This window comes from Gossypium arboreum, chromosome 6 (assembly GCF_025698485.1).
Source record: "Gossypium arboreum isolate Shixiya-1 chromosome 6, ASM2569848v2, whole genome shotgun sequence".
NCBI classification, from domain to species: domain Eukaryota; kingdom Viridiplantae; phylum Streptophyta; class Magnoliopsida; order Malvales; family Malvaceae; genus Gossypium; species Gossypium arboreum.
The window spans coordinates 31,646,264-31,718,352 of NC_069075.1; the positions used below are offsets into that span (position 1 = coordinate 31,646,264).

Consider the following 72,089-nt stretch of genomic DNA (forward strand, 5'->3'; position numbering starts at 1 on the left):
GTCGAACGATTTTGACGGCTAGTCGACGACTTTTTCCTTCCCCTTATCGGATTTAGCTCCCCTTTGCTCTTGAGATTAATTTAACAAATAAATTGGTTTTATCATTTGAGCATCGAAAGAGGAATTCAAGGTACTTAGCCCACATATTTTCATTAGACATTAAAGTCACATATGTACGAAATCATGAATCAACTCAACACATTAGTTAGTACTCTCCTTAGCGGATTTTCTAAGCCAAGAATAGGCATCAATATGCTTGCCTCTAACCGAATGCATGCACACCATTTCCCTCATGTGGCCGAATATGCATGTCCATGTTGAGGCCAATTATACACTTAATACCACACAAAAAAAACAGCATACATTTTACTAACTAACGATTCCATATTGTAACTCAATACACATCTATCATTTCCTTCATAACCAAACATCATCACAAGCTTAATATACACCTTGAAATAGTATATATGTTATACCAATACATCATGTGCAAACATATATTCATGTAGGTGCAAGGGCGAATCTCAAGTTGCTTATATCCAAATATAAACACATATCCAAAGCTCAAATCTTACCTACCATGCAACATGCATGAATCATACTTATGGATATACCATGGCGAATACACCACAACACCATACCGTTTCAATTTGGTCATGGTTAAACAAAGAACTTAGTATCTCATTCAAAAATGCTAAAAGAAAATCTAAGAGTCCTCAATCCCCATCACATGTATCATTATCAAGCTTGATATTTAGCATGCAATGGCATTAACACCACATCCACTTTGGCGAATATCATTCCATGACATAGCAAAGATTTGAACCATGGGCTAATAAAACATCAAGCTAGCAACTAAAAACATGCATGAATCCCATGGCACAACCTCAAACATACCTTAATCTTGATGCAAGTATAGCCAAATCTCTTCCTAATCCCCTTCCAAACCAAACATGAAGCAAAAATTCCTTCCTTCCTCTTTAGTATTTTCGGTCAAGAGAGAATGAAATGGATGAGCAATTTTTTTTCTTTTCTTTTCTTCAATACACGGCAATGGGGAGGGGAGAAGCCTTCACACACATTTTTTTTTCATTTTTTTATTACCCATACCCTTAGTTTAATGTTTCTCCCTAATGCACCAACAAAACATGTTTCATGACATGTTTTGCCCATACTCCTTGTCATGGCCGCCACCTCCTATAAAAAGAGGGATATTTGACATGCAAGGCCATTGTTTTGCATGCATGCTTTAAATTAGTCATCACACATTTCCCCATCATACTTTCAAAGTTTTCTACTAGGTCCTTTCTAGTGAAATTCACATTTATAACTCTAAATTAAAACATCAAAATTGTCACACATGAGTTAACACATATTATAGGCAATAAAATAAATATTAAATTATTTTTATGCCTCGATTTTGTGGTCCCGAAACCACATTCCGACTAGGGTCATTTTAAGGCTGTCACATGACTGTTCCACTTTGCCTGTGATTATTTCAGTAGAACTGACCAAAGAATAAGAGGAGCAACTAATTTCTGTTCTAAAGAAATTTAAGAACTCAATTGGTTGGACCATAGCTAATATTCGAAGTAAAAGCCCTTCATTTTGCATGCATGAGATTATTCTGTAGGAAGTGAAAAACCTCGAATTGATGGGCAAAGGAGGCTCAATCCTATTATGAAGGAATTTGTGAGAAAGGAAGTGATCAAATGGTTAGATGCAGGAATCATCTATCCTATTTCAGATAAGTCGTGGGTAAGTCTAGTGCAGTGTGTGTCGAAGAAAGGTGGAATTACGATTGTTGAGAATGAGCATAACGAGTTAATCCCAACGAGAACTATTACTGGTTGGAGAATTTGTGTTGACTATAGAAAACTAAATAAAGCCACTCAGAAGGACCATTTTCCGTTGCTTTTTATGGATCAGATGTTAAATCGACTGGCAGGTAATGAATTCTATTATTTTTTAGATTGTTATTCGGGATATAACCAAATAGTTGTAGCCCCAGAAGACCAACATAAAACAACCTTTACTTGTCCGTATGGTACGTTTGCTTTTAGGCGAATGCCTTTTGGTTTATGCAATGCACCTGCAACCTTTCAACGATGCATGATGACAATATTCACTGATATGGTTGAAAACTTTGTTGAGGTTTTCACGGATGATTTTTCTGTTTTTGGTAACACTTATGATATTTGTTTGATTAATTTAGCTAAGGTAATGAAGAGATGCGAAGAGACGAATCTTGTCCTTAACTGGGAGAAATGTCATTTTAAGGCTAAGGAAGGGATTATCTTAGGGCATAGAATTTCAAAGAAAGGAATTGAAGTAGACAAAGCAAAGGTGGACGTAATTGAAAGATTACCAGCCCCAATGAATGTGAAATGAGTCAAAAGTTTCTTAGGCCATGCCGGTTTTTACCGAAGGTTTATAAAAAAATTTTCGAAAATTTCGAAACCGTTGTTGTAACATCCCGAATTAGGGCCTAGTCGAAATAGTAGTTTCGGGACCACAAATCAAACATAAGAAAACTTATTTTTATTATAATTTTATGGTCTACAATTTCAGGAGATGATTTCGTGAAAATTTCGTTTGAAAATTTTGACGTTTACGCACTCAATTTAGTCAAAAGGACTAAATTGTAAAAAGTGCAAAAGTTAAGTTCTACATGTTAGAGGTGTCAAATTGTTTTGAAATTTTAAATTGGAGGTCCTTAAATGGTAATTAGACCATTGGTTAATTTTTCGACAAAAATAGACATGAAATGGGTGAAATAGAATATTTTTAAGTTGGGGGCATTTTGGTAATCTAATAATTAAAAGAATTAAAAAGTCAAAATAAGCCAAATTTGTCCATCTTCTTCATGTACCAGCCGAATCTACCATGGAAGCCATGGCTAGGGTTTGGTTCAAGCTTCCAAGCTCATTTGTAAGTGATCCTGAACCCTGTTTTTAATGTTCTTTACATTTTTTAAGTCCTAGTAACTCGATTTACCTATTTCTACCATTATTTTGAGCTAGGGTTCATGTTTAAAAATTTACCCATGAGTGATATGCATGTGTTTTGATGTCTAATGGTAGAAAATGAAAGTTGGGTGTTAAAAAAATGACTTTTGCTAAGTGATTTTCGGTGAAAATGCTTAAAAAGACTAGATTGTAAAAGTTATAAAATTTGTCATAAAAGTGTGATTTAGTGGAAATTTTGGGCTGCTATAGTTATGAAAATGATTTGATTAGGCTCAAAGAATAAAGAAATTGAATGAAAATCATTTTACGAGCCTTGGGTAAAAAGTGTAAATATGACAAAGTTTAGGGGCAAAAATATAATTTTGCCATAATATAATTTTTGGGTCTATATGAATAATGTGAGTCCTAATAAGCTATATCTAAAATGTTAGATCAAGAAAACCAAGATTCGGGCTCAAATCGGAAAAGTACGAGATTGTAGACTAAAATGAAATAATTAGTCGTGCTCGGATTCGAGGTAAGTTCGTATGATAATAATGCAATGTTATGTTTGAATTATAATTCTTTACTATTATTGCATAAATTGTATGATTGAATACATTGGAAAAGTTGATGGAATGGTATACATGACGTGGAAATATGACATGGAAGAATATTACATGAAATGCAAGAAAATAATGATATATGACAAGTGATATATGAAATAGGTGATATATATGATGTAAATTTATAAAAGCTTATTTGCTATTTGAGTTATGCCTTATTATGCCATGAATAGGCAATTAGTACTATGGATAGTGAGATAGACACTTTGAGTAAGTTCGACAGAGATGTAGTATCGAAAAATCCCATTTGAATCTTAGGAAAAGTCTAGGATACAAGTGACATGTCACTAGGAATTAAGAAGTCCGAACTCGTTGAGTGTTCTGGGTTCATGATATATGTGGCATCCGAGCTCGTTGAGTGGTCTGAGTTCATAATGGATGCGATACATGTGATTGAGTTCCGGGCAATGGTCTTGTGTGTCCTACTAGTGGCTAGGTAATCCTTGAGTGGTCGGGTACCTGACAGCTTTGTGAGCAGCCTGTGTAGTTACAGACCGATAGTTTATATGAGCAAGCCCGTGAATAGCTCCTTCGTGAGCGTTACATGTTATGTGGTAGCTTTGGCTACCTTTGTATATGTGGCACTTATGTGCGAATTTCAGCGTATCCAATAATATTCCAAGTGTTCAACGGGTAATACGATGGATGATGTAAGGGAAACCTCGAGGAGGACATGTTACGGAAGGTATGGTTGTATACTATACTACGAGGGGTACAAGTATGTACACTAAGTTTATGATTATTGAGACTTTGAAATGTTGAGACATCGATGAGCTAAGATGTATGAATTATGATTATCAATTTTGTTGCAATATCATGCTAACTTACATTGTGTAATTGAACATGGAATCCATGAAATGGTGAGTTCATGATTAGTTGAAAATGAACTTATGATAGTTATCATTATATTGCACTAAAACAGTTTTGGACAGCAGTAGTAGTCTGACTTTGAAAATCTACCAAAAATTATGGAAATCAGATTAGAGATTGAATAAAATATTAAATTAAAGCTTATTGAGTCTAGTTTCACATAGAGGAAATAGTGTAAAAAAAGAATTTCATATTATGAGATATTTGAATTTTTGTGAGATAGGGTTAGAGTGATTTTGGGCTCCCTTGTCTTAACTTTGTAAAATCACTAAAAAAATTTTAAAAAATTAATTATGGGCTATAATTTATATGAATAAATTCTTAATATGTCTATTTTCAATAGAAATAGATGGGAACATTATCCGAATCTCGTACTATTAGATAAATGAATTTTAGTAAAGAAAGGTCAAAGCTGTCAAACAGCAGAATAGAGGTAAATTTGAAGAATAAACTGTACTTATTTGCTTGACCAAAAATTCTGAAAATTTTATGGTAAGAATATATGTGATTCTAGTTTCAGGAAAAATTAGGGGATCTTAATTTATAGTTCCGTAGCTTAAGTTATAAATATTTTAGCTACTATGACTCGAGTAGATAGCTTGACTGGAATCTGAGCAAATAGTGGAATTATGTGTAAATTCGATTGTGTTACAATGAGAACATGTCGTAAGAATTTGGTAAAAGTATGTTAATAAATTTCTTATTATTTTCATATGGACTTACTAAGCTATAAAGCTTACCCCTCTCCTTTACATTTCTTTTAGTGTTGTCAGGTTAGCTCAGGGTTGGAAATCGTCGGAGGCAGCATCACACTATCAATCTATCACTTTCGGGGTATTGATGAATCTTAAATGTCTTCAAGTGAATGGCTCTGTATTAGGGAAAATCTCCTAAACTTTTCCAAAGTCTTCGATTTAGTTTTGAATCCCTACCGATGGTTGTTTTGAGCCTTGTAAGCCTATATCAGGGACAAATTGTAAGTGTATGAATGAAGTTATTTAGTTATTGATATGTGTTCTTATGATTAGGCCAAAATGTTGGCTTATATTAGTACATTGTATATAGCCATGAGATCTGGCTTATGATGGTCATGGCTGGTAAGCCTAATTATCCAAGTTATGTGATATTGCCCTGTGAAGTGGTTATATGATTTGGCTTGATTGCTATGATTAGATGATATCATGATATGTATGCTTGCTGATTTTGTTGAGATTAAATGGTATGCTATTGAACATGGTATAAGAGTATAAGAGTGATTAAAATGGTAAAGCCAAAATAATATGAATAGACGTGTTTAGACTTGGTATTAAATGAGTATGTGATTCACATGTATGTAGCCATGCAAATTCTATTTTTGAGTCTTAATAAAGGATGTGTAACCATTAAATCAGTGTTATAACACATGTTTATGAAGTGTTTAAGCATGTGAAGGGTTAAGGAAACAAAAATGCTTGGACATTAGCCTAAGTGCTAGCCACACGGGTAAAGACACGGCCATGTGTCTCAGCCGTGTGGAGGACACGGCCTAGCATACGGGCGTATGGCTTGGCCATGTGGTTCAATTTGTTTTGCTGATGTCATAAACAAAGAGTTACATGGCCTGAGGACACGGGCATGTGACCCTGTTTCATGAAAATTTTTCTAAGTTTTCCTAAAACTTTCAAAAGTTCTCAGTTGAGTCCCAAACTACCTTTAATGCATGTTTAGAGCCTCGGTAGCTCATGAAGGGACATTATACATGTGAGTGAATGTTTTTAATTTAAATGAAATTTTATGGCCCGATTTTACGAAATTGGGTACGTTTAAGTCCGGTAACGCTTCAAACCCTGTCCTGACGTCAGATACGAGTAAGAGGTGTTACAATTGCGTTTGTTGTTAGAGAAAGATGCAGTGTTCGATTTTAACAAAGCATGTTTAGAAGCTTTTGAAGAGCTTGAAAAATGGTTAATCTCAACCCCAATAATTATTACACCCGATTGGAGCACACCTTTTGAATTGATGTGCGATGCAAATGATTATGCTGTTGAAGCCGTGATGGGTCAAAGAAAAAATAAGGTGTTCCACCCCATTTCCTATGCAAGTAGAACCTTGACGGGAGCTCAACTCAATTATACGGTAACTGAAAAGGAACTATTTGCTATAGTCTTTGCTTTTGACAAATTCCGCTCATATCTTATAGGTACCAAAGTTATAGTATTTACTGACCATGCGGCCATTAAATACTTGCTCATGAAGAAAGATGCAAAACCGAGGCTAATTCATTGGGTACTTTTACTCCAAGAATTTAACCTTGAGATTCAAGACAGAAAAGGTGGTGAAAATCAAGTAGCTGATCATCTGTCGAGGTTGGAGCAAGATGAGGTAACTCGATCACATGTGACTATCAACGAGAATTTCCCAGGTGAACACTTATTTAAGGTGAGTTAAATTCATGAAACACCTTGGTTTGCTGATTTTGCAAATTATCTTGCATGTGGAATAATTCCTCAAGAAACGACATACCAACAAAGGAAGAAATTCCTTCATGATAGTCGGTATTATTTCTGGGAAGACTTATTTTTTTTAAACAGTGTGTAGATAATATAATCCGAAAGTGTGTAGCTGAAAGTGAGATTGCTGAGATCTTATATTATTGCCATTCATCTCCAAGTGGGGGACACTTTGGTGGTGCACGTACTGCAGCTAAGGTTTTGCAAGCAGGTTTCTCTTGACCTACACTATTTAAAGATACTTATGCCTATGTGAAGAACTGTGATAGATTCCAAAGGAGCGGAAACATATCAAGGAGGAATGAATGCCCTTAACAAACATTTTAGAGATTGAATTATTTGACGTTTAGGGCATTGGCTTTTTAGGCCCATTTCCTTCTTCGTATGGGAACAAATACATCTTAGTTGTTGTGGACTATGTATTCAAGTGGGTTGAAGTTGAAGCATACCCTACAAATGATGCTAAGGTAGTCATGCGATTCCTACATAAGCATGTGTTTACACGATTTGGGACACCAAGAGCTATTATTAGTGATGAAGGTTCTCATTTTGTGAACAAGTGGCTTAAGTGGTTGCTTGAAAAATATGATGTGAAGCATAAGATTGCTACTGCTTATCACCCCCAGTCTAATGGGCAAGTTGAAAGAGTGAACTGCGAAATCAAAGGTATCCTTAAAAAGGTAGTATGCCCCAACAGAAAAGATTAGTATCGAAGGCTCGATGATGCATTATGGGCCTATCGAATAGCATTTAAGACACCGTTAGGAATGACTCCTTATCAGTTGGTTTTTGGGAAGGCATGTCATTTGCCATTAGAGTCGGAGAATAGAGCTCACTGGCCTTTGAAGAAGTTGAATTTTGATCTTAAGCAAGCCGGTGAGAGAAGGATGTTACAATTGGATGAGTTGGAAGAGCTGAGGTTGTTTTACTATGAGAATGCCAAAATGTATAAAGAAATATAAAAAAGATGGCATGATAGTCATATACGACCTCACGAGTTTAAAGAAGGTCAGATGGTTTTGTTAAGTCTGAAGTTATTTCCTGGGAAGCTAAAATCCCGATTGAAATGACCTTATACCATCTATCGAGTTTATCCTTATGGAGCTGTGGAATTATACAACAATTATGGAGGTACATTTAAAGTCAATGGTCAACGTCTCAAACATTATTAAGATGGTGACGTTGAGCGAGTTGAATCCTCGTTCAAATTAAAAGACCCTTGATTTTTCATAAACTTGTTTTGTAAATAATTAATTAATTAGGATTTATTTTCTTAATTTAGTACATTTAATTAATTCTGTCTAACGAGATTGGAACTTAAGCGGGACTACTGTGACCCCTTCAACCTTTCTTAGGAATTAATTTAATGTAATTTATTGAGAAGAAATTTTCTAATTAAGATTTAAATTTTTTTTTTTTAGTTTCATTTGTTTTGTTTAAATTTTAAATTTTTATGTTAATAAAGGGGGTCAAATTTGGCCCAAGTACTAACTAGTTTTTTTAGTAAGATACAATCTGAATTTGAGGCCCAAGATAGCAAAAAGAGGGAAAACTCCACACCCATTGCCGCTACTTCCATTGCTTGCCGCCCAAGTAACCCTAATGTAGCTACGTTTTTGCTACATGTTGCCCTAATTTTTCCCTATATAGACCTCATTTCGTTCTACTATTTTTCATATCCCTCAAAGTTATTTGCTTAAACCCCAAAAATCCTTAAACTTTTCTCTTGTACCATCAATTTCAAATCCCGAAAGAAACCCTAGTTCTCCTCTCCTTTTTGCCAAAATCTCCTATAACCGCCGCAAAGAGATCACTAGAGCTCAACATCGCTGCCGCATATAGTCGCTATCGCCGCCGTACACCACTATTACTGCCACACGCTGCCTTCACCGACGTAACCTTTTTACCGTCGCAAGGTTCACCGAAGCAAATCCTACCCATTTTCTAATTTCTCTTTTTCCTCTATAAGCAGAACTTTGCTAAATTTTCGAGAAAATACCATGTCTCGCAAAAGAACTAAATCATCGAAAACTACTCTTGGAAACCCGATTGTGATTGATGAAGAAGTGAAAGAGAGATTTGATTCAATTTTAGAGAGATTTGATTCAATTTTCAACCATCAACCTCTGATGCCGGAAAAAGGTTTTAAATTGAAAAGTAATAATTTGATGGTTGTCCCTGTACCAATTAGAAAGACAATCAATGCTCTCAAGTGTGAACGATCTTGTGATACTCGTTCATTTCCCAATAATGAACTAGTTCGAGAGTTCTATGCAAGTTTGACCACACAAGATGCTACTGAGGTCATCGTTCGGAAGAAAAAGGTACCTCTTACTTTTAAGTCCATCAATAATTAATTTAACTTACCTAATGTTGAAGAAGATGAGTACTACCCTATGATGAACAACATAAATTGGGATTTTCTTCAACAAGTACTTGATGTTGTGACAAATTCGGGATCCCAATGGATTATAAGAAAGTAGAGGAGCCATTCTTGTCGAAGGGAATACCTAAAACCAGTAGCAAAGGTATGGTTTTATTTTGTTTGCTATAGTTTTATGCCTATCTCACATATTTCCACCATCTCGATGGAACGAATGCTCTTGTTATATGCCATCTTGACAGAAAAGTCCATTAATGAAAATTATTCTCAAGGAGATTTATGAAGATAGGAAGTGCTTATTTCCCATCATTAATCACTTCACTTTGTTTAAGGGCCCATGTTAAAACACAAGCGAATTTGAAGAGGCAATATGTCCAAGGGTGCATTACAAGTCATGATCGTGAAAGGTTAGTAGATAAGGTGCATGAGTTGAATCAAGGTGAGCAAGAAGGACCAACTGAGCCAGATACTGAGGAGTCAACAAATGAAACTGAAACTGAATCAGTTACAGCCACTGAAGAAGAAGAATCTGATAATGAACTAAACAGTCCTAAACCAGTTGAAGGATCTGAAAAGCCTAAACCAAGGGTTAAGCCAGAAGAAGAACCAGTCAAGCTAAGTGTTGAACCTAAATATACAACTCCCATGCCAACTTTTGCAAGTACTTAAAGGAAATCATAGTTTTCAATGTTGATGGATATGTGCAAGTTTATGCACAATCAACAACAAACTTACTGGAAATATGAAAAAATTAAAGATAATTCGATTCGAAATACTTTTAAGAATATCTCTAACACTTTTGTTCCTGAGTTCCCAGATGCTATCTTTGAGACATGGACGAAAGATATTTGATTATACAAGTGGAGAAGGAGTTAAAGAAGACAAGGGGAATGAGTCAGAGAAATAAAATGGGTGATCCTTGTCTTTTTATTTATTTATTTTAGGTCTTTAGGAATTTGTTTCTTTAGTAACTAAGATTTAATTTCTGCAAAATAAAACATAGCAAGCATGAATAAATGCTTCTTTAAAAAGAAAAAGACTAAGTGATGTGGTAATGGGAATGAACATGTCTAGGACTAGATTATGAGGAAAGACTTGGTATTTAAGTAGTCTTAATGACTCACCTCTCTTTCTTTTTAACCCTACCTGGTGTTTAGTTTTCATTCATTACTTTGTTCTTGCAATGAGGACATTGCTTCTTTTTAAAGGGGGGTAAGGCAAATAATTGCTCAGAATCTTTAAAATTTTCAAGTATGTTTCAATCATTTCTTTCATGAGTATGTTTTAATAAATGAATGTTTAGATAAATTTTTTGTTAATGAGATAACTTGTATGCGAGCATGAATGATGATTTTATCTGAGTGGTTGTATGTTATCATGAAGAATGGAATGATTGTATGATCTTAGTCTTAGATAATGTTTACCATGAAAACTTAGTTTCTTTTGAGATTAGACATGCATGAAGGTTTATATCCTTAGAATTGACTTAGTAACTTTCTTGAGACGAAATCCTAAGAGACATAAAAGTCTAAAATGATATAGGCACTATTTCTTTGGATCATTTAAGCCTTTTCAAGCCCATCTTATGATATTAGACCCTTGAAACTATAATTTTGAGCTTAAAAGGTTTGTTTATTGCAATGAACCTACATTACAAGCCATATCTCCATCTTTTAAAGTTATCCTAATTTTGTGCACCCATCTTAACTAAAGTTTTCTCGGTAAATGACATTTGAGGAAATTTTCAAAGGATGTACATGTTCATGCTTAAAAAATAAAGAGCGAAAAAAAGTTTGCTCAGTTTCCACAAAGAAAAATGTATGAGCATGAGTTCAAAATAAGTTCGGGGGTATTCCAAAGGTTCACTTAAAGAAAAAGGTTGTATTTCGAAAAATCCAAGACAAAATTAAAGGTTAAGATTTTGAAACCAAAATGTCTCATCTGTTAAAATGGCTACCTTTAATCGAGCCCTATTACAACCTTAAAAAAGACCTATTGATTTAATGATTATGTCACCTACATTAATGGAGAGGGAGTTCTAAGTTCAACATATGAAGATCATAAATAAGCCCTATGATTGTTTTGCTTGATTAAGGAGAAATTATGTTGAATGAAGAATATTATCTATGGCTGTGACATATATACATATTATGATTCATGTTGGCATAACTTGAAACTTAGTATAAAAGTTTCAAAATGTTTGCGTATGATTTACTTGTTAATAAAGAAGATCTATGAGCATGAATTTATTAATACATGATTATGGGGCAAGGATTCATCTGCTTACACTTTTAGTGATTTTGCTTTAGTGAAACCTTGTGTTGTGCATGAATATTACTCGGGACGAGTAATGATTTAAGTTTGGAGGTGTGTAAACTGAAAAATATATAGGATTTTTCCTGTATAATTCGTCACCTTTTACTAAATTTGTTGTTAAAACCAAGTAATTGCTTAATAAATTAATGAAATTTATGAAAATATGAAATTGGGAAATAGAAATTATTAAAATGTGATTTTATACTTTATTATATAGTTTTCATGCGAAAATGGCTTCTTTTATATTAATTTGAGCATATTATATTTTCAACTTATAAAGTGGGTTATGCATGATTAAAATTAAATAATAAAATATAAAGTTATATTTAATAATTTATTTTAATATGTTTCATTAATAAATTGAGTTTTAATTAATTAAGTAAGTTGATTAATTAAAGTGGTTAAATTATATCTTTGGTCCTCTAAATTATCTACTATTGCTGGACAGGTCTAAAAGCTTTATGTTGATTACAAAACCATCCAAATGGAGGACCAAGTCAATCCAAAATTCGGCTGCATGTGGATGTTCATAAATCAAATTTTAGTTTAATTACACAAGGTCCTTGATGTGACAGCCCAAAATTGACCCTAGTCGGGAGGTGGTTTCGGGACCACAAAACCGAGGCATAAAAATAATTTATAATTTATTTTGATGCCTATAATATGTGTTAATTCATGTGTGACATTTTGATGTTTCGATTTAGAGTTATAAATGTGAATTTCATTAGAAAGGACCTAGTAGTAAACTTTGAAAGTATGATGGGGAAAGGTGTGATGACTAGTTGAACATGCATGCAAAAATAAGGGATTTGCATGTCAATTTCCCCCCCCAACATGAAGTGGCCGGCCATGGCAAGAGTGGATGGGCAAAACATGTCATGAAACATGTTTTGTTGGTGCATTAGGGTGAAATAATAAAATAAAGAGCATGGGCAAAGAAAGAAAAAAATGGTCTCATCCATGCTTCCCCCTTGGCCGTGAGTTGAGAGAAAGGAAAAGAAAAAATTTGGTTCATCCATTCTCATTTTCTTTGGGCTGAAAATTCTAAGAAGGAAGGAAATTTTGCTCCATTTTTAGTTTAGAAGAGATCTAGAAGGAGATTTGGCTATACTTGTATCAAGATTAAGGTATGTTGAGGTTGTGTCATGAGATTCATGCTTGTTTTGGTTGCTAACTTGATGTGCATGTTAGCCATGGTTCAAATCCTTGCTATGCCATGAAAAATGGTATTTGGCCAAGGTTGATATTGTGTTAAAGCCATTGCATGCTAAATGTGAAGCTTGTTGATGATGCATGTAATGATGGATTAACTACTCTTGAAATTTCTTTTAGTATTCTTGAGTAGGACATTGAATTCTTTGTTTAACCATGACCGAAGTTGAAAGAGTATGGTTGTGATGTATTCGCCATGGTGCATTCATGAGCATGATTTATGCTTGTTACTTGATTGGTAAAATTTGTGTTTGGATGGGTATGAACCCTTGAGATTGACCTTGCACCTATATGTGTATACATGTTTGCACATGATGTATTGGCATGACATATATACTATTTCAAGGTATATATTTGCTTGTGATGATGTTTCGGTTATGAAGTACATGAGAGATGTGTATTGAGCTACAATATGTAATCGTTAGTTAGTAAAATGCATGCCATTTTGTGTGGTATTAAGTGCATAATTGGCCTCAACATGGACATGCATATTCGCCACATGAGGGAAATTGGTGTGCATGCATTCGGTTAGAGGCAAGCATATTGATGTCTATTCTTGGCTTAGAAAATTCGCTAAGAGGAATATTAACTAATGTGTTGAGTTCGATTCGTGATTTCGTACATATGCAACTTTGATGCCTAATGAGCATATATATTGGCTAGGTATCTTGAATTCCTCTTCGATGCTCAAATGATAAAACCAATTTATTTGTTAAATTAAGCTCAAGAGCAAAGGGAGCTAAATCCGATAAGGGAAGGAAAAAGTCGTCGAATAGCCGTCGAAATCGTTCGACCACGTCCGAGGTAAGTTTTCGAGTATCGAAACTTAGATTTTGATTCGATTGAATGAAGTAATAAGCAATCGAAATTGTGCCTTTGTATGTGGCCATTGAGCGAAATGATATTTTTGCTAAGTGAATTGTGCATAAAAGTTGTGTTATGAAATTGAAGCAAAGATGTGTATGAATGTTCGAGTGATATCCGGCTAAGCCCAAGGCAATTGTGCGAGTTATGATATCCGGCTAAGACCAAGGCAATTGGGCGAGTTATGACATCCGGGCTAAGCCCAAGGCAATTGTGCAAATTGTGATATCCGGTTAAGTCCCAAGGCCTTTGTGCGGGTTACCATAACGGGCTATGTCCCGGGCGTTTGAACGAGTAGCTATATCCGGATAAACTCCGAAGGTATGTGATTCGAGAACTTTGAACTTGCTGGAAAATTTTCAGTTAATGCAGTTGTGAAATTCCCAACAACAAGGTATGTTTTGTGTGTGCTTCGCACACTATGAGTAAGTGCGTATGAATATTCGCTCTAATGATAAATGAGCTATCGGCATTAACTAGGCCGTTATTTGTGTATGAATATAAGAGTTGGGATTGTGAAGTAAGCATGTCTTTGAGAAATTGTGCATATGAATTATTGTTTAGCTACTTGAATGCTATGCTTTGGTTGTGTGTATATTATGGCTCAAACTTACTAAGCATAAATTGCTTACTCCGTTTCTTTGTTTCTCTGTTTATAGATTTTGCTCGTTAGCGATCGGATTCGGGATCATAGAAGTTGAAGTCAACCACACTATCAAAGCCCTTTTGGTACTCCTTTAGTTGAGTTTTGGATATGGCATGTATAGGACTACCCTCGGTTGTTTTAAGTACTTGTGATGTATATGTGTACGGCCATGCGAAAATGGTTCGTAATAGTGGAGTATGGAATTAGACCATTTGTGGTTTGTAATTATATTTGGTTTCATGATGTGATTATGGTTTGAATGAGAGAGTTGGTCACATGATCAGCCATTGGAATGGCTAAATATGATCATATGTGGACCTAAGTATGACTAGACTATAGTTGTTTCATGGGAACTACAATATAGGTAAAGCCTACCTTAAAAACAGATGCTGCCAGCTGCAGTGACGTGGATGTGGAAAATCACCAAATTTTGTAGGAACGGTGTTAAATAGTGAATAAATTATGTGATCGAACCTTGACGAGTCTATTTTCATATGAAAGTAACGAAACGATCATATGAACAGTATACCGAGAGATATTAAAGTTCTCGTGAGACAGGGCCAGAACGGTTTCTGGGTCCCCTGTCGCGACTTTGAAAATTTACCATAAATTATCCAGAATGAATTAGAAGTCATGCCTTATATGTGAAGATTTTTTTTTGAGTCTAGTTTCATTAGAAACAAATGGAATCAGTATTGAAACTCTGTACAGAGAGATATTCAAGTTGTAACGTGTGAAGGTCAGTGTAGTCGACCCCTGTAACATGGGTGAATTTAACTAATAAACTGTACCAATTGGCCCAACCAAAAATTCTAGAAATAAATCCATGGATGGATATATGAGTCTAAATTTAGGGAAAATTTATAGAATCAGTTTCCGAGTTCTGAAACTCGAGATATGCTTTTTAAGGCGACAGCGATGTAGTTTTCCAGCTTGCCGGGAATGTCAAATTGGTCGGTGCCATAAGTGGTTTTGGCTTGTTAACCTCGTGTCCGACAATCGCAACGGTCTCGGGTTCGGGTGTTACAATTTTATTGGTATCGAGCTACGGTTTAGTCGATCCTAGGACTACCGTGATATGTTTGGGGTCTAGCTATACATGCCATTAAGTGATAAATTGATAGTGTGGTGATTTCGACAATCAATTTGTGTTTGTTTATAGCAATGGATCCCGATCCCAACCGAGCAATAGCGATGATATAGAGAGTGCGGCGCTTGCTCCGCAAGGGGACAATCCGACGGACTCTCAACTTATGGCTAGCAATCCGAATGATGAGGCTAGGCAAGCCTTTTATAGTGTGATGAATGATTGGTTCAACCAATACATTAGAACTAACACTACTGTTCCACAACCTCCATTCCCGACTAATGCAACCCCAAGACCTACAATACCTCCGTAATCGACCAAATAAGGTCAAGTAAGCCCCGATCGACGTGATTCAAAAACATGGGGCCACTGAATTTAAAGCTACGGATAATGACGATGCCGAGCAAGCTGAATTTTGGTTGGACAACACTATCCGGTGCTCGATGAGCTATCATGTACACCGATGAATGGTTAAAGTGTACTATCTCCTTGCTATGCGATTCGCCTACTATTGGTGGAGTACTCGACTTCGTGGTGTCTAGAGAGCAAGTAACTTGGGAGTTCTTCCAAACTGAATTCGAAAGAAGTATATCATCGAGATTTATGGACCAAAACGGAAGGAATTCCTTGATCTTAAGCAAGGTTCCATGTCGGTTACCGACTATGAACAAAAATTTGTAAGGCTTAGCCATGACGCTGCTGAATGCATTTCTTCGTAAGTGATGTGTAAACGCTCAAGATGGACCAACGATGATATAAGTCGTATGTTGGCATTTTGGAAATCCGAGAGTTTGTGGCTCTTGTTGAGCGAGCGTGCAAAGCCGAGGAGCTCAAGATGGAGAAAAGAAAAGTGAAGTGGGAGCAAGGGAGTTTCAGAAGAGGTCTTGGGAAGCCCTTCCCACATCATCAAAGAAATTTAGAGATGGCTTAGGCGGTCTAGAGACATTTCGCCTTTTCTAGATGAGACCGCGATAGACCCCCTATGGGCACGCGAGTCACTTGATCGCCGATGTTGGCAATGATCGTCGAGACGAACGGAGTGCCAATATTGTGGCAAGTGGCATTCTAGGAGTTGTAGATTCCGTGACCGCTCCTGTTACAAGTGCGGATCAGTTGATCATTCATTAAGGATTGCCCGAGTTTATCTGAACAAAACGTAAATCAAAGTGGGAACCCGGGTGCTACCACAACTCGAGGTAGGCCACCTAGAAATATGGGCAATGCTAGTGGCGGTCAGAGAGGATCTAGAGATGCTACCATCGATCCGAGGCTCGTGCTCTGCTAAGACTTATGCCATACGCGCGTGAGGATACTTCCTCGCCGAGATGTTATTACCGGTACTCTTACTCTCCTTTACACTAATGTGATTGCTTTGATTGACCCCGGTCCTACTTATTCTTATATATCTGAAACCTTAGCATCCAAGAAGACTTTGCCCATTGAGTCTCTCGAGTTTGTAATTCGGGAGTTAAACCCCTTGGGTCATTACGTGCTTATCAACACAGTGTGTAAGAAAAGTCCCCTAGTATTTCGAGGTTCTTGTTTTCCGGCGGACTTGATGCTTTTGCCATTCGACGAATTCGACGTCATTCTTGGTTTGGATTGGTTGACCATGCACGATGCGGTTGTAAATTGCAAAAGCAAGACTATTAATCTGAGGTGCGCAAATAACGAGATAATTTGGGATGAGTCTACGGACTTAAAGGGGTTGCCAGCTGTAATATCAGCAATGTTGGCCCAGAAATACGTAAGAAAGGGGTGCGAAGCATACCTTGCGTATGTTCTAGATGACAAGGAGTTAGAAAAGAAACCCGAATCGTGTCGTTGGTTTGTGAATACCGGATGTTTTCCTGAAGAATTGCGGGTTTACCACTGTTCGGAAATAGAGTTTGGCATCGAATTGGTACCGGTACCACTCCAATTTCGATAGCTCCGTGTCGTATGGCACCAACGGAATTAAAGGAGTTGAAAGCTTAGTTGCAAGAATTGGTGGATAAAGGTTTTGCTCACCGAATTTTTCACCTTGGGGTGCACCGGTGTTGTTTGTGAAAAGAAGGATGGAACCATGAGGTCGTAGATCGACTATCGTCGACTTAATAAAGCGGCGATAAAGAACAAATATCCGCTATCACAGATCGACGATTTGTTCGATCAACTGAAGGAGCTTCAGTGTTCTCGAAAATAGATTTGAGATCGGGCTATTATCGCCATAATTCGAGATTTAGACGCACCCAAGATTGCCTTGAGCGAGATATGGTCACTACAGTTCCTAGTGATGCCGTTTGGGCTTACTAATGCCCCTGCGGTATTTATGGATTTAATGAATTGGATCTTCAGACCATATTTGGATCGGTTCGTAGTCGTGTTCATTGATGACATCTTGGTCTATTCAAGAAATGAGGCCGAACATCTTTGAACACCGAGGTTAGTCTTTGCGAATCTTATGGGATAAGCAATTATATGCTAAGTTCAACAAGTGTGAGTTCGGTTAAGAGAGGTTAGCTTCTTGGGACATGTGGTATTTGCATCGGTATTCGAGTCGACCGAACAAAATTTCAGCCATACTTAATAGGAAGCCTCAGAAATATTACCGAGGTTCGAGCTTTTTGGGGCTTGCTTGGTTATTACCGACGATTTGTAAAAGGTTTCTCAACGGTAGCCACGCCAATGATGAAGCTACTCCAAAAGGATGTTAAGTTCGAATGGACGGAGAAATGTTAGAAAAGTTTCGATCAACTGAAAACTTATTTGACTGAAGCCCCAATTCTAGTGCAACCCGAATCTGGCAAAGAGTTTGTCATCTATAGTGACGCCTCCTACTTGGGTTAGGTTGCGATTGATGCAAGAAGGTCGAGTTGTGGCCTATGCGTTGAGGCAATTAAAGCTACATGAGAAAAATTATCTGACCCATGGTCTCAAATTGGCTGCCATCGTATTCGCCTTAAAGATATGGCGACATTACTTATTTGGTGAGAAGTGCCATGTGTATTCGGATCATAAAAGTCTCAAATATTTGATGACTCAAAGAGACTTAAATCTGCGATAAAGACGTTGGCTCGAGTGTTAAAGGATTATGAATCGGTCTTTGACTATCACCCGGAAAGGCGAATGTGGTTGCGGATGCCTTGAGTCGTAAATCATTATTAGCTTTACGAGCGATGAACGTGCACTTGTCCGCTCGATCCGACAATGTGTTAGTAGCTGAATTGAAAGCCAAACCATTATTGATACGTCAAATTCGTGAAGCTCGTAAAGTCGACGATGAGCTGGTTGCAAAACGGGCCGAGTGTGTTCGAACAAGGAATCGAGTTTCAAATCGATGATGACGATTGTTTGAGGTTGAGAAATCGTCTGTGTGTTCCAAAGAATTCGAAACATATTTCGATAATTCTGAAAGAAGCCCATTGTAGCCGAATGGCAATCCACCCGGGGAGTACGGAAATGTACAATGATTTGAAACGTCGGTTTTGGTGGCATGGTATGAAACGAGACATCTCCGACGTCGTTTCGAGGTGTTTAATATGTCAACAAGTGAAAGCGGAACATTAAGTGCCTTCAGGATTACTTCAGCCGATCACGATACCCGAGTGGAAATAGGATCGAGTCACAATGGACTTTGTATCCGAACTGCCATTGTCAGCGAGTAAGAAAGATGCGATTTGGGTCGTTGTAGATAGATTGACTAAGTCGGCTCACTTTGTCCCCGTACGTACGGATTTTTCAATGGACAAACTAGCCAATTGTACGCTTCTCGGATTGTGAGATTACACGGGTGCCTATTTCCATCGTGTCGGATAGAGATCCGAGATTTACCTCGCGATTTTGGAAGAAGTTGCGAGAGGCTCTGGTACGGTTGCATTTCAGACCGCCTTTCACCCCAAACCGATGGTCAATCCGAGCGGATGATTCGATACTTGAGGATATGTTAAGATGTTGCATCCTCGAGTTCGATGGTTCATGGGAACGGTATTTGCCTTTGATTGAATTCGCTTACAACAATAGTTTTCAATCAAGTATTAAGATGGCACCTTACGAGGCCTTGTACGGGCGTAAATGCCGTACACCATTGTGTTGGACGGAGCTCGGTGAAAGCAAAATTTTCGGGGTGGACTTGATTAAAGATGTTGAATGAAAGTGATAGTGATCCGTGAAAATCAAAGATAGCCTCCGATCGTCGAAGTCGTGACGCGGATCCAAGCGTAAAGACATCGAGCATCGTGGGAGATAAAGTGTTTCTCAAGGTTTCGCCTTGAAAAAGATACTCGATTCGGCCGTAAGGGCAAGTTGAGCCCGAGGTTCATTGGGCCATATGAGATATCCGAGCGAGTCGGTCCAGTTGCATATCGTTTGATTTTTGCCCCCTGAACTTGAAAAGATTCACGATGTCTTTCATGTTTCGATGCTTCGACGCTATAGATCTGATCCGTCGCACGTAATTAGTCTATCAGAGGTTGAAATTCAATCCGATGTGAGTTATGAAGAAGAACCGATTCCTATCCTAGCTCGTGAAGTGAAGGAGTTGCGAAACAAAAGGGTTCCGTTAGTAAAAGTGTTATGGCTCAAACACGGGATGGAAGAAGCTACTTGGGAACCCAAGAGCCCTATGAATGAGCGTTACCCAAACCTATTTACCGGTAAGATTTTCGGGGACGAAAATTTCTTAAGTGGGGGAGAGTTGTGGCAGCCCAAAATTGACCCTAGTCGGGAGGTGGTTTCAGGACCACAAAACCGAGGCATAAAAATAATTTATAATTTATTTTGATGCCTATAATATGTGTTAATTCATGTGTGACATTTTGATGTTTCGATTTAGAGTTATAAATGTGAATTTCATTAGAAAGGACCTAGTAGTAAACTTTGAAAGTTTGATGGGGAAAGGTGTGATGACTAGTTGAACATGCATGCAAAAATAAGGGATTTGCATGTCAATTTCCCCCAACATGAAGTGGCCGCCATGGCAAGAGTGGATGGGCAAAACATGTCATGAAACATGTTTTGTTGGTGCATTAGGGTGAAATAATAAAATAAAGAGCATGGGCAAAGAAAGAAAAAAATGGTCTCATCCATGCTTCCCCCTTGGCCGTGAGTTGAGAGAAAGGAAAAGAAAAAATTTGGTTCATCCATTCTCATTTTCTTTGGGCTGAAAATTCTAAGAAGGAAGGAAATTTTGCTCCATTTTTAGTTTAGAAGAGATCTAGAAGGAGATTTGGCTATACTTGCATCAAGATTAAGGTATGTTGAGGTTGTGTCATGAGATTCATGCTTGTTTTGGTTGCTAACTTGATGTGCATGTTAGCCATGGTTCAAATCCTTGCTATGCCATGAAAAATGGTATTTGGCCAAGGTTGATATTGTGTTAAAGCCATTGCATGCTAAATGTGAAGCTTGTTGATGATGCATGTAATGATGGATTGACTACTCTTGAAATTTCTTTTAGTATTCTTGAGTAGGACATTGAATTCTTTGTTTAACCATGACCGAAGTTGAAAGAGTATGGTTGTGATGTATTCGGCCATGGTGCATTCATGAGCATGATTTATGCTTGTTACTTGATTGGTAAAAATTTGTGTTTGGATGGGTATGAACGCCTTGAGATTCGGCCTTGCACCTATATGTGTATACATGTTTGCACATGATGTATTGGCATGACATATATACTATTTCAAGGTATATATTTGCTTGTGATGATGTTTCGGTTATGAAGTACATGAGAGATGTGTATTGAGCTACAATATGTAATGCGTTAGTTAGTAAAATGCATGCTGTTTTTGTGTGGTATTAAGTGCATAATTGGCCTCAACATGGACATGCCTATTCGCCACATGAGGGAAATTGGTGTGCATGCATTCGGTTAGAGGCAAGCATATTGATGTCTATTTTGGCTTAGAAAATTGGCTAAGAGGAATATTAACTAATGTGTTGAGTTCGATTCGTGATTTCGTACATATGCGACTTTGATGCCTAATGAGCATATATATTGGCTAGGTATCTTGAATTCCTCTTTCGATGCTCAAATGATAAAACCAATTTATTTGTTAAATTAAGCTCAAGAGCAAAGGGGAGCTAAATCCGATAAGGGGAAGGAAAAAGTCGTCGAATAGCCGTCGAAATCGTTCGACCACGTCCGAGGTAAGTTTTCGAGTATCGAAACTTAGATTTTGATTCGATTGAATGAAGTAATAAGCAATCGAAATTGTGCCTTTGTATGTGGCCATTGAGCCGAAATGATATTTTTGCTAAGTGAATTGTGCATAAAAGTTGTGTTATGAAATTGAAACAAAGATGTGTATGAATGTTCGAGTGATATCCGGGCTAAGCCCAAGGCAATTGTGCGAAGTTATGATATCGGGCTAAGCCCAAGGCAATTAGGCGAGTTATGATATCCGGGCTAAGCCCAAGGCAATTGTGCAAATTGTGATATCCGGGTTAAGTCCCGAAGGCCTTTGTGCGGGTTACCATAACCGGGCTATGTCCCAAAGGCGTTTGAACGAGTAGCTATATCCGGATAAACTCCGAAGGTATGTGATTCGAGAACTTTGAACTTGCTGGAAAATTTTCAGTTAATGCAGTTGTGAAATTCCCAACAACAAGGTATGTTTTGTGTGTGCTTCGCACACTATGAGTAAGTGCGTATGAATATTCGCTCTAATGATAAATGAGCTATCGGCATTAACTAGGCCGTTCTTTGTGTATGAATATAAGAGTTGGGATTGTGAAGTAAGCATGTCTTTGAGAAATTGTGCATATGAATTATTGTTTAGCTACTTGAATGCTATGCTTTGGTTGTGTGTATATTATGGCTCGAAACTTACTAAGCATAAATTTCTTACTCCGTTTCTTTGTTTCTCTGTTTATAGATTTTGCTCGTTAGCGATCGGATTCGGGATCATAGAAGTTGAAGTCAACCACACTATCAAAGCCCTTTTGGTACTCCTTTAGTTGAGTTTTGGATATGGCATGTATAGGACTACCCTCGGTTGTTTTAAGTACTTGTGATGTATATGTACGGCCATGCGAAAATGGTTCGTAATAGTGGAGTATGGAATTAGACCATTTGTGGTTTGTAATTATATTTGGTTTCATGATGTGATTATGGTTTGGAATGAGAGAGTTGGTCACATGATCAGCCATTGGAATGGCTAAATATGATCATATGTGGACATAAGTATGACTAGACTATAGTTGGTTCATGGGAACTACAATATAGGTAAAGCCTACCTTAAAAACAGATGCTGCCAGCTGCAGTGACGTGGATGTGGAAAATCACCAAAATTTGTAGGAACGGTTTTAAATAGTGAATAAATTATTTGATCGAACCTTGACGAGTCTATTTTCATATGAAAGTAACGAAACGATCATATGAACAGTATACCGAGAGATATTAAAGTTCTCGTGAGACAGGGCCAGAACGGTTTCTGGGTCCCCTGTCGCGACTTTGAAAATTTACCATAAATTATCCAGAATGAATTAGAAGTCATGCCTTATATTTGCAGATTCCTTTTTGAGTCTAGTTTCATTAGAAACAAACGGCATCAGTATTGAAACCCTGTACAGAGAGATATTCAAGTTGTAACGCGCGAAGGTCAGTGTAGTCGACCCCTGTAACATGGGTGACTTTAACTAATAAAATGTACCAATTGGCCCGACCAAAAATTCTAGAAATAAATCCATGGATGGATATATGAGTCTAAATTCAGGGAAAATTTACGGAATCAGTTTCCAAGTTGTGAAACTCGAGATATGCTTTTTAAGGCGACAGCGATGCAGTTTTCCAGCTTGCCTGGGAATGTCAAATTGGTCGGTGCCATAAGTGGTTTTGGCTTGTTAACCCCTCGTGTCCGACACCGGCAACGGTCTCGGGTTCGGGGTGTTACACTTGAAGAGTTGAAGAAATCGAAGATTTACTTGGAGATTTGCAATTGATTGCTAGACAGGTCTGAAAGCTTTATGTTGATTACAAAACCATCCAAATGGAGGACCAAGTCAACCCAAAATTCGACTGCATGTGGATGTTCATAAATCAAATTTTGGTTTAATTACACAAGGTCCTTGAAGAGTTGAAGAAATCGGAGATTTACCCGGAGATTTGCAATTGATTGCTAGACAGGTCTGAGAGCTTTATGTTGATTACAAAACCATCCAAATGGAGGACCAAGTCAACCCAAAATTCGGCTACATGTGGATATTCATAAATCGAATTTTGGTTTAATTACACAAGGTCCTTGAAGAGTTGAAGAAATCGGAGATTTACCCGGAGATTTACAATTGATCGAGTCTTGATCCTGATGATGTTGTGGCACTTAAATCAAGCAAAAATCAGCCACATTTCCACAAATCATGGCCAGCCACCCTTGGAGGAAATTGCAAAAGATGGACACTCCTATTTTTAACTAGCTCCCTTGCCTCACCTATAATTAAGTCCCCATTTCTCACTTTTCTAATCATCCCTCATCCCTCACTCATTCATCATTCTCTCCTCTCTCAACTCTCTTAGCCCTCATGCCTATCATCATCTTTGCATAAAGATTTTTAGCAAATTAGCCTATTAAAAAGCCCTTGGTTGGCTACCTCAAAGAGCCATCAGCAAAGGAGCTAAGCGAAGGAACGAAGGAGCCCTCGTCAGTCAGAGTCTTCGGTGACAACCACTTTGATTTGGGTTTAATCTTTCTTTTCTTTAATTTAATTCAATAATGTTTGCTATGTGTTTGCTGTTCTTGTTTACAACAATGATAGCTTAATTTTATTTAAGCTAGGATGATTATTTTGATTGAATAATATTTATTTGATTCATGCTTATAATGTTTGTGCCTTAATCGATCATGTTTTCAATTAAAATCAAGTCTATATTTCGTTCATACGTGATTGAAATGCACTTGAATTAGTTTAGCGATCCTAACCAGACGAAGGCTAATGGACACATAATTGAAATGTGCATGCTCAATTTAGATCCTAACCCAATTAAATTTTAGGTTACATAACAACCCTAATCAGGCTCTGTTATCTGCATAGTTTTTGGATTTGTGCGATTAAATTATTTCAAACCTAACACGTCCCTGTTACGTAGCACGAATACTAAGAAACCCTTAGTAAATAAGGATCAATAAAATGCATATTTACCAAGTAAAGGATTCCGAAAGGACCTAATGTGGTTTCCAAAATCATGAAATATCGAGTTGCCATGGAATGCTTTTTCGAGTATTGATAAGCATGTTGATAATAATTTAAGTTTAATTAAATTATTTGTCCTAGCTTATTTATGTTATAATTGTTGCTTATTGTTTTAATTCTGCTAAAATCTATTTGACTCATATAGTTGCATGTTAGGATAAATCTCATCAAGGATCATTGCATTTAGTTTAATGTATTTTAATCATCACTTCTCAATTATATTGTTTTTATTTATCAAATTGTTAATATAATTTTACAAATTAATTGACTTAGCACAAATACAATCCCTGTGGAGACGATAAATTGATATTTACTTATTACTTGATAACGACTGTGTACATGTAACACCCCGTACCCGAGTCCGTTACCGGAGTTGAACACAAGGTGCACACAAACTTAACTTAATCATTTTCACTGTCCATTTAAAAATTTCCAGACAAGCTGGTTACTACATCACTGTCGCCTTAAAAATCATATCTTGAGTTTCAAAACTCGAAAATCAGTTTCGTAATTTTTCCCCGAAACTAGACTCATATGTCCATCCACAAATTTTTTTCTAGAATTTTTGGTCGAGCCAATTAGTACAGTTTATTAGTTAAAGTCTCCCCTATTCCAAGGTTCGACTACACTGACCTTTATGCATTACGAATTGGATATCTTCCGGTACAGGTCTTCAATACTGATGCTGTTTGTTTCTTTAGAAACTAGACTCAAAGAGGAATCTATACATATATGGCATGACTCCTAATCATCTCTGGTTAATTTACAATGAATTTCCAAAGTCGGAATAGGGGATCCAGAAACTGTTCTGGCCCTGTTTCACGAGAACTTTAATATCTCTTAACATATAACTCATATGACCGTTTCGTTTCTTCCATATGAAAGTAGATTCATCAAGGTTCATTTACATAATTTATTCACTATTTAATTCCATTCCTAAAAATTTTAGTGATTTTTCAAATGCTCACCACTGCTGCTGTCCGTATCTGTTTTCAAGGTAAACTTTACCTATTTCGTGGTTTCCATGGACCAACTAGAGTTTTGTCATACATAGGTCCACATATACTCATATTTAGCCATTCCAATGGCTGATCATTTGCCCAACACTTCCATTCCAGTCCATGCTCACATCATGAAATCATACATATATACATAAACACAAATAGTCTAATGCCATACCCCACTTTTACGAGCCATTTTCGCATGGCTGTACACACATACATCACAAAACGTATTTGAAAAACAGCAAAGGGTAGTCCTATACATGCTATATCCGGAGTTCAACTAAAAGAATACCAAAAGGGCTTTGATAGTGTGGATGACTTCGACTTCGATGATCCCGAATCCGATAGCTAACGAGCAAAATCTATAAAACAGAGAAACAGAGAAACGGAGTAAGCAATTTATGCTTAGTAAGTTTGAGCAAGGGATTCCAGCACAACAAAAGCATAGCAATCATATAGCTAACGGATAATTTCGTATGCACAAATTCTCAATGTCATACTTATTTCACATTCCAACCCCTATATTCATACATAAGGGATCATCTTAGCCAAATACCGGAAGCTCATTACTCGACTGAGCAAATATCATTCGAAGGGAATCAACTAATTTCAAGCACATACGAACATACCTCATTGCTGGAATTTTTCAAGCGTATTAACTGAAATTTTTACAGCAAGAACGCTCGTTCTCGAATCACGTACCTTCGGAATTTAACCGGATATAACGACTCGCTCAAATGCCTTCGGGACAAACCCCGGTTATAGTAACTCGCACGAATGCCTTCGGGACTTAACCCGGGTTTAGTAACTCGCACAAATGCCTTCGGGCTTAACCCGGATTTAGTAACTCGCACAAATGCCTTCGGGCTTAACCCGGATTTATTAACTCGCATTTAACGCCTTCGGATCTTAGTCCGGATATGGTCACTTAACACAAAGCCTTCGGGACTTAGCCCGGAATCATTCAAATAGCCAAGCACAATTATCAATAAATCATGACACATTCGTATTTCATTCTCATTAGCAAAATTCAAACACAAGTCACTTATCACATTTGCAATTTCGGCTCAATAGCCACACACAAAGAGCATGATCTAATCAAATCATAATCTAAGTTCCATTACTCGAGAACTTACCTCGGGCGTGGTCGAACGATTTGACGGCTATTCGACGACTTTTTCCTTCCCTTATCGGATTTAGCTCCCTTTGCTCTTGAGCTTAATTTAACAAATAAATTGGTTTTATCATTTGAGCATCGAAGAGGAATTCAAGGTACTTAGCCCACATATTTTCATTAGACATTAAAGTCACATATGTACGGAAATCATGAATCAACTCAACACATTAGTTAGTACTCTCCTTAGCGGATTTTCTAAGCCAAGAATAGGCATCAATATGCTTGCCTCTAACCGAATGCATGCACACCATTTCCCTCATGTGGCGAATATGCATGTCCATGTTGAGGCCAATTATACACTTAATACCACACAAAAAAACAGCATACATTTTACTAACTAACGCATTCCATATTGTAACTCAATACACATCTATCATTTCCTTCATAATCGAAACATCATCACAAGCAAATATACACCTTGAAATAGTATATATGTCATACCAATACATCATGTGCAAACATATATTCATGTAGGTGCAAGGGCCGAATCTCAAGTTGCTTATATCCAAATATAAACACATATCCAAAGCTCAAATCTTACCTACCATGCAACATGCATGAATCATACTTATGGATATACCATGGCGAATACACCACAACACCATACCGTTTCAATTTGGTCATGGTTAAACAAAGAACTTAGTATCTCATTCAAAAATGCTAAAAGAAAATCTAAGAGTCCTCAATCCCCCATCACATGTATCATTATCAAGCTTGATATTTAGCATGCAATGGCATTAACACCACATCCACTTTGGCCAAATATCATTCCATGACATAGCAAAGATTTGAACCATGGGCTAATAAAAACATCAAGCTAGCAACTAAAAACATGCATGAATCCCATGGCACAACCTCAAACATACCTTAATCTTGATGCAAGTATAGCCAAATCTCTTCCTAATCCCCTTCCAAACCAAACATGAAGCAAAAATTCCTTCCTTCCTCTTTAGTATTTTCGGTCAAGAGAGAATGAAATGGATGAGCAAATTTTTTTCTTTTCTTTTCTTCAATACACGGCAATGGGGAGGGGAGAAGCCTTCACACACATTTTTTTTTTCATTTTTTTATTACCCATACCCCTTAGTTTGATGTTTCTCCCTAATGCACCAACAAAACATGTTTCATGACATGTTTTGCCCATACTCCTTTGTCATGGCCGGCCACCTCCTATAAAAAGAGGGATATTTGATATGCAAGGCCATTGTTTTGCATGGATGCTTTAATTAGTCATCACACATTTCTCCATCATACTTTCAAAGTTTTCTACTAGGTCCTTTCTAGTGAAATTCACATTTATAACTCTAAATTAAAACATCAAAAATGTCACACATGAGTTAACACATATTATAGGCAATAAAATAAATATTAAATTATTTTTATGCCTCGGTTTTGTGGTCCCGAAACCACATTCCGACTAGAGTCTTTTTAAGGCTGTCACAGTACACTTCCACAAACCCGAGCGTTACAGATATTTCTTCCTAATTCCTTTAATTTTATCTTTAGTAAACAATAGAATTTCTGTTAATCCACCTCTAGTATCTTTAGCGACTGTATTGTCACTAATTTTTTCTATGTGTCTTTGACTCCATATCTTGAATTTAGAAATTTTATATATTTCTTCTTTAGAAATATGATTCTTATTTATTTTTCTATCATTTCATCAGAAAAGTCTTTTTCTTCTCCGATTAAATTTCCTAATTTTATATCCTGTTGTTCGGATTTAAGAATTTCTTCTAATTAGTTATTAGAACTACTTTCTACATTAAACATAAATATATATTTTCATCATTTGAATCGAGTTTGTTTCGATATTAATTCATATAATATTTCTTCATGATTTATTTCTTTTTCTAAACATATTTCTAAATCTTGTTCTTCAAGAGTTTTTATCATTTTCTTTGCATTTTTCCTTTATTAAGACAATTTGTTGCTATATGACCTTCTTCATCACATATGAAACATTTACATATTTGTTTTTAGATTTTTAAAAGTTCTTCTTCTAACAATTTTTTTCTTTTTATTATAACCAGATATTTTTATTTCTGGTTTCCATCTAACTAATTTATATCTTTTATTTTTCTTTCTATGTTTTTTATAAGTTTTAGGATGTATTGATCTACATCCAAATTCCCACTCATTTTCTAAAATTTTAGTACAATGTTTAATAAATATCTTTTTAACCTTTAATAGTTATTTTTTTTCATTTGCTCCTTACTATTTAAAAGTACATAAAATCATAAAAATCAAAAGTTTTTATATTTTAAATAAAAAATTCTAAAAGAATTAAAAGCAAAAATAAAAATAAAAACTTTCCAAAAATTATTAAAATAAAACTCTTTAAAATTAAATAAAAATATTTTTAATTCATAAAATTCAAAAAAAAAGTTATGTACTCCTTAAATGATAATAAGGTCTACTTAAAGTTTGATTTATCCATTCAATACTATTAAAATTAAACTTGAACAAATATTTTTAATTTCTAAAAAATATTTTTATTTAAATTCAAAATTAATATTTTTAATTTCTAAAAAATATTTTATTTAAATTCAAAATTATATTAAAATCCTATTTAATCTTGACAAAAGAATAACTTAAATTTGAAGACACTTTATTATTACTAGAGTGATCATGGGTCAAGGGCGGTTCGGCCCGCCCAAGGCCCGCTCAAAAATGGGAGGTTTGGGTAAAATATAGGCCGAAAAATGGGCTTGGACAAAAAATGAGGCCCATTTAGAAAGCGGGCGGGCCTCGAACAAGAGTTTTGGCCGGGCTTGGGCCCGACCCGCCCAATTATATATTAATATATTTTTATTTTATTTTAATCATTTTAATTTTAATATAACCTTTTTTATTATATTGTCAATTTGTGTATTGTTTTAAGAATTGTTTTAGTATTATTTTATTTGTCTTAATATTTGTTTTATGTTTTTAAATATATTTGATTTATTATATTTTAAAATTTTTATTTAATGAAATAAGCAAAAAAATTAATATGGGTCGGCCAAGCCGGGCTCGGTCTTAGTAATTTTATTTCGGCCAAGCTTGGACAAATTTTCGTGCCCATATTTCGGTCAAGGGCCTAGTAGACGGGCTTAAAATTTATCTGTGCTCACCCGAACCCGCCCGCCCATGATCACCTCTAATTATTACTCAAGAAGTAAATAACATAATTCTTTTGAATTTTAAAAATTTTTGTTTTTATAATTTTGAATTTTTAGATGAATTTTTTTAAAATAAATATAATTTTTAATTTTTTATTAAAACAATTTTATGAAAATATAAAAACAATTTTAATTTTATGTATTTAAAAAGTAAAGACCAAATTTATAAAATTTATAAAATATGAGAGCTAAACTCGTTATTCAATATTTTTATAGTTGCAAAATTAGATGAAGAGATTAAAAGTTTTATATAAAAAATAGGTTGACTTAATTTCAAAAATTAAAATAAATAGACTAAATTTTAAATTTCAATAGAATAAGACCAGGTTTAACATATTTAAATCTATTTTAATTAGTATTGAAAAAGCTTAATTAAGCCAACTTGATGAGATATATATAGGAGAATGAAATTGTTTGAAATAGAACCCAAACTAAAAGACGATAACTTGATGATATATATATATATATATATATATATATATATTTATTTGATGATTGGGGAAGGCAATAAAATTATTTGAGATTGAATTTAAACTTTTATATTTATATTATAATAATATTTAGGAGAGTTTTTATTTTAAACCCAATTTTAAAAACCTCAAAATAATAAAGTGTAAATCTCAAATATTAAAACATAGAAATATTTACGTGGAAGCACAAAAGGGTTGTTTTCTTTTTCTTGGAATCTTCACTGTGATAATAATAAATACCTCGACCGTACTATTCTTGTTGATGAAAGGTCTCTGATAAAAGTCACAATATATTTATTTATCTTACTGCACCTGAAGTCGATCCTTGGCCCATAGCAAGGAAAATGCAGTTGGGTATTTAGTAAAATAATCAACCAAACCTGAGCTGAGTTTATGTTTTGCCTGTATTTTCTGACCCACAAACTTGAGGCTTTAATTATTTGAAAACATTATTCTCAACAAGTTAAGCATCCAATGAGTTGAAATTATTGCCAAACCTATGGGGGAAAAAAAAAAGGCCACCAAAGGCCTACTGCTTCCATTGTAGCCTGCACTAAATAAACAGTTCCTAATAAATGTTTACTGAAAGTGAAGGAAATGGAAATGTAAACATTTGCAAAAAATAGGAATCTTTCCATGGTGATATGGTTCCCATTCAAATTATAAACAGGACCTACTCGATTAAAAGCACATTTTGGAAACTTGGTTACCAACCATGACCTTTTCCAATGAACAAGATAAGAGGGTCCACAGAAGAAAAATAAAAATAAAAAGGAAATAATCCCCATACCAAACAAAATTTGCAGATATACAAAACAAGCTTTTCATTGCTGAAATCATTGGTTACCCAAATGCAGGTTTCCTCTAAACTTCAACCCCCGAGAGTTTTAAAACATTAGTCATGCCCCCCCCCCCACGAACTCTCCATGATTGTTTACTGCCATACATGTCTTTGTCACTAAAACCATTATCTCCTTCTAACAACCTTGACCACGCTTAAGCTATCACCATTATCATTATTTTCTTTTTGGAGAAACAAAAAAATCAATGTCAAACTCTGAATCTGAAGTTATTTCGTCTCCATCTTCTTGTGATTTCGTTGAGGCATCTCCAGTTAAGGTTCAAGTGGTTTCTAAATCTGTATCCGACCGCCTTCTTGACAAGTTCTTTGATGTGTCTGAGTTCAACTTCGATTATTCCAAGAGTGGACTCTGGTCTCCCCCTGTTCCAAGAAGTGCTTTTTTAAGCTCCCCTGGGACAATATTCAATGAACAAGAAATGCTCCAAAGGCTCAAAATTGTCATGGAAAGACGTCGTCGTACCAGAAGATTCAATGTTCGTTTCAACATACGGCTCTCTTTTTCATATTTCATTTCATCAAGTGGGATTCCACTAAATTCGAATTCAATTCTAACGCTGGCATGAATCTTTTTTTTTTTTTGCAGGTATTTTGCTGTTCTTGAAAGAACTGCAGGAACATTGGAAAGGCAAAAACAGAGAATTTATGTAAATTTTACTAATTTTTTTGGAGAAATATATAGTGAATAGTATACATTTGCTAACTCGTTCATCTGCAATTCATCCTCTCTTTTTTTTCTTCTGGTAATTTTCTTGGGAATGTTTGGTTTGTTGGAAATTAGCGAAAACCTATTTTTCTCAGAGGTATATCTTCCAATCTTGAATCTCCAAGGATTGAAAACAACATTGCAATTTGAATGACAGCTTCTGATTGTTCATCCAATGTTCAAAAGCGCCTAATTCTCGTTGTCATAGAGTCTCCCAAGCTACTGTTGCATTAGATATAAAATTGACGTAAATTGATTTCAAAATCCTAAATGTGAATATGTTATGCATATCAAGAAAAGTGCAATTAGAAGATGTGGTTTTGTTTAACATTGTCACATAGGTATAATCACAATTTAATCCCTTAACGTTTGCATATTTGGATAATTTGGCCCGTTTTAGGCTAAATTTAGTTCCAACTTGAAAAAAAGATTAATTTTGAACATTTATCTTTTAAAAAATTGAATTACTATCTTTTTAATAAAAATATTGGCAAATATTAAAATTTTAAACATAACAAATGTGTACTTCCTTCTATTTTTGAATTTTTTATATTTTTTTGTATTTTGTATATTTTTAATGTTTTTATGTAATATAGTCAAATAGTATCAATACAACATCAAATACAAGTGGATAGTCCTGCGGGTTGTCACGCCAACATCGTTAAAAGATTAATATTTTAGTTAGTATTTACATTAAAAAACTATTTACCTCATTTTGATAGGTTTATGATCAAATTTAACTAAAAATTATTAAATTGACAAAATGTATATATTAAAGGTTAAATTTATCATTATATCATTTAAAAATTTAATATACAACAATACATGAAATGAAAATTTTAAATACTTTTAAATAATTAATATAAAACACATGTTAAATTTTAAATTAAGTATACAGACTATATTTTACTGAGTATTGATTAATTATTTATGACTACATCAAAAGTTCATTAAAGATTTTTTTTCTTTTATTTTGTAAAAATTCATTAAAGATGTTAATATAATAATCATTAATATATCACTTTTAATTTCACCCAATACCTTAATGTCCCACCAATCATAAGTTCAAAGACAAACACAAACTAACATTGGGAATGGTAGAATTGGTTAGGAAGAAAGAATAAATGGGTATATTTCAATAAATTTATTATAAAATCTTAAAAGCTAAATAATTTATTATTTCAACTTTTCAGGTTCGTAGATGTCTCTCCGAATTAAGGACAAAGTTAGAATAAGTTTTTAGAGGCCGAATGAGATTTTAATTTTTAATAGTTTATATATTTATAATTTTTAAATGATTAAATCAAGTTTTTATAATTTTAGGGAAGGCCAAAATATAATTTTACCTTTATTGGTTTAAATATTTTAAAGGACCTAAATAGTAATTTTTCATTAAGGGGGATTAGGCCCTGCCAGCCCCCTAATTTGGCCTTTGCTCCCAATAATGTTACTTCCAAGATTTGAAACCCAATAATGTTACTTTCAATATTTAAACCTACATTCTCCTTAGGAGTACAATGTATTTGATTATTACACGCGACCATTTGTTAGTATTACAAAACTATTTTAATTTCAAACTCAGTACGTTTAACAATACTTGTATGATGAAAAAGTAAAAGCAATAGAGAATAAGATCTAAATTTGTAATGTTTTCAAGAGAATTTAAATATAAATATAATTACAATAAATACATTTAAATAACTATAATTAAAATTAATTGTTATAATATCTAATTAAATTAATAATTAAAATATATTTAACCTCAATCAAAATAAATTTAAATAAAATTCATGATATAACTTAAATAAAATTAATATCAAGATGTATTGTTTATTAAATACATCATAGTATCCAAAAGTTTCACATCTAATTTCTTAAACTCTGTTTGAATCAAGAAAGTACAATAAATTGGGTTTTTTCGTAATAACATGAAAAAGAATCAGAATAATATGAAAATTCTTTTAATTATTAAAATAATATGAATTGTGTATGAAAATCTCAAAGTGACATGACAGCTAATGACTTGAAGTGATTACAAAAAAATGGTTGTGTCAAAAAGAAACATAGAATCCTTGTAATTTCAAATTAACAGTCGACATGCCAATTTAGGTTCCCGATAACTTGTCAAGTTGGAACTTTGGATTTTTTATATTTTATTTTTGAAATTTAAAGAGTTTTTTTATATTTTATTTAAAAATATGATTTTATTTATTTTAAAAAATTATAAATTTTAAAATTTTATGGTTTTTATTTAAAATATGAAAATTTAATTTTAAAATTTATTAATAATTTTTATTTATTTTTTAAGGGTGAAAACCAAATTAGCAAAAATTTTACAAATAATATCTAATTTAGAAGGAAAAAAAAAAGAGTTTGGGCTTGCACATGGTGCAAATAGTAATTTAAAGCTTGAATTTCATTGCGTATAAATTTTAATCAAAATAATAATATATTGAAAGTGTTGGCTACAAGTGCGAACAATAGTATCCATTTTAGACGGAAAAAATTAAATGAGTTTGAGCTTCTAAATGGTGCAAATAATAATTTAAAGCTCGAATTCCATCTGATATGGTTGTATTTCCATTTTCTAATCTCTAATCTCTATTCACAATAAGTACTCACTACTTGCTTTTAAGTTTTTATGATTTTTTTAATACATTTATATGCCATTTTAATCCATTTTAGCTACTTGATACATTGTTTAATTATTTGAATTTATATTTGATTCATTATCTGGTGTGTACAATTTATAAGCTGACAAAGATCCTTTTATTCTTTTAAAAATTAAACTTTAGTTATTATACTTTTAATTTTGAGACATTGAGTCCTTGTACATTTTTATTTAAAATCCTTGATCCTCCATTTTTTGTTGTTAAAGTTAATGATGTTAAAAGTAAAATAACTTTTTAGTCCTTAATGTTTACAATTTTGTCAAATTGGTCTTCCCTTTAAAAGAACATAATTTTTTAATAAATTTTAAAATTAAATTTTCATATTTTAAATAAAAACATAAAATTTTAAAATTTATATTTAAAAAATTAAAATCATATTTTTAAAATAAATTTATAAAAATAAACTCTTTAAAATTAAAAATATAAAATTAATTTTTAAATATAAAAAATTCTAAAATTCTAACATGACAAGCCATTGAGAATTTAATTCCGCAAGTCAACTGCCGATTTGGGATTATGAGGATTCAATATTTCTTTCTAACACAATCATTATCTCGTAATTATTCTAAATCGTCAGCAGTTATGTCAATTTTAAGTTCTCATGCATAATACATATTATTCCGGTAATTAAAAAAAATTTCCACATTATTCCAATAATTTTTTTCATATTATTCTGGAAAAAAAAGCCAATAAATTGGGTTTCGAGCTATTGAATTTTAAATTAATGTTGACCATCATCCTGCAGTTTCTTAATAATATTAAAAATTTCCCTCCAGGTTCGTTAACGTGTTTCTATTTCTAGTATTTACATTATTATGATTTGCATTAACTTTCAAGATTAAATTAAATAAAAAATGGAATCATTAGGTGGTACCAGTTACATTCTCACTGGATTAATGGAAAGAAAAATAAAAAGATGCTAATTTGGAAACACATGGAAATCACATGCTAATCATGTGGTCATCTGATTTAGATAGGTAACCAATCCCCAAAATCGACAACTCATTCCTTTTCAGAAAAAACCTTTTGTGGGGTCCCATTTGCATGAATTTTACCAAGAGAATAAAAAAAAATTTGGTAGGATGGATAGCCAGAGACAATCTTGTTTTGCCTACTGCAATGTCTGAAATACACTCAAAACCCAGGCTGGTCCCCTGTTCTGTTTCTGCTTTGTATCAAAACAAATTTTTTTCTTTTGCATAAACAAGATCTACCCTGTTCAATCCTTTATTTGGGAACAATGGTAAAAAATTAAAAGAGAAAGGCATTGAGAAAATTCAAAGGAAAGAGCTTTCAGGGTTTCAAATTTTGGACTTTTACCCCTTCAAGCAGTGAACTTTCATCAAGTCCTATGTAGCTATGGAAGTACCTGCCAAAGATTGAAAAATGTAATGTAATTCTGACCTTTGGGGAGACACAATGGGACCCCTGATGATGTGCACCAATGAACATGTCTTTTTTTTTTTTCCTTTGATTTCTGTTCTGTAATAGTTCATGGAATTATCTTGCAACTTGCAAATGTTCAACAGAGATCCTCCATCCCTTCTTTTAATACTATATCTTCATACTTCTTTTCTTCACTCCCTACCATATTCTTTCCTTTAATTTCCCTCCTATAAACATCACATCTTAATTCTCCCTAGCTGTCAAACTTGCTATTAAACCCTTTTTTTTATTGTACATCTGCAATTCTGCATTGATTTTTTTATGTTTCACAATTGCTGTATGTTTCAACCCAATATTCGCTAGGTGGCAGGATTAGAAGCTCCTTTTTTAGATAAAATTTGTATCTAAATAGCATTACTTGTTAATATTTACAAAAGGAACTGTACTACATACCATTGTTTAAACAGAATGTACCAAAGTTTAGTTCATAAAAAAGAAGGGAAAAAGATAAAAAAAAAGAAGATAGCAAGAAGAGCAAGAAGATAGTCTAGGCAGTGTTTGAGGCATGTATATAATAAGATCTATAAGAAGATGAACTTTCAGGTATCAAACAACTTCTCTAATGGACATCCATCACACTCATGTATAATTGTCTAAGAGGTATTTCCAAAGGGACATACCCTGCAATATTGCCATCAATATCAGACTGCAATGGCACTTTGTTCCAAACTTTCTTTCCCTGTAATGCCATCTTTTAACGTTTGGAAATAAATATTGTAGTCCTTCTCTGGGGGTGGGTTTTCAGGGTCCACTGTGAATGGCTCACTAAATGGAACCACACTTTTAACCTGTAAAAGAAACAACAATGTAAATGAAGAAATCAAAACAAAATACTGGACATCTAACATTTAACCACAGCTATATGTTCAGCCTAGGTTAGAGTAGACAATAACATCAAATCCTCTCCGTCAACACGTAATTTGAAGCTTGTCAAACATTCATACTTAACTCCTCAAGCTTTGATTTACGTTCTTTTTAATGTCCATCAATTTAACATTCTTTTTAATGGTAAAATGTATCATTAATTTGTATCAGCAGTAACACAACTCAACCGTTTAGGTGAAGTGATTTAAGATCTAGAATGCTGAAACCAAATATGATTTGATATGATCCATCCCAACGTAAAGCTACAGGCATCAGTAGAATAAAAAAAAATATGATTTAACATAATAGCAAGTAATAGATTAACCTCGAATGTCTTGTCACATGCATATGGGCTTTCCAAGGCAGCAATGCATATGAGAGCAATTTCTTCTCTTGATATCTTTCCCTGTATTGTCAGATAATGAAAACAATTTTAGCAAGAAAACAGAGTTCTAGCCACACTAAAAATGTTTATGTTCCGAAAATAAGTTATGAGGTAGAACTGTATCCACCTTATCAGTGGCCCAATGCTCATACTAGCAGAATTATAAGAAAGGAAAATATTTTTTTGGATGTCTAGCATTGATACCCACAGTTAGGAATATTAGACAAGCTTAGTCACAACTAACTGTTCAGTTTAATTCAATGACATACCGTTATATTGTCTCCTTGATCAAAAACGAGATCAGCTCCAGCAGGTTCTTCAGTTAATGCACAAGGCCTTACAATTGTATAAGGAATTCCACTCTCTCGTATCAAATCCTCACCCTGTTATAGAGGGAAAAAAAAGTGTAAGGTAAAACATGGATTCCAGCTTCATAGCTAAAGAACTGATGATACAGAGAGAAACACTTCAGCTGAGCATGGAACAGATAATTATAATTAACTTACCAAAACTAGTACTTAAGTCATATCTCATTAATTTAATAGATTTGCTTAAGTACTCAAATTATGAAATTGAAAAAGAAGGGATCTCCAAAATCATAAAGGGTAAAAGAAAATGTTGGTTGATGTAGTAAAGCTTCTCATCAATAATTGCCTTCTTGTAGGAAGGTGCTGGAAGCATATCAACTCTAAATCTATTTCTGACACTAGCTTGATGGAAAATGCATCATATATGGGGAAAATAATACCTCAAATATCATACATTCAAGCATTTCCACAGTTCAATAGTGGAAACTTTCTAGTTTTGAAACCAATATTGTGTTCACACGCTCAATGTATTGTATCATAATGGTAAGCATTAAGCAGCTGGTTTTTTTTTCTCTCCAACAAATATTTAATCCTTACAGCATGATGCATAAATAGAACTACATGCATAGAAAATAACCTTCAACTTGAATGTTAAGACAAAATCCAATTCCTTATTCAAGCGCACAGCAGGAGGTTGTTTGCTCAGGTCAATGCCAGGCCTGTCCGGTCTAGTAACTCCTGCAGAGCTCACGTGTACAAACCTACAAGGGAAGCAACAGATAAATAATCGAATAAGACCCCCATCATCAGCACCTCCCTCCCCAAAAAAAGAACAAGAATAGACCGGATTATAGAAAGAATCTGATAGAATGATGAGAAAAGAATATGAACCTGGGAGTGATAGGATACTTTATGTATGCTTTTATGGTAGAGAGTGGAAGCTCAAAAGGTCCTTCTACAAAAGTGGGATTCAGTTTCCCATCATATTCAAACTTGCTGAACATGAGCTGGAATAATTTGCATTCCTCATAAACAATTTTGGTAAAAACTCAAAATTCAGAAAGATAAAAAAGCACAGACAAAGTGGCAAACCTGAAATGATACGACATTACTTGGATTGAAGGGTAGAGCATCAGATACAGTCCGTGCTCGAAATACAGGCCTCAGTGAAGAGAATGGCAAACGAATCTGTAAAGAAACAGGAAGTTACAAGTTGAAAGGAGAAGGTAATTTGTTTGATAATGCTGATGTATAAAATGGTCTTGGTGTTACACACAGACTGCCATTGGCCTCCAATGGTGTCAAAGCTTGCTGTATAACCCACCGTATCCCAATCAGTGCTAGTGCGAACAATTAGTTTATACCGACAACCATCACCCTTTAAGCGCAACTCAAAACCATCATATGCTGAAAGATCCACTGGGGAGGAAAAGTTCTGAAAATAAAAACCAAAAACCTTTTTACTTTTTTCGTAAGAAAATGGAACCAAAGTAAGCTATGCATTCACAAGTCCTATTGAACACCCAAAGAAAAGCACATATGTGCACTTGAGAAAGATATTCAAACCAATATATATCTCGTCAAATGTGATTTCCGGGGAGGTCTGATATGAGTATGGTTATTAGTTAGTGGTTATAACTGGATATAGTTTTAATTCTATCAGATTACTATCCTACCTTTAATATGTTTCCCTTAGCTGCAAATCTGAGGAGTTGAAGCCTACAGTGTCAAATACCAGCCTCTTATCAGATTGTGCCAAAAGCAGTCCCTTAACCTTTTATGACTATTACCTAACTCATATTTTCTTACTTTGTTCTTCACCTAAATGAATGCACTTATAATACTTGCAACATGTCAGACAACAAAATTGCGAAACATGCATGGTGTAAGAACAACAAAAGCTATTCTTGTTTGCGTACCTTTGTTCTGATACTAGTAAACCCACCATTGTTTGCCGTTGAAACAATGCCTTGCAAAGACAATGAATTGGATAAGGAAAAGGGAAAAATGGGAACAAAGAGATGATAGAGCCATAATAGAGGCTCATAGTTAAGGTCATGGTTCTAATGCCAGCACGAAGTATTATAGAGAGAAAATCTAATGAAAGGTTCTCAAAAGAACAAACCTTTGAAAAGCCCTGTTGGTTTACCACCTTCACCACCAGTCCGATCAATCTGAAATGTACTTTCACTAACACCTCCCATTACAACATCATCTAAAGTGCCCCAATCAAGTTCTTTTGAAAGCTGATCTGCTTGATGGAAACACAGAATAAAGAAAAAGCAAATAACCATATTTTGTATAAAACCAGAAAATTGTAGATCATAGATTTTACACTAACAATATATCACAACTTTAGAAATTGAGATATGCTACAGATGTTACTCAAAAATCAATATTCTAAATGGAAACTTAAATCCTCATGTAATGAAAAATAATGGAAGTTTGTCTCCTTTGTTTCATTTATAGACAAAGTAAGGCCCTTTGCATTAAATATCCCTTCTCACAATTCATAATTTATAATTATAACCAATTTAGAAGGGTGTTAATTGCAATTTTCAACTAGCAGGACAATTTCGAGAGAATACCTTCAAATCCAAAAAGCAGTTTCCCTGTTCGTAGTCCGACACTCTCCCTCACAGCATTAATCAAGTTTTTCATTCCAATGTACTCAACCATTTCAGGTGAATCACCTTTTATCTGTTTCATCAAACAAACAAACAAATTCTCAAGTATAACTCCCTCAAGAGAATCTGAAGAGGTGAAAGATTGCAATTAGTTTGCTACCTCTGGTTCAAAAAACTTGACTCCCTGAAAGAAATAACATTTGGATGTCAGGGTCCTAAACCAGGAAAAATATTATTTAATATAATCCAATAAAACACTCAATCTTCTCATAGACTAAAAGAAAATTTTGAAACTTAGCCAACTGTTTTATAACCAATAGTTTCATCATTCGGAGAATGCCCGAAATCATACTTGACTGTATTTTGCTCGGTCAGGAGTGTCCCCTTCCTTTGGGCCAATAATGACAGAAGCAGCATTTATGACTTTCTTCACTCCTTTGAAGTATTGAGCAACCAGTGTGCTCTCCTTTGTAATGTCTCCAACAATCTGCAATTTGAAGGAAAGGGCGAATTAGAAAGCATGGAATGGAAGGATTAAAGGATAAACTCTATCAACAATGAAGAAGGATATATTAAAGTAAGTATAGTTTCGGATCACATGGATCTGCACTATGACAGCACTAAGGCTTTTCTTGCTATGAAGGATGGAAAGGAGTTAGAATGCAAAATTTGATAATCAAATGGTTAAGATTCATAACCACTTTCTTACTTTGTAGCTTAAGCATTAGATTAACAAGGATCTGCACTATGACAGCACTAAGGCTTTTCTTGGTATGAAGGATGGAAAGGAGTTAGAATGCAAAATTTGTTAATCAAATGGTTAAGATTCATAACCACTTTCTTACTTTGTAGCTTAAGCATTAGATTAACAAATTTTCCATTGTCATTCATTTCCATCTTTTATACCAAGCAGAGCTTAAAAGTTAAGTTTGTATGTTCAAGAATCATGAAAAATATAGCAAACAAACATATTTCTTTAATGCAATACCTTAGTACCACCACATTATAAAATCAATGACCTAAAACAAAACTATACTGAGGACTTAACATGGGAAGGTAGCTCACCAATTCAATATCGGGACCGAGCATCTTTCTTGCCTTCTCTTCATTCCTAACCTAAATGTAGGCACACATGAAAAGAAAAAGTTAAAAGGGCGAAAGAGAAAAGAGGAAAAGAGAATGAGAAAAACAAGTCAAATCTATACTAAGACAGCCCTCTTGAAACACTTCAAAAGGCATCAATTCATAAATCATACTTCAAGGGAATGCTAGATAAAGGTGTACAAGGTTTAGGACAAATACCAGTGCTTTAACAGGCAACCCTTTCTTCCTGAAGTTGTTAACCACTCTCCTACCTACACCCCCAGTAGCTCCAACTACCAAAACGTAGTCAGAAGTTCCCATTTTCTTCTCTGATTCTTCAGGCGATGAACCGGATAATTTCTCAATTATAAATTCAACAATCTTCAGGGAACAGTAAATTGCATATAAGTGTGTGCACACAAATTTAAGAATCAAGACATTATTGATTAAAAGAAGGATAGAAAGTTTATGCTACCTTAGCAGGAGAAGGTGGTCCATTGAAAAAGTATAACGTTTTAAAAAATCTCCCCAAATCCCAACCCTGTTTTTCAGCAGATATAGTCTCTTTGTACGTTGCAGAAGATAAATAAGCGGACCTTCGTTGGTTAAGACGATACTTAGGTCTGCCATTAAGTTGAAGAAATGGTTTAGGAAGTTGACAGGAGAGAAGCTGAGGATGCATACAACTCTTAGAAAATTTTCTACCAACATTTGATGAAGAACCCTGCAGTTTTTTCAGTTGATGAAGTTATGAAATCCAAAATGACCCCATGATCGTATACAAAATGGGAAACACCAAATTTGGCAAACGAGTTTATAGTTCAAAGATACTGTATCAGAAATCAAAATCTTCTTACTTACACTTCCAGAGTGAACATAGAGTAATAAACCCAGAAATATTGTAAATGAAAATATATTCAATATATACAAATAGCTATACAAACAGAACAAATGCATGCAATGATGATAATTTACTTGCCTGAATACTGAAGATGGAGAAGGGAGATGATGATGATGATGATGATGATATTGTTGTCAAAAAACAACTTTCCATTTCTTGACAGTGGGTTACACAGTTAAAAAAAAAATTACAAGTAGAGACTGGAAGAAGGTTCAAAGATCAAAAGTTTTGCGCTGTGCAAGTGTAGATTGATAGTTTTGATATTTGAAGCAAAGCAGTTAATATAGACCACACATCCCAACTCTGCAACAGTCGCCTTCAGAAAAACTTGGACTTTCGAAGGTAAAAAGCAAAGGGGCTTTCTAGAAGGGGCTCTATTGGGTTTGAAAGTGGGCTTATAAAGCCATTAGGTAGCACCAGCTCCTTGCCTCTCCATTCCGAAAACAAACAAAAAAGGAGTAAATTATGATGAAAGCTGGCAGATTGAAATAAGATTATCAACAAGATGGTTTTGTACTGTATTCAGCGGTGAAGAAGTTGCAAAGAAGAGAAGATGCCGAAACCAGGTTTGCCATTTTAGGTACCTGCACCCTCTTATATATATTACATTACTTGTTAGTATAACCTCGATTGGGCATTTTTACCGTATCTGAAAAGGATAATAGTACCGATTGGGCACCCAAATTGTTATATTATTACTATATTCATCTCTATTGTGATCAAAATCCCTATACTATTTGTTATTCTTACAGTTATCTCTAGAAACTCATTATGGTATGAGTTGCGATACAATAAGCTGTGAAAAAAAGCTCTTTTTCTAAATTTAAAATTTAATTTTTATAATTTTATTCCAACACATTAAATCTCTATATTTTTTATTTAAAATATTAGTTTTTGCCTTAAACTGACAATTAAAATTAATCACTTAACTATTATAAAAGGGTAAAATAATTTTTAGCTCTCATTTTTATAGTTTTTTTGTCTATTTGATCGTTACTCTTTAAAAATAGGGTAAACTATCAAAATAATCACTTTTATTTGTCTCAAGTTACATTTTAGTCACTTATGCTTGAAATATTACGTTTTAATCACTTACGTTATTGGGTTGTAACATTTATTATTAAGCGCTAATTGTCGTTAACGGTGTAATGATAAACTGACGTGGCACGTTAAATCATTATTTCAAATGACAATTTTAGGTTAAATTATACAATTGGTCCTTGTATTTTTTTTGTTTTGAGCAATTAAATTTTTTTTTATGTTCTTTAAACTTTCTTTCTTTTTTCTTTATTTTCCATTATCTTCTCATTCTCCCTCTGTTTTTCTCTTTTCTCCATTTCTTTTAACTTAGTTTTTCTATATTTTTCATTTGTTAAAACTAGTTCCTATACTTTTATTTTTTTGAACAATTTAACTTTTTGTTTTTATTTCTTTATTTTCCTCTTCTTCTTCCCTTATTTTTCTCTCTTATCACATTCTTCACTGTAAAAAATAATCTTTGCCCACCAAATAAATCAAGTCCTTATTTCTTTCACATGATTTCTAAATTAAATTTTACTCAATATCAATTATTCTTAATCAAATCTCAATTTGAATATAACCTAATTTTGAAACTAAAATTGGATCTAATTAATCAATATACAAAATCATGTCCTTAATCAAATCTAAACATAAATTAAATTCTTTATATTCAAAACAATTTTTATTTCCAAACTTTTATAGAATTATGTAGATTATTCCTTTCCTTTTCTTTAAATTTTTGACGAACAAAATTAAGCAAACAATAAAATTGATCTAAACCTTTCTGGATATTCCCTAGCAAGTTTGATTAGAAGCCGAGCATGAATGAATCGAAGAGAGAAAGGGAGTATGAAACCAAACTGGTTTAGGTAAAGTTGAGGGTGTTTCATATGGTGATTGTTTTAGTCATTGAGAGTGTAGAGCTCGTTCGAAGAATCTGTGAAACAACATAGTTTTGAGAGGGCGAGAATGTTGTAGGTAAGATAAATAAGGTGGCCATAGGGGTTGGTTAGGAGGTTAACGGAATGGGCTCGAGAAACTTTGTTGAGGGTGGATTGTCATAAGTCACAACTGGCGAGATATTCGAGTGAGGCGAGATTGTGGACTAGGTCATTAAGAGATCTAAATTGGCTCGTTAAAGTGATGATGGATGATGATGGTTTGTAATTGTGGGGTGAGAATATGTGACACAAGTTTTATTTTGGTTTCAACTTTCGCCTTTTCTTTTTTTATAAACATAAAAAAGTTTTAACAAATGGAAAATAAAGAAAAATTACGTTAAAAGAGATGGAGAAGTGAGGAAAATAGAGGAAGAAGCAAAATAGAATGTAAAATAAAGGGAAAAAAAAAGAAAAGTTAAAAAAAAACATAAAAGAAAAATATTAAATTGCTCAAAACAAAAAAAAAATATAGGGACCAATTGGATAGTTTAACCTAATTTTTGTTTGTTTGAAATGATGATTTAACGTTCTACATCAGCTTCTTGTTACATTGTTAACGACAATTAACGGCTTAGTACTAAAATGTTATAACACGTTAACATAAGTGATTAAAACATAACATTTCAAACATAAGTGACTAAAATATAACTTGAGGTAAACAAAAGTGATTATTTTAATAGTTTACCCTTAAAAATACATAAACAATTAAAAAATATTTTTAAAATTAGAAGTCTTTTTCATATTTACAATAAAAATAGAAAAATGACAAATTTTTGAAAAATTAAAACTCTTAAAAATTTTAAAAATAAAAATCATTCTAAATAATTTAAAATATGAAAATTTCAAAATTTCAAAAATTTTAAAATGTGTTATTTACTCCATGAATGGTAATAAGATTTCTCCGATGAGTTATCCGTTCAATTTATATTAAATCAAATTTGAACAAAATCTTTTTATTTTTAAATTAGATTAGTTATATATCAAAAATATTTTTATGTAAATTTAACTATATAGTGTACAAAATATTAACACAAAATAAGTTTTAAATAAAAATATGAATTTTGAATTAATTGATTAAATAATTTTTTTGTTTTGTTTACAACACACTGTACTAAAAGAATTTTGTATACAAATGGACCCCTTTTGACAAAATATAAAGGTAATAAATTAAGTCTTGATATTTTTATATAATGTATTTTGAAAAAAATTACATAATATATTTATATTTAATTCAAATTAATTTAGAGTTTGTATTATTATTTTAAAATTATTTTACACTAATATTTCATATAATTTATAAATAAATTTAATTATTTTAAAAATACTTGTTCAACTATAATCTATTATGGATTGAACGAATAGATCAAACTTTAGAAAGACATACAGAAAAAAGAACGAATGAATTTTATAGGATTCCCAAGAAATTCTTCGATTTCTTCTGGAAGCAGATGATTATTCATTTGCTTCTCACATTCCGTGAATAGCTGGGACATTGAGGAATATCCAGAAAGGCACTTAGGGAATCGGTCTGATTTTATCTCTGTTCATTCCGTTTGAAGAAAGAAAGGATCCCAAATAATTGATTTTTCTTTTAGTTATTGAATCTCTCTTTGATTGATCAATGTGTGATATTCTGAATCCTCATTACTAATGGAATCGAAACGATCTCTAGATTAATCAGAAGATCCTTTCAATTGGCGAGAATCCGTTACTTGAACGAAACTAGATCTTGTGGAATCATATTGAATATTTGACGATATATTCTATTATACTTTAAGCTTGAGGTTGAGTATGATGAGCATCTTAGAGTGGTTTTACAGATTCTTCGACAAAATAGGCTCTATGCTAAGTTGAGTAAGTATGAGTTCTGGTTGAGGGAGGTAATGTTTTTGGGACATGTGGTTTCTACCGAGGGTATCCATGTAGACCCGAAAAAGATAAATGCTATTCTTGAGTGGAAACTACTTAAGTGTGTATCAAAGATTTAGAGTTTTCTTGGTCTTGTGAGGTATTATTGGAGATTTGTGGAAGGGTTTTTGTTAACCACAACTCCTTTGACCAAGTTGTTGCATAAGAATTCGTCTTTCAAGTGGGCTAATGATCAACAAGGAAGCTTTGAAAAGCATAAGTTAGTGTTGGCTCAAACACCCAATTTGTTTGGAATGAGAGCATGTTGTGTACAATGGCGCATCACACATTTGTCTCAGTTGTGTTCTGATGTAGGAAGGTAAGGTTGAAGCTTATGCTTCTAGACAGCTCAAGCTGTATGAGGGAAACTATCCAATGCATGAATCAGAGTTAGCGACAAAGGTTTTTGCTCTGAAAATCTAGAGGCATTATCTATACGGTGAAAAGTGTATTATTTACACTAATTACAAAAACCTCAAGTATCTCCTCACTCAGAATGAGTTAAATCTTAAGCAATGTAGAAAGATTGAGTTACTTAAGGATTGTGACTGTACTGTTGGGTACCATCTTGGTACGGCTAATATGGTTGTCGATGCTTTGAGTAGGAGGTTGATGACCGAGTTGAGAGTGATGTTTGCTCGGTTAAGTCTGTATGATGATGGTAGTTTTTTGGTAGATTTGCAAGTCAAGCTGACTTAGGTTGATGAGATTAGAAATAAATAGCTTTTGGATAAGCCTTTGGTTCTTCGAGTTAAGCAATTTGAGGAGGGTAAGATTTCAGACTTCAGGTTTAATTTTGAGGGTATTCTGTGCTACCGAGGCTGTGTATGTATGTCGAATGATAGTGAGTTGAAACAATCCATATGAGAGGAAGCACATAGTAGCCCTTATGGTATGCATCCCGGCGGGAATAAGATGTACCATGATTTTCGGAATTTGTATTGGTGCCTTGGGTTGAAGAGGATAGTAACTAATTTTGTTGCTCGTTGTCTGACGTGGCAGCAGGTTAAGGTTGAACATTAACTTCCTTCTGGTTTGTTGCAACCTATTAAAATTCTGCAGTGGAAATGTAAATGAGTGACTATGGATTTTGTTAGTGAGTTTCCCTTGACACCCACTAAGAAAGATTCTATTTGGGTCATTGTGGATCAGTTGACCAAGTCTGCCTATTTTCTTCCAGTTCGGCCTAATTACACTTTTAAGAAGTTAGCTAAATTGTATACCTCTGAGATCGTAAGACTCCATAGGGTTTCATGTATCAATTATTTGATATCGATACCCTCATTTTTCATCACGATTTTTGATTGTGGGTACTCAGTTGGACTTTAGTACATAATTCCATATGTAGACTGTTGGATAGTCCGAGAGGGTAATTCAGTTTCTAGAGGATATGCTACGGATTTGTGTTCTTAATTTTCGTTGTAGTTAGGAAGAGTTTTTACCTCTAGATGAGCTTTCCTATAATAATGGTTTTCAATCCAGTATTTAGATGGCACCTTATGAGGCTTAGTATGGTTGTAAGTTCTATACACCGTTGTTGTAATAGGCCAGTTTTAGTTAAATCAGAACAGTGGTTTTGGAACTACAAATTCGATGTTGGAAAATTATTTTAATATTATTTTTGGTGTTTACAGCATGATAGCATGTATGTGTGAAAATTTAGTGAGCTAATTTTATCGTTTAATTGCTCAATTTGAGAAAAAAAGACTAAATCGTGTAAAGTGCAAAAGTGCTGCTCTATTAGCTAAGGGTATTACATGGCTATAGAACCTTAAATTTAAGATCCTTATGTTGTAATTAGACCATTTTAAATGTTAGTGGACTTTTATGGACATGTATTAAAGTATTTTGATAGTTATTTACTAAGGTTAAAAAGTTAAATTAGTTAATTAAGTTATAATTAAATAAAGACAAATGAAATTATGTCCATATTTCTTTCTTTCAACCGAATTTGGAGAAGAAGAAAGCCAAGGAATTAGGTTTTCCATTCGGCACACTCCTAGCTTGATTAAGGTATGATTTTTGCTTAGTTTTTAATGATTTCTATGGTTTTGTATTGTTGCAGCTCAATCTAGCTAGCCCGTACCTTTAATTTCAAAACTGTTAAAGATTTTAAGAGTTTCCATTGATGAGTTTAAATGTTCTTTGGTGTTTGAAGATAAAATATGAATTTTTGATGATAGATTTTCATGTTTTGTAAAGTGATTTTTGAAGAAATTGCATAATAGGGATTAAATTGTGAAATATGCAAATTGAGTGGTTGAAATACAAAATAAATGAAAGTTTTGGGCTGCTAGGGGCTTATATGTAATTTGGCCAAGCTTGGGTTTATTGAAAATATGTGAATTTTGTGCATTTGTGAAATAGGGACTAAATTGTTAAAAGTGTAAAAGTTTAAGGGCTAAAGTGAAAATAGGCCTAAATATATGTTTTGGACTAAATTGAATGAGTGGTTGATTAAAGAAGTTAATTTTGAATATATTTAGATCAAGAAAAGAGGAATCCGAAATTAGATCGGGGAAAGGCAAGATTATCGAGTAATAGACTCATTTCGCTATTTTCATACTCGAGGTAAGTTTGTATGTGGTAATTTCATTATAAATGTATGTTAAAAGCTTTGATAATGCATAAACAGTGATTATGAGATTATGGATTATGTTTGAATTATGAAAACGACTCTACGAATACATTCAATGATAGAAACAGAAAGTGTGAAGTCCCGGTTGAACTTTAGGAATAGATTTAGATACTAGTGTCTTGTTATTAATTGATAAGTTGAGTTGGCTTTGGGCCATGATATTAGCACTTCGGGTGCGAGTTATACCAATTTGGCCTCGGGCCATGCATATCGGATGACCATGATAATTGTTCTTTGGATAAGTTACCTTGATTTGGCTACGGGCCATGGTATAGGTACTTATTGTATGAGACTATTGAGTATTCAATTTCTATTCTGAATGGTTCAATGAGTAAGTGGTTGAGAAAGAGGTTAGTACGAGGCGATACAGGTATGTACAGAACCTATTTGAGTATTAAATAGAGAAAGTTCAATAAGATGGTATTTAATATTGTTTAAAACATGATAAAGGTTTGTTTGAATTACATTTATTTGATGAATTAAGTTATTTACATACGATCTTACTAAGCTATGAAGCTTACTTCATGTTATTTTTCTATGTTTTATAGTGAATCAAGGCAAGCTCAGATCCGAAAATTGTCGGGAACAACATCGTACTATCGAACATCTATTTGGTACTTCTAAGTTGTGTATATATGGTATATGGCATGTGTAGGCTAGATGTGGTATTTTGGTTGTGAATATAGCCATTGAGTTGGTTTATGAATATCTATGTTTGGTTTGTATATAGCCAAGGAAGTTGGCATATTTTGGTTGATTAGGTTGTGTTTATATTTGTGCAAATGACTTTTATTATGAGGTGATGAATGAAATTGTGTTGCTTGTTACTGATGGGTATTATGGATCTCAAGTAGTAGAATTTTGAGAATTGATATGCTAGTGAATCAAGTTAAATAATGCATATTTGATTGTGACCACATTGATGAATTATGATGATGAGTTTTCAGTATGAAATTTGAATGGCCTAATTTGGTATTTGGATACTTGAATTGTTGATATTGGGAAAGCATGTTTTGATCTTGATTTGGTTGCTTGGAATGCCTAATTATGCTATTATTATGTGCCATGTGAGTTGTGTAGATGGATGGTAATTTAGGGTGGCAAAATGGCTTGGTAAATAGCCTATTTTTGTCTACATTGGCAAAGACACGGGCGTGTGTCTCAGCCGTGTGTGACACACGGTCATGTTACACGGCCATGTGTCCCCTGGTGTTTTTATTAAAATGAAGTCAGTATGCTCCAAACGGTCTTACACACGGGCATATGATACAAGTCAGTATACCCCCTAATTGGCAGACGGCCTAGCACACGAGCGTGTGACTTGGCAGTGTTGCATAAGTCAGTATACCCTACAGTTTTGGCATGACCTAGTACACGACCTGGCTCACGAGCGTATGTGGCCACTTCGAAGGGCACACGAGCTAGACACACGAGCGTGTAGTTGGCCATGTGACCCAAGTCAGTATGTATGCCATGTTTTCACACGGCCTGAGACACGAGTATGTCTGGAGCCGTGTGAAGCACACGGCTCGTTCACACGGGCGTGTGACCCCTATATGATTGAAATTTTTCTAAGTTTCCAAAATTTTCGTATGATATCGGTTTAGTCCCGAACCACTTTTAAAGCATGTTTAAGGCCTCGTAGGCCCTTATAAAGGACATGTGATTGTGCTGAATGATTTATGAGAATGAATGCTTTATGGTTAATAAAGATATGCTATACGTTGTGAATTGATTGGTAATACCTCATAACCTTATTCCGGCGATGAATACGGGTTAGGGGTGTTACAGTTGTGTTGAACAGATTTAGGCAAAAGGAAAATTTTGGGTCTGAATCTGGTAATCGAGATTGAGGATAAGGTTAGACTGATTCGAGATCAGTTAAAGGCAGCATCAAATAAACAAACATCTATGCAGATCAGAAGAGGAAGGATATCAAGTTTGCTGTGAAGGATCAAGTTTTTCTAAAGGCATCTTTGTAGAAAAAAGGTTCTAAGGTTTGGATGTAATGGTGAGTTGAGCCCTAAGTTCATCAGGCGTTATCGGATTTTAAGGTGTGTAGGGTTAGTTGCATATCAGTTGGAGCTACGTCCTGAGTTAGATTGCATCCATAATTTCTTTCATGTCTCTATGTTAAGGCAGTATCAGTTTGACCTATCTCATATTGTTCTGGTTGAAGAGATTAAGGTGAGACCAAATTTGTCTTTTGAGGAAGAGCTGATATAGATTCTAGATCATGGGCTAAATGTCTTGAGAAGGAGGAGTATCCCTTTGGTTAAGGTTCTGTGGTAGAATCATGGTGCTGAGGAAGCCACTTGGGAACCAGAAGACTTGATGAGTCATCAATACTCTCATTTGCTTGAACTAGGTAAATCTTGAGGACAAAATTTCTTTAAATTAGGGAGAGTTGTAACGTGTAATAGTCTAATTTAGACCCTAATCGGAATGGTGGTTTCAGGACCACGAATTCGAGTTAGAAAAATATTTAAATATTATTTTTCGTATTTATTATATGTGAATTTGCATGTGTGAAAATTTCGTACAAAAATTTGATTGTTTGTGTGCTTAATTTGATAAAAGGACTTAATTGTGTAGTTGAAAACTTGATAGTCTAAATTATAAAGGTTGAATTGATAGTGGCTTTTTAATATGGAGAGTTATGTTGCAAATAGTCCACTATCTAAGTGATGGCCGAATGTACCCTTATTGTATATGTTTATGTTATTATTATTATAAGGTTAAATAGGTAAAATATGTTAAAAGTTAACATATAATATATTAAAACATAAAAAAAAAAGAAAGCCATGCATTTATACTTGTTATTAGCTTAGGGTATTCAGCACTTTGGAAGCTTGATTCAAGGTTAGTTTTTGTTCGATTTTTGATAATTTTTACGTTTTTGAGATCTTTGCTTCGAATACTATCCGACCCATGTTTAAATTTTTTATTTCGATGCATATTTTGAGTTATGCCATTGATGAATATTTGTGTTTTGTGATGTTTGATGATGAAATATTAAAAATATATTTTAGACTAACATGTTTTGTATTTGAGTTTTTGAAGATTTTGAGTAATTAGGACTAAATTGCAAAAATAATAAATTGAGGGATTAAAATTTGAAATAGATGAAATAAATGGATTAGTATGAGTATATAGAAGATTCGGCTCAACTATGTTGTAGTGAGATTTTGTGTAATTTGTGTTTTATGCAATTAGGACTAATTTGTAAAAATATGAAATATTAGGGGGTAAAATGGTAATTTTCCTATTTATGTGTTGTTGGATTAAATTGAATGAAATTGTATTTAAATGAGGTTAATTTGAAATTATATAGATCGAGAACAAAGGAAATCAGACTTAGATCGAGGAAAAATAAAAATAGTCAAATAGCCGATTCGTAACGTCCGTCGATATCCGAGGTAAGTTTTTAAGCAATTAAACATGGCTTATTTTGAACATAAAATGATTTACTATGATGATTCAAATTTTATAATGTATTAGTTGATAGCCGAATGATATATGTAAATGAATTAATGTGATTAAGTTGTATTTGACTGATATCGAAGCCTCTGAAAATGTGTATGTGTTACATGGAATATTATACGATTTGATATATGTGAAATGTTGTGGAATGATTTTTGTATTTGTGATATTCGGGCCTTGAGCCTAGCAAGCCTTGTGCTGGTGACTTTGATCAGGCTTTGTGCCTAGAAGGCTTAGTGCCAGTGAATAAATATCAGACTTCGAGTCTAGCAAGCCTTGTGTCGGTGTGTGATTCAGGCTTATGCCTAGCAGGTTTATACCGGTGATTTGTTTTCAAGTTTAAGATGATGATAATTCAAGTTATTGTTGATATTGAGCAAGTGAAATTGAACTAAATTGCATTGTATATATTAGGTAAAAAATGTAAGTACAAGTGAGCTTATATTGAACTTGAATATTCGGTTATATGTGAAGTTATCTTATATGTGCATATTCAGCCATAAGTGATGTTATATTGAATTTGAACTATAGGTTATATGTGATGTTTTATTTAACTCATATATTCGGCCACATATGAAGATATAATGAATCTTGTGTATTTGGCCATATATGTAAGTGACTATGTGATGAAAGATTTGATCTTGTATAGTCGGCTTATATGAAATATTTATTTGGTATTATATAATTGATTGTGAACATTTGGCCAAGGTAATTTATTAAGATGAAGTATAATATTACGGATATAATTTGGTTAGTTTGAATGTTTTGATTATTCATTGAGTTGCTTAATTTGCTTAAGGCTTACTAAGCTAAGTTAGCTTACTCTGTGTGTTTTTGTTACTCTGTTTTATAGATTTTGGTTGTAAGTTACGAGCTCGGGGATCGTGATCGAAGTCATCCACACTATCGTCAACTTTTAGTATTTTTCAAAGTTTATCTTCGAACTTTTGGCATGTATAGGCTAAGTCGTATTTTGATCGACCTTGAATATGTATAACCTTAGCCATGCGAAAATGGCTTAATTTCCATGATAGATTCGTTCATACTTGGATACGGATTGAGCTTACTTTTAGTTGATATGTTATATATTATATGCGAATGAAATATGTGATATATATATATATATATATATATATATATATGGTATGATTGAAAATGATTTGTTGATGGTAGATCTGAAAATGGATTGATGTAATGATTATATATATAAATTTCATGATATAATTATTTGTTTGATTTAGGTTTTGGTTTGGATAATATATATTTGAATGATGAGTTTAGAATATGTAACTTATAAGAGGTATATACATGATTTCATGTGCGAATGTATATTTGTTTGTGATGTAATAAAGTTGAAAGGAATATGACGATAAGGATTCGCCTATTCAGTTAATGAGAAGAAAATTTACCAAATGAATAGTAGTTTGTATAATAATATATTTGGTAATAGTTTATTTTGTTTTGATTATAAGGTTAAGCATGATTAATGTAAATTTGATAATGCATAGTATGAGACATGCATATGTTCGATTATGCATAGGTTAATTTAGTTCGGTTTGCATGAAAAATATATGAGTTTTATATTTGGTTATGAGGTTAAATAATGATTAATTATTAAGATTGTTTTGTTTAATAAGGCTTGTAAATGAAACATTGATAAATGACCATTTGAATAGTGAATTTATGTAATAGTTCACCATGGAAATTATATGCATTTTGCAAAAATGATAATTATGTGTACACATATATATGTATATGTTTGTGAATTGAATAATGTTTGGTTATATATAAAGAAAGTATTTGTGTATGTAAATATATATTTGCTAATGAATAATTGATTCATGATAATACACTATGTTTAAATTTGTGAAAGTTCGGAATTATGTTTTTGTACTGTAATGCCTCGTAACCCTAGTCCGATGACGGATACAAGTTAGGGGTGTTACATAACGCCCCAAGTTTTTTAAAATTTTGAATTGTTGAATTATGTAAAGTAAATTAATATGCTCCAGTGGTTAAGTGTTCTGGATGTGTACTTGAAGTCATGTGTTCGATTCCTTCTCATTGAATTTTGGTTATTTTGTCTCTATATCTAGCTAGTCACACATAACTTATATGTAATTTACGTTTAATTGTTGACAAGAATGAGCCTACTAGTTTAGTGGTAAAGTCTTAGCTTACCATTAGGTTCCTAGTTCGAAACCTGGAAAACTCACATATGGAATCTATGGACTGTTGGGATGTTTTTCTTGGATTTTATGGAGATTTAAGGCTTGAATATTGATAGGAATAAAAAGATTAGAGTTAGGAAATCAAAAATCGAATGAGAGAGCAAGGGAGAAAAATGTACGGCACAAGAATGAAGGAAAAGAAAACTAACGTGAAAATAAAACTAGCTGGGGGAAGATATAGGGTGATTTTTAAAATCTAGTCTACCTGCCTCTTAACAACTTTAAGTTTTGACTCGTTTACAAATAAGTCCTATTTTCAAAATTAAAGGTATTTAAAACTCATTTTCAGGAATTGATTTAATTTTCTAAAATGCATAATAGAAAACATTACCGATATACCATGTTAAAAAATTCTAAACACTCTAAGGTTAAAATTCCTAAATTACCCCTAAAACTCCTAGGCCCTATTTTGGGGTGTTACAAATCTCCCCCTCTAAAAAGAATTTCGTCCTTGAAATTCCCTACTAACATGTCACTTGCACTCAAAAAATTTTCTGCTTCTACTTCTAAACTCACCATCACCCTTTCGCTGTGCACTTTGAATTCTATTCTCCCTATCTTCTTACCACGTTCTTTAATGATTTTCTTCACTACCATGGGTAATTCTACAATATCTTCTCTAACAATTTCCTCCATTCACTATGACACTCTCATCTAAAGAACTCGTAACCATTTTTCCTAATTCACCAGTTACTATTAGGACTCTCCACTTTTAGCTAAATCACTCATAATTTACTAAGGCGTAGAACCTAATCTATCGTTGAGAATAAAAGAAGTGATAACAAGAAAAAATATACCTGCAATCTTGATGTTCGAGTCTTGATCTTGTGGTTCCCAATAGTATAAACTCAAGCTAAACCTCTAAACTCAACCTATGCAGTAGCAATATGAGCAACAATTCGCTGCCCACATGATCTCCCATTACCTCTACCACGACCATATCCTCTCGCAGGTACAGATACTGGCACAGAACTCTAAGTCTGTGAAACCTCAACTCTATTTGGACTATCCCTCAGAAATTGTTCCTTCAAACCATACTTAAAACAACCACCTATCAACTTATGACACTCACTCAAATGCCTACGCTCACAATGAGCACAAAGCGACCATCCAGAACCACACAACGAACCGCCAGTACTAATTACACAACTATCTTGCTGCCCAGATTGAATTGGTTGTAACTCGTTTTGTGCACTCCCATCAGAACCCTAAATATCACGTTTTCTCTTGGACAGTCATCCAAATGCACCATCAGAATCTCTCTCACCAAAATCAGTTACCACAGAACGAGGCAGCTCAGCCAAAGTCTCCTAAACTACTTTGGCTTTCTCAACTAACTTATCAAACATCTCCATGTTTTAAGCTATCAAGTAAACTCGAATCTCATGATTAAGCCCAAATCAGAACCTTTTACAACGGTGTATTTTAGAAAGTATCATCTTAGAAGCATACTAACTAGCACAAACTCAGCCTCATAATCAGTCATTGACAAATCTCCCTGAACCAAATCTAGAAACACACGCTTACGAGCCTCCATATAATGCTCTCCCATAAACTTCCTCTTAAAAACCTTGAGAAAGTAATTCCAAATCAATATATTAGAAACATTACCTCTCCTAACCATATTGCACCAATGATGAGCCTCACCGTCGAGTAAAGACACAACCCAACCAACTTTTCATAGTCAGAACAGGACATCTACTCGAGGATCCTTTCAATTCTTTCAAACCAGCATTTAGCTACGGTCGAATCATTACCTTTCACTCCAGAAAATTTCTTACTACACAATGCCCAAAGACGTTCAAGTGGCAACCCTTGGTTACCAGGTGTAGGAGCAAGGTTAGCATCAGCAATCTGTTGAAACACACCTATCATAGCTTCCATCAGAGGGCCTACATGTAATAGCCCATTTTCAGTGAAATGGGAACAGTGGTTTAGGGACCACAAATTTGAGCTAGAAAGAAAATTTATTTTAATAGATTTATATGGTTTGCATTATGATAGGAATGTCATATGAATATTCTGATAAGAAAATTTTACCGATTATGTGCTTAATTACGGATAGGACCATATTGCATAAAATGCAAAAGTTGAATTCTAGTAGCTAGAAGGATCAAATAGCTATGAAATTCAAAACTTGATGTCCTTATATGCTAATTAGACTATTAAAGAAAAGTTAGTAGATATTTTTGATGAATCATCCATGGAAATTTAGAAAAAGGGTAATGACTAAATTGGAAATCAAAATAAATAAAAGATGATAAATTAATAAATAAGAAATATCATTAAATTATTATCACCTTCATCCCCAAAATACATGCAAACCCTAGGAGAGAGAGAGAAGAAACTAATCAAGCTTAATTGGTAAGTATTCTTGTCCCGTTATTTGTAATTTTTATATTTTTTAGATCAAGATAACCTAATCTATCTAGATTGGGAATCAATTTGAAAAGTTATCAAAGTATAGAAATTTTTCCATGGATGAATATGTTGAAAATTTGAAATTTATGGTAGAAAATGGAAGGTTGTTGATAGATAAACAACTTTTACAAAGTGAATTTTTATGAAATTGTGATTTAATGACTAAATTTTAAAGTTGTAAAAATTGAAGAAAAATTCTGAATTTTATGAAATACATGTGCTGTAAAAGTTATACTAAAATTTCGATTAGGCTTGGAATAAGGATTAAGTTGCATGAATTTCATTTCCGAGCCTAGGGACGAAATTAGAATTTATGAAAAGTTTAGGGGCAAAATGATAATTTTGCCTAGAGTGTAAATTGTATTAAATTGATGATTAAATTCATTTATATAGATTTGGATAACTCAAATTTGAAGCTAGATCGAGGAAAAGAGAAAGTTTCAGATTAGTAGATTTTCTTATACGAACTATTATTGAGGTAAGTTCGTGTAACTTAATTATGCATGATAATACGTTTAAATTCAATGTTGCATTTGATTTGAATGTGGTATTTGTTTATGTGATTTTTATGAATGTTATAAATAACATGAAATGATTACATGATTGAAAATGTTACAAAGAAGTTAAGTTCCGTTGAAGAATGAAAATCGATGGATACATGTGATTTCCCGTATATGAATGTAATTTTGTATAAGTTGTAGATAGGATTTAGTTTGGACGAGTAATCCTGATAAAGTCCTCTCGAGTATCCTGTTATATAGTTCCTGTGAGCATCTTAATTGGCAGTGATTTAGCATGTGTTGAAAACTACTGCAGCTCTTTGTGAGTGTCTTGAAATAGACTCTTATAAGCTTCCTGATATGACTCGCTCGAACTCCCTGTTTCCCTATCCGGTGCTCTCTGATAATAACTCTTCAGAGTTATCTGTTAAGCTCTATGAGCTTCCTGAATAAATCTCTTATGAGTTTCTTGTTTAGCCAAGATAAGTGTCCTGTTACATAGCTCATCTGAGCATCCTAATATGTGGCTCGAGACTACGCTCCCTGATTAAGTTTCCTAATGGGTACCCCTAACTATGAGTTGACGGTTTACTATTTTGTACACCTTGTGTGTACTATCTGAGTATCTATCGAAATTTCAATGATTCAACAGACAATTTCTTCAAATGAGAAATTATGAGATTAATGAATTATATCTCGAATGCTTCTGAAATATTTGAAAGATGTATTATGATGAGCTCATTATATTTATTTGATATACATATTAATTACATGACTAACTTGCTTGATTGAGTGTATGTGTTTAGGCGACTTGCCAAATTGATGGAAAGTATGTTATTGTATGCCTAATATTAATGAATGTGATTGGTAAGTTTAATTTCCGTTATACGAACTTACTAAGCGTTATATGCTTACTAGGTTTTATTTTCCCTATTTTATAGTGCTCAGAAGCTCGAAAAGGTTAGAGATCGGATGGAGCATCATCACACTATCTACTAGCTTGTTTTGGTATAACTAGTAAACTTATTTTGGTATAATGGCATGTATAGGTAACTTGGCCATTGTCGGCTTGTAAATGTTGTTTGAAATCTATCCATTGGAATGACTAGTAATGATTTGTCTTGGTATATTTATAAAGTTATATTATGACAAATACCTATGTGTTAAGTATATTAAGTATGGTTGATCAAGTTATGCTTAACATATAAGTTTAACAAGGGTAAGAGTATAAACATAAATGCATATGATAAAATATCATATTAGATGTTAGAATTGGCTTGAATTTAATGCCTGAATTGGTTGGTATATACTTGTAAGTTTTAGTGTAGGTTATTGGCATATTTGGGTGAGAAATAAAGCTAGGAAATGGCTTTATTTTGTCCACACGGGTAAGCACACGGGCGTGTGTCTTGACCGTGTGTGACACACGGCCTGGCACATGGGCATGTGGTTAGGCCATGTGTCCCCTGCATCTTAAAATTTAGAAACAGAATGCTCAAAATTGAGTACACAGGCAGAGACACGGGCATGTGTATCAGCCGTGTGTGCTACACGGCCTAGAATACGAGCGTGTGTCTTGGCCGTGTGAAACCTGCACTTAATTTTGGAAAAATTAAATTAACCACATGGCCTAGCACACGGGCGTGTGGTTGGCCTTGTGGCACAAGCCAGAGAGTTACATGGGGTCAAATACAGGCTGCAGCACGGGCGTGTCCTATGGTCACACGGGCGTGTCCCTTGACCACACGGGTGTGTGTGCCCTAAATCTAAGAAAAATTTTGGAAACTTTGCAAAAAATTCTCTGAGTTCTCGATTTTGTATTGACTCGATTCCAATGTTTATATTGGGCCTCGAGGGTCCATTCAAGGGACAATATGACCACTTTTGGAAATGAATAGTAATCAACATGAATTATTTGTAATTGTTCTATAAACTCTGGTAATACTCTGTAACCTTATTTCGGTGATGGATACGGGTTAGGGGTGTTACATTACACCTTCATCAGGTTTGTTCACTCGACACGGTAGCACAGTAGGCGCAGGGGATGTATCATCCTCTTGAGAAATAGTTCTGACATTAAGACGTCTAGGAGGCATATCTAATCTAATCTAATCTAACATACATACAAACAAATAAACAATGTAAGTGGCGAGGAGATGATCCAAGTCTCGTTCTTGCAAGAAAAATTTAGGATTAAAGGAAGTGTGTTCTTGTTCCTACCCCATATGCAATTCAGTCAAAGACATTTCAAACAATTCCTTACACTTCAATCAGAGTTATATCAACAATTTCAAGAAAATAAGGAGATTAGACCCATGAGTTTCGAAACTCCAAACACTATAATCACCTAGGTCTGAGAGTTAATGAATCTAGAACTTCGATACCACCAAATGTAACACCCTATACCCAGCCTGGTCGCTGAGCCTGAATTTAAATATGCTACACCACCGTCTCACTACTTGTACATTACAATGTTCACTTTATTAAAGTTGACATATGTCATTCATAGCATTTGCACAGGTTTCAAGACTACATGCATAATCATCATGACATCATGCTGGACATATTTCAATGTACCTTTCCAAGTTACATAATCAAGCATTTGGACCACTTAGAAAAATTTCAAAGTTAAACATGTAGGTATCAATATTAACCCTAGAGTATCGATATTTTAAGTGGTATCGATACCACCTGGAAAATTGATACCAAACTTGCATTTTGTTTCTCACACAAAAATCATTTTGTCGAAAATTATCTGTACTTGTCATAGAGTATCGATAGATTTACCCTGAGTATTGATACTCGAGCAAGGGTATCGATACCAAATCTCTATTTTGACTTCTCTACACGTTTCAAAACACAGAGGTATTGGTTTTAAAACCCGATTTTGATACCTTTGCTGCAAACCTAAAAAATACAACATACAAAAGTATTTAGTCCATTCCAAGTTAGCTTCTAAACACCATGATCAAATAATTCAACAAATAACCATCTAAACGACTAAATTTAATAGTTCAAAATGTCAGGAATGTGTCTGAGCAAGAAACATCATGCCATCATCAATCATCATAAACCTAAGCATATTTATAACTTATAAGCCTCATAAACAAAATCACAAACCAATGAAATGTTTAGAACTAACATGACTATAAACATGTCTACCACATTGCCTTATTCCCCAAAACATAAATAAGTAATGAATACCTACGAAATATTAACAAGTCTTTCTTGGATAACTCCTTTGGAAAAACCACACCGCCCACTCCGAAACATCACTAATTTGCATATGTTAAAAAGAGTGGGTGAGCTTAATAAGCTTAGTGAATGATTAGAATAATCACTATGCAAGCATGTTATCATGCATCCACAACACAACCATATATATACAAATACAATATTATTATGTCTAGTGTCATATAATACCTATTCATGCTTTATCTATTAGTTTATTTACATAGAGTTTACATACTTATTCAAGCATATATCATATAACACAATCCATTAATCATGTATCACATTTCACACAATCACGTATACTGATAAATTGACTCTTGAGGTATGAAACATAAAGTGGGCACTATCACCACATATTGGACACACGAATCTCTAATCACACCAAATGACTCATAGAGTTGAACATATCCCATAAGTGAAGTATATAACTAACACTCTCCTTATTTCCCCTCACATGTCCCGTTGAATGGAGCTTAGTTCACATTCCCTTATCCCTCCAACATATCCCAGGGCCTCAATGCCTAAAACCACTACACATATATGTGAATACTCACAATCCTATGACATGCCAACTATATCCAATGATTTCAAGATCACAAGGCCAAAATATTTGAAACAAATCACAAGGCAAAAATATCTGAAACGAACACATATCATTTACCGATTATCCATGCACTATCACTACATATTTTCATTTTTAACAAAACACTGTCAAAAACATTTAACATATACATAACATGTACACATTTTCACTTTCATAATAGTTAACACAATCACATATCACATGTTATATCAACTTATCCCAATTCACTTATTCATATTTGCATAAGCATATAATTCACAAGATAAACAAAGGTGTAAGAAAGGTTACACTCGAAATTTAGAGTAGGGGTTTAGGCTACTACTAAATTCCCAAATAAGACATGACTAGTGTTTACGTGCAACGATTCCAAACACTCACCAATTACACTTTCGCCGAACACTGAAAGCTCAAACTGGCATTTCCTTGCCTTTATTTATACTCGTAGAAGGTCTTATCGATTCTAACGCCTTAAAAAAGTAAATCACACAACAACACAATCAACATTCAGCCAAAGACTCACATCAAACATTAAAAAACATAAGCCTAAACTAAGTTCTTATGTAACCGAAACCTTTAACATAACAAATTTTAAATTTGAATATCTCGGTCTACACTTAGTATTTTCACCTAAAAACAATTTCATTCATCTTACAATTCACCTACAACTAATTCCCAACCTTTAAACCATACAAAACTACTCAATTCATAATATTGACTTTTTTGACATGTTTTATTATTTGTAACTCCTCAAACTAGGCCTAGATTCTATGGCCCAATCTCAATAATTACATGGTCCATAGAGATGGCCAAAACCTTTTATAAGAAAAACTCACATGGCTTGAAAATATGCCATTTTTAAAACATCGTATTCCTTTCAATAAAAAAATAAATTTTCCTTTTTAATTAAAATATTTGTATTGTAAATTAGTTTTTAAATCACAAATTTGCAGTGGCTAATAATCACTAAAACATTTATTGTTCGTTCAAATATCATATAAAAACAATTCATGCAATATTCTCTCAAAATATCAAAATAGAAATCCCATGCCGCAGTTCATAATTTAAAAATAAAGTCCTAAAAGTTATTAAGACAAACCTAATTTAAAGTGCATAATAAAAATCCAAAATGGACTCATATAGTTCATAAAAGTCCCACATTATTAAAAAATACCTATGACCAAGAGATCATTAATTTGAGAGCCTTTCTGAAGATCCAAATTTGAGCTTCAATTATAAGGATTACTTTAGATACACACATAACATGGACCTTTAAAAGGCTCATTGTGAGATCATCACAACATATATTTCAACACATAGCATAACACATCCAAATAATCATAAATATAGCTTTCATGGAATTCACATATCATCAGCTTTAATGAACATTACAAGTTATGCTTATGTAATAATGCACATTTTAGAGGATGTCCTACCCATCTCCGCTACACACTAATATCGAGTTCCCCAGAACTCGTCCATCTGATAACACACCATTTGTGGACAAGCCACCACATAGATAACGATAAATGGTCACATAATGGCCACATAATCGTAGTTAAACTGCCACATAGCTTCCTCCTTCTAATAATCCCATCCTTTGTACGTGATATGGCCATTTTAACACATATTTTTCACTTTTCACATTTTTCACATATTCATGCTCGTATCTCATATTTCTCGATTTTTACACATATGCATGTATCAAAGCTTACATTTTCACATATCACATAGTGTTCACTTTAGCATGCTTTAATATACATATTTATATTAAAATATGGGTCTTAACATACACATACATATATCACATGTTTAGATCATCACATATAAATCTAGCCATAAATCACATAACATAGAGCTGAGATCAACATTACATGCATCACGTAGAACAAATCATGGATTTTCACAACACTTAATAGTTTAGGACACTTACTTGGATTCCTCTTTAATTGAGCTTTTCAACTCCACTCGAGTACTTAATGTACTCACAAATTAATTAATTAAATAACATTATTTTTCACATAAAACGAGAGTTAGATCCCACACCTTAAACAGATCTAAGTTAGATCCCACACCTTAAACAGATCTAAACCGTACGCTCCCTTGTAAAAGTCTCATTTGGATCTAGTTCTAATGGCAAATCTAATCAAACAATTAACCAATTTTAGTTCTAATCGAATAACATAACTTTTAATACGAGATCTAATATGGAAATATCACCAACACTTACCCTCAATTTGATTGCTCAGATTCATCACTCTTACGATGTCATACTATTATTTTTTTGGAAGATTATTGTTCGGTCCTTCATGTTTACACGAGATCATGTTAGTACTTAAGATTTTCAAAATAATAAAATTAAATATATAATTTCTAGGCCCTATACCAATCAGTCATGTCACAATAATTCTAGGGTGAAGGATTTTCAATCCCAAAACTTCACTTACACTTGTTTCATTACAAGATGATCGAAGGAGTGAAAATGGAGTGAAATCGATGGTTGGATAATCTAAAATAATTGAATAAAATAAAACAAAGTATGTGTTTTAGCCACTAGGGTAATCGACAAAAGCAAGAGAATTTAAAAAAATAAGAAATCGGCCACAGGTGGTGGCGACGACGGTTGGCAATGGGGTGCGGTAGTCCAATAGTGGTGGGAAAAAACAAGTAGAGACGAGGATTCGATCACTTTTAATTGAAATAAAAGAGAAAAGGGAGAAGAAAAAAGGAAAACGATGGTAGAAGAGATGGCCCACGATGGTTGCACGATGACCACGGTGCCTTATAGTGGCACACTGTGGAAGAGAGGAAGGGGAGAGAAAGGAAAAGGAAAGTAGTGGTTGTTTTTTGACAGTGGTGATGTGGTGGTGCAAATATGCTTATGATGGAGAAAAGAAAAAACGATGGTGGTGGTTGTCAAAAAAGAGAAAAGAAAGGTGGAAAGGAGAAAGAAAAAGAATAAAATGGTGGAACTTGGGGTGTATGGCTAGCTAGGGTGTTTTTGGTGGTCAACACTTGCAATTTTGGTAAGGGTGAGGGATGGGAAAGGTGATTGAACGTAGGAGCAATAAGGGGGATGTGTTTCACTTAAAAAGGCAAGTTTGACTTGCTAATAGAGGAAATGAATCCTCTTTATATGGAAACATAGGTGGACAACAAAGGCTTTAATGTACAAGCTAACAAAGTGAAAAAATTAAATAAAAATAATGGGCACATAGGAGTTCGAACTAGGGACTTCAAGGATAGCTAAGGAGCACTTAACCACTTAATCGCTACACTTGTGTTCAATAATGTGCGAATAATTTTAAGACATAAGAGCTAGCAAATTCACCCTCTTTACTAAATTAAAATTAATTAAGAGAATGGGATGTGACAACTCTACCCTCATTTAAAGAAATTTTGTCCTGAAAATTACCTGATAGAAATAGGTGAGGATATTGTTGTCGCATCGCATCTTCAGGTTTCGAAGTTGCCTCAGTCGAACTGTAACATCCTGATTTTTGGGTTTTTCGCGATTCTTGATATTTTATGTAAGTTTCTAAATTTGGTATGTGATTATGGAATTCATAATTTGGGTATGTAAATGGGCTTATGGAAGACCCATGAGTTGGCCAAACCCCGGTAAAATTTTTAAATTTTGGACTTAGGAGTTAGGGGTCCTGGCTAGGTGACCTTATGTAAAGTTGTCGAAGAAATGTAACACAAAAAGAGCTCTGGTAAAGTGCAAGGGTGAAACCACTAAGCTCCTAAAACGGTGGCATGTGGAGCATAGAGGAAAACCTGGGATCGATTCCCTGTGTTGGCAAATAGGGGTATTTATTTTATGTGCGGAAGGGTAAATGTTGGAACCCAAGTGGATTCAGAAGAGGAGAGTTTGGATCAAGTCAAATGCATGGATTAAGGAGGGATAAGGGAGATATTTTAGGATTTGATATGAAGATAGAGTTGGCCGAATAAGGGAGATTGGAGGGGGGATTTTCGGCAGAGGGGTTTAGTTAGGGATTTTCGGCACTTAGGTATTGGTGTGCCGTTTTCTCCCTGGAGGATTAGTCTTTTTCTCTCTTTTTCTTTTACAGCCGAAACTACCATCTCTTCTTCCATCTTTTCTTCCTTCTCCTCCTTTCAAACAAGCCCACTATTTCCCTCCATTCACCCATTGTTTCTTTCCTCAATCTCTACTTCTGCCGAAATACCGCAAAAGCTGAAATCAATGAAGATTGGGGGGTGCCGATTCCTTGTGACTAGCAACCTTTTCTTTCCTTTTCCATTGTTGACGTTCAATTCCTTTACCTTTTAGGCGTACGAATTCAAAAGAAGAAAGACTGTGGTAAGTGCTCAAACTCTAAATGACTTGTAGAGTAACTGTTGGCAAAAGCCGAAACCCTATAATTTAGGGAGGTGGCCGAATATGGGTATAGGTTTTTGGGGGTTCTTCTTTTAATATTTTTATGGTTTCTATAGTGAAGGAGCAGCAAGGCGTAGTGTCGACTTGAATCAGTTTGGATCTTTGGAGTGGCTTGATCTAGTCAATCAATATTGGCAAGGTAAGGTCCTTAAGGCCATTTTTGGATGGTGGCCGAATGTGTAAGTACTAATATAAGATGGTTCTTGTTTTGAGTCAATTAATGGAAGCTGATTTTTTAACGGTGGAATATAGGAGAAATTGTGTAGGAGATCTCGTAGAGGAATATCGCCAAACAAGTGTGTAACGAACCCTCTTTCCAAAGCTTAAAAGCGATAAGTGCCAAAAAGTCGAAATGCCAAAATTCGGGCATTTCGAGGACTCGTGAGCAAGCGAATGCTCATTAGTTAGTTAGATTTGTTGAGATGATGATCAGGAACAATGGAAACGGTAAGAACATGATTTTTGGCGTTCACGGTAAGTTGGGCCTCGAAAGGCTAAATAGGGCCCAATAGGCTTTCGGGCCCATTTGGGAAAAATTTGGTAGAAAACGGAAATCTGTTAAATTGCATGTTGAGACTGTTAATACTGTTATGGATTTAGGTTAAATGGGCCTAGATGACAAAATTGTCTAAGTAGGGCCCATTAGGGGTTTTAGGCCCAATAACTCGGTTTTGCTAAAAGTGGGCCAGAAATGCTGTTTAAACAAATGAATAGTTAGTAATTGATGATGAACATGGAAAAATCCCTAATTTTTGGTAAAATTACGATATTACCCTTATAATATGAAAATGACCATTTTTGCCCCTAAGTAAAAATGACCATTATACCCCTAGGGTTTAAATGTGAATTTTGATACATGGGATTTTAGTAAACATGGTATGTATGATATGCACATGACATGTATGCTATGCACATGATATGTATGATATGCACATGATGTATTCATAAATGCATTGGGTTGGGCTTTATATGGATGGAGAAAGTGCAAAAGGGCTTATGCCCTAGTTATTAAAGGGCTTATGCCCCAGTTATTAAAAGGGCTTTTTGCCCCAGTTATTAAAAGAGGCTAGGCCTCCAGTTATACGAAAGCAGCTATGCTGCCAGTGGTGTGTTGGTTGGGTGGGTTGAGTTATTCCCCACATGGTGTGTTGGTTGGTACGGGTGGAGAGTAGAGGATGGTGGGTCGAGTAGTCTCCCCAAATGGGCTTGCATTCTTTTATTGACATTACACGTGATATTGAAATGGGCCTATGGGCCATACCGTTTACAGTAAAGGCTTCGGCCCAGTAATATGAAATATAAAAAGGCTTCGGCCCAGTGTTATGAAATATGAAATATGAAAAGGGCTACGACCCAGTACATGTTGAGATTGGATTTGGGCTTAGGCCCAACAGGCTGTTATTGTTTTGGGCTTTGAAAGGGGCTTGCTGCACACTGAGTTTCCAAACTCACCCCCTTTCTTTAACCTCGCAGGTGAGCTTTGATGTGGGGACTTGGGCCGGAGGGGATTCAGAGTAGCCACGGTGATCGTCTTTGGGCTTTTAAATAAGCATTGGTTTTCATTAAATTTCCTTTAATTATTATTTATTTTTGGGTTGTAATAAGGCCATTTTAACTTTCCTTTAATTTCTTTTCGGGATTATTTTATTTTTAATAACTTTAAACCTGGTTGATAATTATTCAAATGGGCTAGATTTAGGACGTGTTTTCAAAACAATACTTGTTTTCAAAATATCTCAACTCCACGATTAATCGATTTATCAAAGACGTCCACTTAAACAAATTTAAACACGATATAACAAAGTGTGGCTATGGTTGTGGGCATGTCAGGATTGGATCCAATCAAAGAGCTTGGTACTTAGCGCCTTCATGGCTCACCTCCTCTGTCTCGGATACCTACCGGTGCCCACTTCCATACACGTTGTTAACTCAACAAAATATATGGTTTTTAAAACACTAAAACGGAACGTGGGTTTTCAACTCCAATGTGGCACGTCAGATTCGGCCATAACGTCTGGGCCGGGTTTGGGGTGTTACATTTAGTGGTATCAGAGCCTAGGTGCAACAACTCGGCTGTGGATCGGGTTCAAAAATTTTTCGAAAACTTAGGCTTAAGAAGGGTATTTTTGGAAATGAATTTTGAAAATTCTTTTCAAAGATGTTTTACAGAGTATACATGTTAAAATAGTCCGAGTTTTTCTGTTTTAAATCAAGAGTTCAAAATAAAGGGTGTTTTCAAATCAAAGTTTTCAAATTTCTATTTTCGGTGATCAAAAACATGGTTTTCAAGTTTTGGATTGGAGAAAGAAGTGGCGCACTGAATCCCCGGCACCAAGTCTGTAAGTATATTTTCTTTACGATATATGATAATGATATGATATTATGAATAGTGCTGAGACTCTACTATGATGCTGTAGATAGGGTAAAACTGTGAAACGGTAGAAATGAGACTGTAGCTAGACTACGACGATACGAAAATAATTCTTGAACTGCTACATTTCCATAAGACATTTTCTTAATAAACAGTGGAACATTATACTAATTTCATAAAATTCATAAATCAGATAAGTCGATATGAGTACAAAAGGAGTTCGTGGACGAGGCCGCGGACGTGGTCGCGGAAGGGTGCAAGCTGAATCTTCATCCTCAGGGCATAGGCCAGCTGAGGAGGCATCTGTGCCACAAGCAACGGAGACTGGGTCTTATGATCGGGCTACGGGGGATGATTCTTTGTCCCAAGCCATGTTAAGGGTTTTAGAAAGAGTTGCTGGAGCTAGTACTGGGACAGTGAATAGAGGGTCTATATCAGAGCGACTCCGGGCCAACGAAGCAGAAGTATTTAGGGGTGTATCTGGAGTAGCCCTAAATGTGGCAGAATATTGGCTAGAGGCAACAGAACGGATTATGGACGATCTAGACTGTTCAGTGGAGCAAAAGCTAAAAGGAGCTGTGTCGCTGCTACGTGGCAAGGCATACCGATGGTGGATCACCGTAAGGGAGAGTACCCCAATTGAGCAGGTAACTTCAGAATTGTTCAAAACTACTTTTAAGGGGAGGTATGTTGGAGCTAGTTATGTGGATGCTCGTCGGAAGGAATTCTTGAATCTGACTCAGGGTGATAAGACTGTAGTAGAGTATGAGGCAGAATTTTTGAGGTTGAGTTGATATGCTAGTGGGATAGTGGCAACTGAATATGAGCGCAGTGTCCGATTTGAGGATGGTATCCGCAATTAGCTTAGGATATTGATAGCTCCACAGCGGGAGCGTGGTTTTGCTGCATTGGTAGAGAAGGCTAAGATAGCCGAGGAGGTAAAGCTAACTGAGCGACAGAATCGTGAGAAGGATCGACCTAGATTCAAGAGGGATTTTAAACCCTCAAGCACCACGAATCGAAATGTTAAAAGAGCAAGGGTGGAGGAACCGATTCGAGCAGTTCCAGTAAATACTTATAGACCGCAGGCTTGCAGGGACTGTGGTAAGGTGCATATGGGGGAGTGCTGGAAACGAACTGGAGCATGTTTTTGATGTGGGTCTAAGGAGCATAAGTTCAGAGAGTGTCCTCAGAGGACAGCTCAGGAGCTAGCTGCAGAGCAAAGGGATGTACAACCACGGCGAGGAGGACCACCACCACAGAGGGGTCGTGGGCAAGGTAGAGGTTGCAATGGTAATGGACGAGGACGTGGGGCACCTGGCAGAGGTGCTGGACATGCCGAAGCCCGACAAACGGCGTTGGTTTATGCTTGCACGACGTCGTGAGGAGGGTGACGCTCGATGTTATAACTGGTACGTTCTTCATTCATAGCATGCCTTACACTGCTTTGATTGATGTGGGTTCCACTCACTCATATGTTGCTTGTGATGTATCTGGGGCTTTGGATGTGTTTCCTGAGGAGACTGTGAGTTGGGTATCGGTGATAACCCATTGAGACATTCGGTTCAGGTAGATAAACTTTTTAGGGCAGTACCGTTAGTGACACAAGATAAAATCTTTGAAGGAGATTTGATGGAGCTGCCATTTGGGGATTTTGATCTTATCTTGGGAATGGACTGGTTAACTAAGCATAAGGTGACGTTGGATTGTGCTGCAAAGAGCATGGTACTACGAACTGCTGAAGATGATGAGATAATGGTCATAGGGGAACGAAGGGATTATTTGTCTAATGTTGTTTCGGCTTTAAGAGCCTGGAAGTTGATTCGGAAAGGTTGTGAGGCGTACTTGGCCCTTGTAAGTCAAACTGAACTTGAGGAGATAACGGTAGAGTCGGTTAGGACCATTAAGGAATTTCAGGATGTATTCCCAGATGAACTTCCTAGATTACCCCCGAACAGAGAAGTCGAGTTTGGAATCGACTTATTACCTGGAACAGCTCCTGTGTCCATTGTGCCTTATCGGATGGCACCATAGGAGTTGGTAGAACTGAAAGCTCAGATACAGAAGTTGTTGGATAGAGGGTTTATAAGACCAAGTGTTTCCCCGTGGGGCGCACCGATACTATTTGTAAAGAAGAAAGATGGGACTATGCGTATGTGTATTGACTATCGGCAGTTGAATAAACTGACTATCAAAAACAAGTACCCGTTACCAAGAATCGACGATCTGTTCGATCAATTAAAAGGAGCCTCGGTATTTTCTAAGATCGACCTTCGGTCAGGGTATCATCAATTAAGAGTTAAAGAGAGGGATATTATAAGACGGCGTTCAAGACTCGATACGGTCATTACGAGTTTCTGGTAATGCCTTTTGGGTTGACTAATGCACCGGCAGCATTCATGGATTTGATGAATCGGGTATTCTAGCCATACTTGGATCGGTTCGTAGTCATTTTTATTGACGATATCTTGGTGTATTCGAAAACGGAAGAGAAGCATGATGAGCATCTTCGTGTAGTGCTGCAAGTGTTAAGAGAAAGGCAACTTTATGCAAAGTTTAGTAAGTGCGAGTTTTGGCTGAAAGAAGTTACCTTCTTGGGATATGTTGTGTCTGCTGAGGGGATCAAGGTGGACCCTCGAATGATTAAGGCAATTTTGGAATAGAAGCCACCGAAGTCAGTAACAGAGATCCGAAGTTTTCTGGGGTTGGCAGGTTATTATCGGAGATTCGTGGAAGGATTTTCGTGTTGGTAGCCGCTAATCTAAACTTATAAGGAAGGAACACCTTTTGTTTGGATAAATAAGCAGCAAGAGGCTTTTGAGAAGTTAAAGAAGGTTTTGACGGAAGCGCCAGTGTTGATTCAGCCAGAGTCTGGTAAGGATTTCACGGTGTACAGCGATGCGTCACATAGGTTTGGGCTGCGTGTTGATGCAGAGGGTAAAGTGGTCGCTTATGCTTCATGACAGCTTAAGCCGCATGAGGCGAACCACCCTACGCATGACTTAGAGTTGGCAACAGTAATCTTTGCACTTAAGATATAGAGGCATTACTTGTATGGGGAGAAATGCATCATCTATACGGATCACAAGAGTCTTAAGTACTTACTGACTCAAAAGGAGTTGAATCTGAGGCAGTGAAGGTGGATAGAGTTGTTAAAAGACTATGACTGTTCGATTGAGTACCATCCAGGTAAGGCAAATGTCGTGGCTGATGCGCTAAGTCGAAGGGCTGTGAAAGTGTTGAAGGTGATGTTTGCTCGTCTAAGTTTGTATGACGACGAAAGTTTATTTGCTGAGTTGCAAGAAAGACCGACTTGGGTAGAACAGATTAAGAAGCAACAGTTAGAGGACAAGTCGTTGGTTTCTCGGTTTCAGCAAGTTGAGAAGGGGGAGAATCAGGAGTTCGGGTTGAATAGTGAGGGAGTTCTTTGTTTTCGAGGAAGAATTTGTATGCCGAGAGACTCAGACTTGAGATTGATGATTTTGAAAGAGGCACATAATGGACCTTGTGCTATGCATCTAGGAGGGAGTAAGTTGTATCAAGACTTGCGAGAGCTATATTGGTGGTCTGGGCTTAAGCGAGAAGTGACCGAATTTGTAGGGAGATGTTTGACATGTCAACAAGTGAAGGTCGAGCATCAACTACCTTCGTGATTGTTACAGCCGGTAAAGATACCACTTTGGAAGTGAGAAAGGGTAACTATGGACTTTGTAAGTGGGTTTCCGTTGACACCTTCTAAGAAGGATTCGATTTGGGTGATTGTGGATAGACTCACGAAATCGCTCATTTCATACCGTCCGAACCTAACACTCACTTGAAGTTGGCCAAATTGTATGTGGCGGAGATAGTACGGTTGCATGGTGTGCCAGCATCGATAATTTCAGATCGAGACCCAAGGTTTACATCTTAGTTTTGGAAGAAGTGTCATGAGGCATTGGGAACACGATTGGATTTCAGTACGGCTTTTCACCCTCAATCGGATGGGCAGTCAGAGAGGGTTATTCAGATTTTAGTGGATATGTTAAGGGGTTGTGCTATTGAGTTTAGAGGCAGCTGGGAGGACCATTTGCCATTAGCGGAGT

The 72,089-nt window shown here is 34.9% G+C and overlaps 2 protein-coding genes and 1 long non-coding RNA gene across 5 annotated transcripts; 2 read left to right on the forward strand and 1 right to left on the reverse strand.

Annotated features, from left to right (window-relative positions):
• Positions 1–31,201: 31,201 nt before the first annotated feature.
• LOC108474113 (uncharacterized) lies at positions 31,202–31,986 on the forward strand. The gene is made up of 2 exons (XM_017776020.2): positions 31,202–31,759; positions 31,870–31,986. The coding sequence occupies exons 1-2, from the start codon at positions 31,472–31,474 to the stop codon at positions 31,885–31,887; spliced, it is 306 nt and encodes a 101-aa protein (XP_017631509.1). The 5' UTR covers positions 31,202–31,471; the 3' UTR covers positions 31,888–31,986.
• Positions 31,987–36,502: 4,516 nt separating this feature from the next.
• On the reverse strand, positions 36,503–42,640 carry LOC108474111 (protein HIGH CHLOROPHYLL FLUORESCENCE PHENOTYPE 173, chloroplastic). Its single transcript, XM_017776019.2, has 16 exons — positions 42,354–42,640; positions 41,850–42,098; positions 41,594–41,755; positions 41,357–41,407; positions 40,644–40,778; positions 40,452–40,475; positions 40,253–40,364; positions 39,790–39,915; positions 39,584–39,633; positions 38,941–39,099; positions 38,757–38,852; positions 38,556–38,671; positions 38,302–38,425; positions 37,626–37,739; positions 37,297–37,377; positions 36,503–36,895 (listed from the first exon to the last, which is right to left on the reverse strand). The coding sequence occupies exons 1-16, from the start codon at positions 42,426–42,428 to the stop codon at positions 36,749–36,751; spliced, it is 1,821 nt and encodes a 606-aa protein (XP_017631508.1). The 5' UTR covers positions 42,429–42,640; the 3' UTR covers positions 36,503–36,748.
• A 15-nt stretch (positions 42,641–42,655) lies between these two features.
• Positions 42,656–53,369, forward strand: LOC128294058 (uncharacterized). Of its 3 annotated transcripts, XR_008284258.1 has the most exons (3): positions 42,656–42,855; positions 49,331–49,396; positions 53,119–53,369. It is a non-coding gene; the product is annotated as an uncharacterized LOC128294058 (long non-coding RNA). The 3 variants fall into 3 exon arrangements; XR_008284257.1 differs by lacking the exon at positions 53,119–53,369 and having other exon boundaries at positions 42,673–42,855; positions 49,331–49,609; XR_008284259.1 differs by lacking the exon at positions 53,119–53,369 and having other exon boundaries at positions 42,683–42,841; positions 49,331–49,609.
• Positions 53,370–72,089: the final 18,720 nt, after the last annotated feature.

Coding starts and splice junctions, on each gene's coding strand:
- LOC108474113 (XM_017776020.2), top strand. CDS start 31,472: ATGTCAAACTCTGAATCTGAAGTTATTTCGTCTCCATCTTCTTGTGAT.
- LOC108474111 (XM_017776019.2), bottom strand. CDS start 42,428: ATGGAAAGTTGTTTTTTGACAACAATATCATCATCATCATCATCATCA. Junction 40,365..40,451: donor TCAAGTTTTTTGAACCAGAG/GTAGCAAACTAA, acceptor TTGATGAAACAG/ATAAAAGGTGATTCACCTGA. Junction 38,426..38,555: donor AAGTATCCTATCACTCCCAG/GTTCATATTCTT, acceptor CTTCCCTTGTAG/GTTTGTACACGTGAGCTCTG.